Below are 60,270 nucleotides of genomic sequence, written 5' to 3' on the forward strand. Positions count from 1 at the left end.
GCTGCTTTTATGTTGTTACACTTCCTTAGACGTGAGTTGAAATAAATTTCACTTCCCCCTCTGAAAATGTCTAGCTATTTACTTGTCATTTTAAGTGTGTGAGTTTTGCTTTATATGGAGATTTGTGGGTGTCACCAAGAAGGAGGAAGAAAATCAGCATTTCTGAAACTGAAATATTGACTTGTCATAAGGCTCACACTTACCATATGAGTCTATATGGATGCTGGAGTTCCACAGGATTCTTCATTCATCTACATCTCTTTAAATGCTACACAGATGAAACCACTGATAGTCTTGAAGGTACTGTAACTATCAAATCCTCAATGTCCCTCTATTTAAGACGTGAATATTATATGTACCATTTTATCATAGTGTTATCATACAGTACTGTGCAAAAGTCTCAGGCACCCTATTTTTTTCATACAAACTTAGTTATAGATTTCTATTTTATAACTTTTACATTACTGAGTCAGTACTAAAACATTTTAGAGTCCAGACGTTTGTCTTCCAGCACAAAATTAAATGTTACAGTGTAAGGTTTTATTCCTTTGTAAGGATAAATAATTGTAAGTATTTACAGTGGTGCTTGAAAGTTTGTGAACCCTTTAGAATTTTCTATATTTCTGCATAAATATGACCTAAAACAACATCAGGTTTTCACACAAGTCCTAAAAGTAGATAAAGGGAACCCAGTTTAACAAATGAGACTAAAATATTATACTTGAGCCCTGTGATGACCTGGTGACTTGTCCAGGGTGTACCCCGCCTTTCGCCCGTAGTCAGCTGGGATAGGCTCCAGCTTGCCTGCGACCCTGTAGAAGGATGAAGCGGCTAGAGATAATGAGATGAGATAAGATGAGATATTATACTTGGTCATTTATTTATTGAGGAAAATGATCCAATATTACATATCTGTGAGTGGCAAAAGTATGTGAACCTCTAGGATTAGCAGTTAATTTGAAGGTGAAATGAGAGTCAGGTGTTTTCAATCCATGGGATGACAAACAGGTGTGAGTGGGCACCCTGTTTTATTTAAAGAACAGGGATCTATCAAAGTCTGATCTTCACAACACATGTTTGTGGAAGTGTATCATGGCACGAACAATGGAGATTTCTGAGGACCTCAGAAAAAGAATTGTTGATGCTCATCAGGCTGGAAAAGGTTACAAAACCATCTCTAAAGAGTTTGGACTCCACCAATCCACAGTCAGACAGATTGTGTACAAATGGAGGAAATTCAAGACCATTGTTCCCCTCCCCAGGAGTGGTCAACCAATGAAGATCACTCCAAGAGCAAGGCGTGTACCGTAATAGTCGGTGAGATCACAAAGGACCCCAGGAGAACTTCTAAGCAACTGAAGGCCTCTCTCACATTGGCTAATGTTAATGTTCATGAGTCCACCATCAGGAAAACACTGAACAACAGTGGTGTGCACGGCAGGGTTGCAAGGAGAAAGCCACTGCTCTCCAAAAAGAATGTTGCTGCTCATCTGCAGTTTGCTAAAGATCACATGGACAAGCCAGAAGGCTATTGGAAAAATGTTTTATGGACGGGTGAGACCAAAATAGAACTTTTTGGTTTAAATGAGAAGTGTTATGTTTGGAGAAAGGAAAACACTGCATTCCAGCATAAGAACCTTATCCCATCTGTGAAACATGGTGGTGATAATATCATGGTTTGGGCCTGTTTTGCTGCATCTGGGCCAGGACGGCTTGCCATCATTGATGGAACAATAAATTCTGAATTATACCAGCCAATTCTAAAGGAAAATGTCAGGACATCTGTCCATGAACTGAATCTCAAGAGAAGGTGGGTCCTGCAGCAAGTCAACAACCCTAAGCATACAAGTCATTCTACCAAAGAATGGTTAAATAAGAACAAAGTTAATGTTTTGGAATGGTCAAGTCAAAGTCCTGACCTTAATCCAACCGAAATGTTGTGGAAGGACCTGAAGTGAGCAGTTCATGTGAGGAAACCCACCAACATCCCAGAGTTGAAGCTGTTCTGTACGGAGGAACGGGCTAAAATTCCTCCAAGCCGGTGTGCAGGACTGATCAACAGTTACCGGAAACATTTAGCTGCAGTTATTGCTGCACAAACGGGTCACACCAGATACTGAAAGCAAAGGTTCACATACTTTTGCCACTCACAAATGTGTAATATTGGATCATTTTCCTCAATAAATAAATGACCAAGTATAATATTTTTGTCTCATTTGTTTAACTGGGTTCTCTTTATCTACTTTTAGGAGTTGTGTGAAAATCTGGTGATGTTTTAGGTCATATTTATGCAGAAAAATAGAAAGTTCTAAAGGGTTCACAAACTTTCAAGCACCACTGTATACTTGACCAAGAAGGCAGTAATTTATTTTGTGACAAAATTGTAAGGATTTATTCTGTTCAGTTAAAAATGACCTTCTGGTCAGTTAGACACAGTATCTTTGTTTAAAAATTCCATTCTGTCTGAACATTGCTATCATATCATGAGAATAGGCTGTGCGTCAGGGACAGCCCTATGCTAGCATATCATCAGAACATTCTGCTTATTTTGATATGAAATGTGTATTATTGATCAGAAATGTGTCTGAACAGCGCCAAGGTCTGCAATGATGTCAGACACACACACCCACAGCTGCATATCCACACAGACACACAGACACATAGACAGATATCAAACAGTGACGTCACTTCATCCACATAGATAATACACACATATAAAATCTCCTGTATTCTCTCGTCTCATGGGGGACTTGTGAGTAAAGATTGCAAACTCATGGGGTTCCTGTCTTTCTTTCGCGACTCAACCCCAAAGCTCTGGGTGACACGGGGGGACTGATCTCGAGATGGTGAGGGCAAGGGTGAAGAAAACCTTTCATACAGGAAAAAAAAGTTTGTATTTGAGCAGCATATTACATAAGAGAGCACTTTTCAGATTAAAAAAGAAAACATAATGAAGGCGACTGGGTTTTTGTGCAAAATTAAGTGAGTGTGACAGTCAAAGGGTCCAGAAGAACTGTGGCTGGTTCTGTGAGATGCTCCGTAAAACCTACAGCTCATTAATTTATAGAACTGCACTCACTGTACCTGAGACTAAGATTTTTTTTTCCATGCAAAGGGTCATTTCACACCAAATATTGACTTGGTTTCATTTATTATGGCTTACTGCTGTTTATAGTATTTTTTTAAATGTTGAAACATTTCATTTCATTATTTTTAAACCATTTTTGTCTAGATTATTTCTTTACATGAGCCTAAGACTTTTGCACAGTGCTGTAGATCATAGTATTATTCTCAAAATGTTCTGGGTTTTATTTTTATTTTATTTTTTAAACAGTGGCCAGCGTAGGTTGCAGCACACACAAGGCCACCTGGATGTCTTTGGGAATCTCCTGATTGGCCAGTCCAGGCTTCTTTATATACTCCACAGAAGAAACATGAGAACATACAGTGCTCAGCGTAAATGAGTACACCCCCTTTGGAAAGTAACATTTTAAACAATATCTCAATGAACACAAACAATTTCCAAAATGTTGACAAGACAAAGTTTAATATAACATCTGTTTAACTTATAACGGGAAAGTAAGGTTAATAATATAACTTAGATTACACATTTTTCAGTTTTACTCAAATTAGCATGGTGCAAAAATGAGTACACCCCACAACAAAAACTACTACATCTAGTACTTTGTATGGCCTCCATGATTTTTAATGACAGCACCAAATCTCCTAGGCATGGAATGAACAAGTTGGCAACATTTTGCAACATCAACCTTTTTCCATTCTTCAACAATGACCTCTTTTAGTGACTGGATGCTGGATGGAGAGTGATGCTCAACTTGTCTCTTCAGAATTCCCCAAAGAAAATAATTTCTTTACACCACAAAGGTGAAGGCTACAAGAAGATCAGCAAAGCTTTAGTTATCAATCAGAATACTGTAGCAAAAGTGGTACAAAAAATTAAGAAAGATGGAACTGCAACCATCTCACAGAGACGTCCAGGTCGTCCACGGAAGTTACCACCTCGACAGGAGAATCTTCTGATGAGAAGGGTTGAAGAAAATTGGTATGCAAGTTCACTGCACTTATCTAAAGAAGTAGAAAGCCAAACTGGGGTGACTATTTCCCATGACACAATACAGTGTACAATGCAGAGGAATGGCATGCATGGATGCTTTCCACAAAAGAAGCCCCTCCTAAAGCCCAGGCACAAAAAAGCCTGCCTAGAGTTTGCCAGGGCCCATGCTGACAAAGATGAAGACTACTGGGACTCTATACTCTGGAGTGATGAGACCAAGATAAATGTTTTTGGAACTGATGGCTTCAAAACTGTATGGTGTCGCAAAGGTGAGAAATACAAAGAAAAATGCATGGTGCCTACAGTGAAACATGGTGGTGGCAGTGTCCTTATGTGGGGCTGCATGAGTGCTGCTGGTGTCGGGGAGCTGCACTTCATTGATGGCATCATGAATTCACAGATGTATTGCTCTATACTGAAAGAGAAGATGCTACCATCACTTCATGCCCTTGGTCGTCGTGCACTTTTTCAACATGACTAAACACACATCTAAGGCCACTGTTGGATTTCTGTAGAAGAACAGGGTGAAAGTGATTCAGTGGCCAAGTACTGTATGTCTCCTGATCTGAACCCAATCGGACACCTATGGGGAATTCTGAAGAAACAAGTTGAGCATCACTCTCCATCCAGCATCCAGTCACTAAAAGAGGTCATTGTTGAAGAATGGAAAAAGATTGATGTTGCAAAATGTTGCCAACTTGTTCATTCCATGCCTAGAAGACTTGGTGCCGTCATTAAAAATCATGGAGGCCATACAAAGTACTAGATATAGTAGTTTTTGTTGTGGGGTGTACTTTTGCACCACCCTAATTTTAGTAAAACTGAAAAAATATGAAATCTAAGTACCTTACTTTCACGTTATAAGTTAAACAGATGTTATATTAAACTTTGTCTTGTCAACATTTTTGAAATTGTTTGTGTTCATTGAGCTATTGTTTAAAATGTTACTTTTCAAAGGGGGTGTACTCATGTACGCTGAGCACTGTAGCTCACATAATGGGCTATAGGTTATTCAGAAAGTGAAACTATTTCACAAACAAGGGCATACTGTAGCCAGATTTGAAAAACTCTCAAGAGCAGTACGACCATCCAAGGTAACAGAGTCTTTTTTCCCCCACAATATCAATATTAAATGAAAAGGTTATACTGTAAATATAATTAACAAGTACACTTTAGAAGCAAGATATTTCTAAGTAAAGTATTCTTATGATACCACAGAAGCATGTAGCGGTAAATTGTCATACATTCATTGTCTTTATTTCATCTTTATCACCTACATGTTACACAGAAATGGGAAATCAGTCATCCACTCCGACTCCTTCCTCACCAGGTGAGTTTGATCTTTTGATGATTGAGAGGTTTTTTTTTCATGAAAAAAAAAAACATGAGTGCAACAATAAAACTAAACACCAGCACAGGGGGCATGAGAGTAGAATGAAGTAGATCGGTGTTTCATAAACCTGGTCCTGGAGTATGTTACTCAAATTATACAAACATTTTAAAGCTTTTTTCAACTGATCGAAATATGTTCTATTTTTATACAATTTTGCCATTTAGTGTCCTGTTTGGAATGTAGCCAGTGGCAAACTATTGAAAAAGAATGTGATTTTTCTGGTTCCAGACTTGTTTTTGCCAGTTCCTGAACCAGTTAGTGAGACTCACACAGTGTTTTTTCACCTGAATGCATTGGTATGTTGTGCTGTGATTAAAAATGCACACAACATTTAGCAATATAATTTTACATTTATTTATTTATTTTAGTATATTGCAATATAGTTATCATAAGGGCTGGGAAATGATTGTATGCATCTCGAGATTATGAGGAGAGAAAACACCAAAAAGTGCAGGGTGGTTGTACTTTAGAACCAGGATTGAGAAACACTGAAGTGCTTCCCCCCCCTCCTTTTGTGTGGAACAATGTGTCATTAAAAAAAAAAAAAAATCTATACAGTGCCTTAAGAAGCTAGATTGAAAAATGTTGAATTGCTTATGATTTACTTATTACTAATATAAAATACCAGAAAATTACTTTTATTTAAGGAAAAATAAGTTTACAAGCTATATAACTGCTCATAATGGTATAATGACTCATGAAGCTAAAATGAATAAACAATCTGTCTTATTATTAATAATATTTCCCTCATATATTCAGTGCAATGCTCTGCAGAATGAATGAGTAACATTTTAAATCTTAAGTCAAAAAGGCATTAAAATATAAATAAACTAGAGTAAGGTCTATATTGTTTTATCCAGAAGAATGAGGATACTGAAAATGTATCATTCTGTGATCCAGAAAATGAGTAACATTTAAACTATTTATTTTTATTTTTATTTTATTAAGAGCTCCAGAAAACAGTCTGGTAAGAATTTATGTTCAAATCATTTCATTCTATAAACAGTTACTTACCATGACACCACCCCACACCCCTGTCAAATATATTGAGCATACCTCAGTTCAAACTGCGTAACATTGTACTGCTAGTGCTGGAAAGACTTGTAGTCTACAAAGTCTTCACAAAACTCTTTCTGCTGATTCACAGTGAAAAAGATGAAATACTGCAGGAAGTGAAAGAATTCAAGCCCAGCACTGAGGTCCTCAGAATTATGTTGTATGGACCGATTGGAGCTGGGAAATCATCCTTCATCAACTCAGTCCAGAGGGTCCTCTTAGGCCGCAATGCCATGATAGCTCTGGAAAACTCCACAACAAGTGGAGGAAGCTTCACAAAAAAAGTAAGCAACCATCAATTATGAGGTACAGAGACAATATAATAGACTTCCACTTCAGCAGTGGCATCTTCTTCCTGTCCTGATTCTCCCTCAAAAGATGGTTGGTAGTCTGGACCATGTTTTAGACCATGCTTGTCTTCTGTTTTAGACCCTTCTTCCTCCATATCTGGGCACATTTCTTCTTTATCAGAGCCATAATCAGAATGTAAACAATCCTCTCAGGGTTGTATTCAGAGCTGGAGACTTGAGTCCAAATGATGGCCCATTTCAGAGGTTTGCCAGATTTTGTTGAGTAGAAAGTTGAGAATTGTCCTTGAGTAACAGCCTTTAAGCAAGAAAGAAAAAAAAAGTGAACTGAAGAAGGAAACAATTTTTCTTTGTCACAAGTGGAGCTAATTAGAATTAGATTTATGCTGCCCACTCAGGGACGGACTGGGACCAAAAAACGGCCCTGGACTTTCCCCCCAAATAGGCCCACTATACTATCCCTTTGCAAAAAGAAGTTTATTCAAGCGTACTATGAGTATACTTATTTTTTACTAAAACTGAGGAAGTATACTTGAAGTTGACTTTTTATAAACTATATTTTATATACTTAAGAATAGTATAGTGAAGTATACTTGGCTTATACTGAAAAGTATAAACAAAAGTCTAAGACTAAGTACATTAATACTAAGACTTATACGGTACTTATACTTTAATACTAAAACTTATACTTTAGTATACATTTTACGTTTTTCTGCCACAAAGTACTAATACTTAGTGTATCTTGCTCCAAGTGCATAATAAGGTCAAGTCATTGACTCATGCTTAACATTTAATTTATATATTAATATAATATAATGCTGGAGTTTGAAACTTTGCAGTATATAGTATGTGTGCTCAATTGCATTATCTTTATGTACCTTAAAATCATACAAAAAACAGAAAAACTTTTGACTTGACTTTATTGATCAAGCTAGTCCCTTTCATAAGGGTTTGGCAATGGTGTTATGTACAGTGGTGCTTGAAAGTTTGTGAACCCTTTAAAATTTTCTATATTTCTGCATAAATATGACCTAAAACATCATCAGATTTTCACACAAGTCCTAAAAGTAGATAAAGAGAACCCAGTTAAAGAAATGAGACAAAAATATTATACTTGGTCATTTATTTATTGAGGAAAATGATCTGATATTACATATCTGTGAGTGGAAAAAGTATGTGAACCTTTGCTTTCAGTGTCTGGTGTGACCCCCTTGTGCAGCAATAACTGCAACTAAACGTTTCCGGTAACTGTTGGTCAGTCCTGCACACCGGCTTGGAGGAATTTTAGCCCATTCCTCCGTACAGAACAGCTTCAACTCTGGGATGTTGGTGGGTTTCCTCACATGAACTGCTCGCTTCAGGTCCTTCCACAACATTTCAATTGGATTAAGGTCAGGACTTTGACTTGGCCATTCCAAAACATTAACTTTATTCTTCTTTAACCATTCTTTGGTAGAACGACTTGTGTGCTAAGGGTCGTTGTCTTGCTGCATGACCCACCTTCTCTTGAGATTGAGTCCATGGATAGATGTCCTGACATTTTCCTTTAGAATTCGCTGCTATAATTCAGAATTCATTGTTCCATCAATGATGGCAATCCGTCCTGGCCCAGATGCAGCAAAACAGGCCCAAACCATGATACTACCACCACCATGTTTCACAAATGGGATGAGGTTCTTATGCTGGAATGCAGTGTTTTCCTTTCCCCAAACATAATGTTTCTCATTTAAACCAAAAAGTTCTATTTTGGTCTCATCCGTCCACAAAACATTTTTCCAATAGCCTTCTGGCTTGTCCACATGATCTTTAGCAAACTGCAGACGAGCAGCAATGTTCTCTTTGGAGAGCAGTGGCTTTCTCCTTGCAACCCTGCCATGCACACCATTGTTGTTCAGTGTTCTCCTGATGGTGGACTCATGAACATTAACATTAGCCAATGTGAGAGAGGCCTTCAGTTGCTTAGAAGTTACCCTGGGGTCCTTTGTGACCTCACCGACTATTACACGCCTTGCTCTTGGAGTGATCTTCATTGGTCGACCACTCCTGGGGAGGGTAACAATGGTCTTGAATTTCCTTTATTTGTACACAATCTGTCTGACTGTGGATTAGTGGAGTCCAAACTCTTTAGAGATGGTTTTGTAACCTTTTCCAGCTTGATGAGCATCAACAATGCTTTTTCTGAGCTCCTCAGAAATCTCCTTTGTTTGTTCCATGATACACTTCCACAAACATGTGTTGTGAAGCTCAGACTTTGATAGATCCATGTTCTTTAAATAAAACAGGGTGCCCACTCACACCTGATTGTCATCCCATTGATTGAAAACACCTGACTCGAATTTCACCTTCAAATTAACTGCTAATCCTAGAGGTTCACATACTTTTGCCACTCACAGATCTGTAATATTGGATCATTTTCCTCAATAAATAAATGACCAAGTATAATATTTTTTGTCTCATTTGTTTAACTGGGTTCTCTTTATCTACTTTTAGGACTTGTGTGAAAATCTGATGATGTTTTAGGTCATATTTATGCAGAAATAGAGAAAATTCAAAAGGGTTCACAAACTTTCAAGCACCACTGTACATAGCGTCACCTGTTTCAACAAGAACACATTTTGTTTTGATCATGTCAGGCCAGACAGCATTAACAGTTTCAGTTTTTTTTAACAACATATAAGAAAGGGGGCGGCACGGTGGTGTAGTGGTTAGCGCTGTCGCCTCACAGCAAGAAGGTCCTGGGTTTGAGCCCCGGGGCCAGCAAGGGCCTTTCTGTGTGGAGTTTGCATGTTCTCCCCGTGTCCGCGTGGGTTTCCTCCGGGTGCTCCGGTTTCCCCCACAGTCCAAAGACATGCAGGTTAGGTTAACCGGTGACTCTAAATTGACCGTAGGTGTGAATGTGAGTGTGAATGGTTGTCTGTGTATATGTGTCAGCCCTGTGATGACCTGGCGACTTGTCCAGGGTGTACCCCGCCTTTCGCCCGTAGTCAGCTGGGATAGGCTCCAGCTTGCCTGCGACCCTGTAGAAGGATAAAGCGGCTAGAGATAATGAGATGAGATGAGACATATAAGAAAGTACTTTGTACATTGATTTGTGAATCTTTACATACAGGCCTGTCTGATCATAAAAGTACAGATTTTGTTTCTATCTAGGTATTTAATTTTGGTTCCAAAGATGTGCACTCAATGGTGTAGTGGTTAGTGCTGTCGCCTCACAGCAAGAAGGTCCGGGTTCAAGCCCCATGGCCGGCAAGGGCCTTTCTGTGCGGAGTTTGCATGTTCTCCCCGTGTCCGCGTGGGTTTCCTCCGGGTGCTCTGGTTTCCCCCACAGTCCAAAGACATGCAGGTTAGGTTAACTGGTGACTCTAAATTGACCGTAGGTGTGAATGTGAGTGTGAATGGTTGTCTGTGTCTATGTGTCAGCCCTGTGATGACCTGGCGACTTGTCCAGGGTGTACCCCGCCTTTCGCCCGTAGTTAGCTGGGATAGGCTCCAGCTTGCCTGCGACCCTGTAGAACAGGATAAAGCGGCTAGAGATAATGAGATGAGAGATGAGGTGTGCACTTTTCTTTTACCTTTTTTGACAAGGAAGGACTTTAGTTCTCAGTTGAAGACGCTATGTTTACATTTTTACAAGCATATGCACAAGTTTTGCTTTACCACTTTTTACACATAAGGACTTGATCTTGGAGAGACCATTATGTTTACATTTTTACATGCAAATGTGCACTTTTTCCTTTCATTTTCTCCAGTAAGGACTTGATTTCATAGGTCTTTGTTTTTGAAATGTTTGAAACGTTTGAAAATATATCAAACTTGTTTTCAACATTCTGTCTTGTGATTTTGTAAATGCATCACACTCTTGTGTACATACAGTATGAGTAAACTTTAAGAATACTTTAAGGAGTATATTTCCAGTATATAAATAGTAAGCTACAAGTAATATGCCAAGCAAACTTAAAGTATAACAAGTAAACTAGTGAAATAACCAATGTTTATAACAGTATACTTAAAGCATACAATAATAAACTAAAAATAGGGACTCGAAGTATATAACGAGTACAATGGCAGTATATCGATAAGTGTACTTGTGGTATATTTTTAGCATACGAGAGGGATATACCAAGTACATCGATAGTATATAGATGAGTGTACTTGTTGTATACTTTAAAGTGTACTTTTGCAAACTTAAAATGAACTTTAAAAGAATACTTTTATAAACTTGAAATGTTCCAATTTAGTCCGAAAAAGTATTAAATTTGTATACTTTCTAGTACACTAAAAGTACATGGTCTGTAGTATACTTGCTATACTTATACTGAAGCATACTTAATAAAATGAACTTTAAGTATACTACTTTTTGCTAAGGGATAGTATACTATAGTGTTATACAGTAGTAAAGTGCTATAGTGGTATATTGTCTGTCATAAACCCACACAGATGAACTATTTTCATAACATTTTTTTTTGTCATACACTCTAAAAAATAAAGGTGCTTCAGTGGTTCTTCAAATCTCTGGATGGTTCCATGGAGAGTCAAAACTCTGTGATGAACTATTACATTATGCGAAAGGTTCTTCACATTGGAAATGGTTCTTCAGAGCCTGGCATTCTCTTACCATTTGCTGGTCAATGTACATAGGCTATGTTTACACAAATCTGTCTTCACTGCTCAAACAAATGGTTTAAATGGTTCTTTAAAGAACTGTTGCATGAACGGTTCTTTGAAGCCCTGAAAAAGGTTCTTCTATGGCATCGCCCTGAAGAACCGGTACTGGCCCCATTATTTTTTAGAGTGTAACAAAACCCATTTACAGATGAACAGGTTTTTGGGCTTTTGCTGGGGGTGGTAACTGAAAAACTGCACCAGGCTGTAACTGTCTGAACTGGGGCGGCTGAAATATCGGGGCACTGATCCCTCATTCTGGCACTTTCCTGGACTCTCCCGGTCACCTTTTGAGCTGCCACTATCTTCAACCTGAATAAACAAACAATTGAAAAGATGAAGTTGGATGCTAATGCTATTGTTGATTATATCTAAACTATGCAATGGCATCTAAGAAAACCCTTCACACTGTGCTCTGACATATGCTTGAGTAACATTTGTTTAATAGTATTATTTGGAATGACAGCCTTTAAACCTGTACTTATGCCTCAAAATTCTATTTTTAAAAAACAGCCAAAAGTTTGGATAAACATAGCATTTGATACCTAGGCTACAGACAAGAAGAATAAAACAGATTTGGAGGTTTTTCCTAAATCCTAATTACATTTTTAGCCTTTTAGGTCTCTTCTGTGTAAGAATTAGCCTGCTTGACACATTTTATAATTTTAATATTTATGCTGATTTTTTGGTAGGTAATCCTGACAAACAGATCTAAAATTAAGCTATTAACAAATTGCACAATGCAATGCTGCTGTGATTAGTTATGATACCATTCAACCAATCATCCTTCAAACAACATTTGTAGCCTATTCCACAGACATTCCACCACGCACCACGAAAGAGAAGACAAAGATAAACAGTGCCAAAATGGAAAACACTTCTCCCCCTCAAACTTTTGGTTAATGATAGGCTAGAGCTTTGGTTCTCTTGAACGTAAAGAGCCTAATCTGCATGAATTATGCAGAGGTGAACATATGAAATCGCGGCTGTAGCGCGTATCGAGTGTGGGTGGAGCACAGAGGACGGCAGGACAACGTTTGGAGGCAGACAAGGCGATTTATTTTTACAACTTTTCAGTTTAAGTAATCTCATCCATTCACACACACACACACACACACACACACACTCGTCTTGTCCCGGGTTGCGCTCCCTCTCTCTCTGCCTCCTTAAATAGGGAGCGGTTACTGGGAAAACACACACAAACACTGGTTAATTACAGTCAGGTGAAGCGATTCTGCCACTCACCTTCCCTGGCATCACCCTCCTGTCACAGACCGGCGCTTGACCACGCCCCCGCTGCCACATACCCCCACCGCCCGACTCAGGCCGGGCGCCCGTCCGGCCCGCAGCCGACTCCCCCCCCCCCCCCGACGGGAGAGGAAGTCCTCCACGACCATCTGCGCCCCCGGCCTGTGGACCACCTTGAAGTTGAAGGGTTGGAGTGCCAGATACCAACGGGTGATCTGCGCGTTGGCATCCTTCATGCGGTGGAGCCACTGGAGGGGCGCGTGGTCCGAACAGAGGGTGAAAGAGCGCCCCAGCAGATAGTAACGGAGGGCAAGGACCGCCCACTTGATCGCCAGGCACTCCTTCTCAATTGTGCTGTAGCGCCCCTCACGCACTGACAGCTTCCGGCTGATGTATAAGACTGGGCGGTCCTCCCCCTCCACCCGCTGGGACAAAACGGCCCCCAGCCCTCTGTCCGACGCATCGGTCTGCAACAAAAAAGGGAGAGAGAAGTCAGGGGAGTGTAAAAATGGCCCCCAACACAGTGCAGCCTTTACCTCAGAGAAAGCCCGCTGGCACTGCTCCGTCCACTGGACCAGATCTGGCGCCCCCTTTATAGTGAGGTCAGTCAGCGGGCTGGTGACGTCCGAATAATTAGGTATAAACCTACGATAGTAGCCAGCCAGCCCCAGGAACTGTCTCACCCCCTTTTTGGTCTTGGGCCTCGGGCAGGCCGCAATCGCTGCTGTCTTATTAATTTGGGGACACACCTGCCCGTTGCCCAAGTGGAAGCCCAGATACTGTACTTCCACCGGCCCAATCGCACACTTCTTCGGGTTGGCAGTGAGTCCCGCCCGCCTCAGCGACCTAAGGACGGCCCTTAGGTGTTGTAGGTGCCGCTGCCAATCATTACTATAAATGATGATATCGTCTAGGTAAGTGGCCGCATAGGTGGCGTGGGGCCGGAGGACCCGGTCCATCAGCCGCTGAAACGTAGCGGGCGCCCCAAACAGCCCAAACGGAAGTGTGACGAACTGGTGTAAGCCGAACGGTGTGGAAAAGGCCGTTTTTTCCTGGGATAATAGAGTTAAGGGGATCTGCCAATATCCCTTCGTCAAATCCAGTGTCGAGTAAAAGCGAGCCGTGCCTAGTCAATCGAGCAGCTCATCAATATGAGGCATTGGGTACGCGTCGAATTTAGACACCGCGTTGACTTTTCTATAGTCCACACAGAACCGGACCGAGCCGTCGGCCTTGGGAACCAAGACCACCGGGCTGCTCCAGTCACTGTGGGACTCCTCGACGATGCCCATTTCGAGCATGGCCTGAAGTTCTTCCCGAACCACCTTTTTTTTGTGTTCGGGTAGTCTATAAGGGCGGCTACGCACTACCACCCCCGGGGGCGTCTCTATGTGGTGTTCTATGAGGTTAGTGCGACCGGGCAGGGGCGAGAACACATCCGAAAACTCGGCCTGCAACTGGGCGACCTCCGTGAGTTGGGTCGGGGAGAGGTGGTCTCCACAGGGGACCGGAGAGGTACGTGATGCCAATGACCCTTTTTGGACCTCCGGCCCCAGCTCTGCCTTCTCCAGAACTACCGACACCAGCGCCACGGGGACCTCCTCGTTCCAGAGTTTCAGCAGATTGAGGTGGTAGATCTGTAGTGCCCCCTCCCTGTCCGTTCGCCTAACCTCATAGTCGACGTCCCCAACTCGCCGTGTGACCTCAAAGGGTCCTTGCCACCTGCCAATTAATTTGGAGCTCGACATGGGCAACAGGACGAGTACCTTATCTCCCGGAGTGAACTCTCTAAGGCGCGTGCCCTTGTTGTACAGGCGGGCTTGCCATTCCTGGGCCTGCCGCAAATTCTCCTGAGTTAGGTGGGTGAGCGTGTGGAGTTTTGCACGCAGATCCATAACGTACTGAATTTCGTTTTTGCTCGGTGAAGGTCCCTCCTCCCAATTTTCCCGCAGTACATCTAAGATGCCGCGCGGCTTATGCCCATATAATAATTCAAACGGGGAGAACCCCGTGGAGGCTTGGGGGACCTCTCGCACTGCAAACAACAAGGGTTCGAGCCACTTATCCCAGTTACGTGCATCCTCACTTACGAATTTTTTGATAATATTCTTGAGGGTGCGATTGAACCGTTCAACTAAACCGTCCGTCTGTGGGTGATAAACGCTGGTGCGGATCGGCTTAATACCCAGTAGCCCATACAGTTCGCTCAGTGTTCGTGACATAAACGAGGTGCCTTGGTCAGTCAGAATCTCTTTTGGGATTCCAACCCGGGAGATGACGTGGAAGAGGCCCTCCGCAATACTGTGTGCTGAGATATTGCAAAGAGGCACCGCTTCCGGGTATCGCGTTGCATAGTCCACCAGAACCAATATAAAGCGATACCCTCGTGTTGACCGATCTAATGGCCCGACGAGATCCATCCCAATTCTTTCGAATGGGGTCTTGATTAATGGTAGGGGGCGCAAGGACACTTTTGGAATGGCCGCTGGATTTACTAACTGGCATTCACGGCACGCCGTACACCACTTACGGACGTCGCCGCGAATCCCCGGCCAATAGAATCGGGCCATTATCCGGGCGAGTGTCTTATCCTGCCCGAGGTGTCCAGCCATGGGATTAAAGTGAGCCGCCTGAAATACCAATTCCCGGCGGCTCTTTGGAATTAACAATTGGGTGACTCGCTCTTTCGTCTGAGTGCCCTGCGTCACTCGGTATAACCTATCCTTCAAAATGGAAAAATAGGGGAAGGACGGGGTGGCGCCCGGCTGGAGCGTCTGACCATCGATTACTCTCACTTGGTCAAATGCGTGTCGCAGAGTCTCGTCTCGCGATTGTTCCAGTGGGAAATCCGCGAGGGATTCCCCAATAGAAAGAGGCGGGGCCGGTGGCTCCTCACTCTGTCGCGGAGATGACGTAGACGGCTCTGCGACCGCAGCTCCAGCCAAAGCGACACCGGGACCCTCCCCTGTTAACCGGCAGGACCCACTCTTTACTAGGCGTGCCATTAAACCCTGAAATCCCGGCCAATCAGTCCCCAAGATCAAAGAGTGGGTAAGGCGAGGATTAACCGCTGCCTTCACTATCGATTTCTCCCCTCTGAAATGTATGTGGACCGACACCAACGGGTAGCTGTGAATTAGAGCCCTGCACTCCCGCGGGAGTCAAGCGGGACTCGCGGGACCCGCCGCAAAGCAGTGCGGCGCGGGACAAATTTTGAAAGCTCATTGCGGGCGCGGGCGGGACCGGAAGTGTACATATGCGCGTGCGGGCGGGAGCGGGAGTGCACATATGCGGCGCGGGCGGGAGCCGTGATAAGCTGCAGTCCCGCTAACTAAAAACGTGTTTGAAATAAAATGTATAAATTATTAATTTATGTCTATCATATAGAATTTGTGCTGGATATTTTATTTGGCATTAATAAAAACATTTTAAGATGCCTAAATTTGCAGAGAGAGTCAGATTGCCAGATTGAGTGAGGAATGGCATCTTAAATTTGCCATTGATCACCCTAACGGGAAATCCTTTGATCACTCTAATGACTCGCAGTTCACACCCAGCCTCCAGTGACCCACACTAACATGATGCCTCAATGACACCTTTGATGAGCTGGTCATCAGAATTATGATCCTGATTCTGATCCAGGAGAGGATAAATATCTCTCGTTCGTTTCTCGATTTTTTTCCTCTTCCGTGTTTGAGATCTCCGATCATGGCAGAAGAGCAGAGCTCCTTTACTGAATCTCACAGTGCTTCAAAAGTAAGTGCTGCTTTAAAAAGAGGTACATTTACCATTAAAAAGTCAAGAGTCCTGAAATCAGACATTTGGAAGTCGTTCTCACTCGTGTACGACGTGGATGGAAATCAGCTGCCCTTTGCTTGCTGTGATAAGTAGGCTAGGACTGTGTTTTGTTATAACATTTATATATGCTATGCTTATAGGGTATTCTATAGGATATTCTAGTTAGAAATGCTTAACAAATGTAAACTGGGTTAGCCTAATGTTTTGTATGGCTGAACAATAAATATACCAAATTTCCACTCGGAATTACGTGCTCGCCTGTCTTTTATTATTATTATTATTATTATTATTATTATTATTATTAGTGCTGTAAAAAATGTCGCGTTATTATCGCGTTAACTTGACTCAATTTTAACGGCGATAATTTTTTTTTATCGCGAGATTAACGCTCTGTGACATGATGTAGGTTTTTCATAAGCTTTTGAAACTAGTAGAGATGGGATTTATGGCTCTTTGATGGGATCCGCATCTTTGTGATCCGTTCTTTGAAAAGAGCCGTTCAAAAGACTGGCTCATTTTGGCTCTTTTTAAATATTTATTCAGTTTTAAGAAGACAGCGTCTGTAAACTCAATGCTATCCCAGAAATCCTTCCTGTAATATGCAAATTTGGCCGCCTCTGATTGGACAGCGCGACGCATCAACAGGCAGAAAAAGTGTAAAAGTACGAAATGTGTTAAGTGAGATGAAACAGTAAAGATCAGACTCAATGCAATATTTATTAACGAACAACTTAAAGTTAATATAATAGTGTACTTTATATTATAATCAAGCATGTCAAGCCTACCGTCACTGTGTAACCTGTCTCTCTGATAGAGCTGTAGACTAACTCAAGCAGGAAATCACTTCACTGAGTGAAGTGGAAGAAGAGTGAATTTCACGTCTCTTGTTAAACTCAAGCAGGAAATCACTTCACTGAGTGAAGTGGAAGAAGAGTGAAGTTCACGCCTCTTGTTAGCTCTGCTTTGCAATAAAAAAAAAAAACACGCACCCTTGGTACAAAGCAAGCCCATTCACTTTTGTATGCTGATCAGAGAATTACAATGGTTTCTCATGTGATAAAAATGTGTGATTCGCCATTAAATATTTTAATCGCTTGACAGCACTAATTATTATTAGAGATACTACATGCTGAATTCAGAAACAAGGTAAATAATGACGAACGTGAGCTGTAGATATTTATGCTAAAATCCATCTAAGTAGGGGGCGGGGCACCATCACGCTGTGTCAAGACAAGAACTTTCCTGAGAAATAACGCGAACGTCTGCATCATGCGGGATTTGCGGGCGGGAGCGGGACAAAATATGGCAGGCGCGGGCGGGAGCAGGACTGAAAATCATAATTTTTTTGTGGGCGCGGGCGGGAGCGGGACTGAAAATCATAATTCTTTGCGGGCGCGAGCGGGAGCGTGACTGCACAATGCGGGCACGAGCGGGAGCGGGACTGAAAAATCCGACCCGCGCAGACCTCTACTGTGAATATCCCCATGCACACACACCTTCACCCCTTGTGCTCCCCCCAATGCCTCGGCTTGCACCAGGCTTTGGCGGATCGAGGTCTGATTGCAACCCGAATCCACCAACGCCTGATATGTAGCCCCTTGTACACTTACCGGTATGCGATACGCTCCAGCCCGATCGAGGGCAGCCTCTGGCGCGTCGGGGATCCGCACCACTTCCCCCACTTCCATCGCTGCACACTGTTGCTGCAGGTGGCCCGGTTCCTCGCAGCGCCAGCAAACCGGCCCGGGCCTTCCCTCTGCAGCTGTGTTCTGGGGCTCACTCACCTGAGGGGGGGGAGAGACAGACACAGAAGGCTGCTGTGTTGGTGCTCCACCTTAATCCCGGGTTTCGGCACCACTGTAGCGCGTATCGAGTGTGGGTGGAGCACAGAGGACGGCAGGACAACGTTTGGAGGCAGACAAGGCGATTTATTTTTACAACTTTTCAGTTTAAGTAATCTCATCCATTCACACACACACACACTCGTCTCGTCCCGGGTTGCGCTCCCTCTCCTCTCTCTCTGCCTCCTTAAATAGGGAGCGGTTACTGGGAAAACACACACAAACACAGGTTAATTACAGTCAGGTGAAGCGATTCTGCCACTCACCTTCCCTGGCTCCACCCTCCTGTCACAGACCGGCGCTTGACCACGCCCCTGCTGCCACAGCGGCCATTTGTGCTTGCCTATCTATTACAATTGTTAAACACAACACAATAATATGCATAATGCAATATTGATGTTCCCTGGTCTATGAACAGAATGATAAAAACGACATTTATCATCCATATCGAGATACTTTTGTGCAGAGCTGTACAAGTGCTACGGTGCTAGACCACCGTATGTTAGTCAATTTTATTTAATGTAACATAGCGTTTACGTTTGCTTATCATTCACAAATCCAAACCAATCCAAACAAATCCAAACAAATGACTATCAAAAGAACAATACCAAAATATCTCATCTCATCTCATTATCTCTAGCCGCTTTATCCTTCTACAGGGTCGCAGGCAAGCTGGAGCCTATCCCAGCTGACTACGGGCGAAAGGCGGGGTACACCCTGGACAAGTCGCCAGGTCATCACAGGGCTGACACATATACACAGACAACCATTCACACTCACATTCACACCTATGGTCAATTTAGAGTCACCAGTTAACCTAACCTGCATGTCTTTGGACTGTGGGGGAAACCGGAGCACCCGGAGGAAACCCACGCGGACACGGGGAGAACATGCAAACTCCACACAGAAAGGCCCTCGCCGGCCCCGGGGCTCGAACCCAGGACCTTCTTGCTGTGAGGCGACAGCGCTAACCACTACACCACCGTGCCGCCCACTACCAAAATATAACAAATATAACAAAAAATATAAACTAATGTAAACTCATAATAATACACACTATTATTACACAATACACAATAACACATTAATTAACAATTACCACTGTTCAAAATTAATAGCTCCAACATTACAAATGCAGTAGTAGGTCTTGTTTAGTTAAAAATACAACGTAAATATTTGTGTCAGTGGTTGTAAATGTGTAGATATCATAGTTTATTGGGTCATCTTTTGTTAAAACATTGCATAAGTCTAGTCTTGTCTAATCTAGTCTTCTTGTCTAGTTAAGTCTAGTCTAAATGCGGAATAAACGTGGAAACACTGTCGTTCAAGCCAGGTGCCTCTCTCAGCTCTGGGGGCTAAGCACCCCCAAAGATCAGATGCTAGAATCGCCCCTGCTATTTATAATTGGCTTGCTTTGTAGTTTGTTTGTTTTGACAGCAATAAACCACATATTTCTCGTCATCACACCGCAAATCCAGTCAATAGAAGATTGGCCTACTATGAGAGGGGTCTATGAGTGGCCTTTACGTAACCTGTTTTATGCTATGGTTTTATGTCATTGTCACTTACTGGTACCTCCTCCTCCGGTGAAATTCCCTCAGCTGCCTGCCCCTCATCATGACTATCATCAGCAGCATGTGGTTGGTCAGGTTGGATGTCCACCTGGTTCTCAGTCTCGCTCAGTGATAACGTGACATGAACGTTACTGCTGCTGCTTGCAGTTGCACTGCTGCCAAAAAGCTCTGTGAGCTTTCTACATTTTGAAGCATCTTCTTCAAGTGACTTCACTTTCTTTTGTTTTAACTTTTCCCATCCACCTTTCTCCTTACGTTTTCTGCTTGCCATCTTTCTGTTGACAGACACTAATGTTACTCTTCTTTGTTGGCTTTTAGGCCTATGGAATAATGATTGACGGATAAATTATCGTCTTAGCGCCACCTGTTGTTAGTTGATAGACTGAAAATTTTGGTTATTGAACAGGGCTGACTGCCGTAGACCGGACAGCCATTCTGGACTTTTCCAGAACGCACAGATTGCCAGTCCGCCCCTGGGTGAGTTTCCTGAAAGCCCCTTAAAGCAAATACGCAGAGCCTTTATTTTTAAATAAATTTCTGAGTGGATAGTATCTCCATCATTGACTCTTGTATGCTGCATAAATGGGAATAAATATATATATATTTTTGAGAGTTAAAATCGACTGCAAAGTTGGCATTTGAGCTGCCCCGCTGAGCCAGCCAGGCTTGAGTGTGTAACGTCACAGCAGGAATGGGTTTTAAGGCCGAGGCCTTTTACAGCTATAAACCAAAGTCATATAAATAACTTATGGTGAAAGTGGCACCACTTTAATAGATAATATATTTACTAATATCCTGGAAAATAATATAGAGAGCGGTCTACTATTAACAGACATCAGTGACCACCTATCTATTTTTAATGTATATTACTGTAATTATAGCAAGAAAAAGGATAATAAAAATTATAAATATATAAGAATGAAAACTGAAGAAACCATGATTGCACTAAAAAATGACTTAATAATACAGGACTGGAATGTAGTTTATAAAGAAAAAGATGTTGATAAAGCATATGAGGAATTTTTAATAATATTCAATGAACTATATAATAAAAATTGTCCTATAAAGAAATACAGTAATATACATAAATATACAAATAGTCCGTGGGTCACCAAGGGGCTACAAAATGCCTGCAAAAAGAAAAATATATTATACAGACAATTCTTAAAGCATCGAACTATAGAGGCAGAGGAAAAATATAAAAAATATAAAAATAAATTAACTAATATTATGAGGATATGTAAGAAAGACTATTATAATAAATTAGTGGAGAAAAATAAAAACAATATTAAAGGTATATGGACTGTATTGAATGGTATTGTGAGAAATGGATCCAAAACTACAAATTACCCAGAGTACTACACTGTAAATGATAAGACCATAAATAATATGGAGGATGTGGTGAATGGTTTTAATCAATTCTTTGTAAATGTGGGACCAGATTTAGCGGCAAAAATAAAGGAACCCGAAACAACACAATGTGGGGACATAGAAGATATGGGGGACAGAAATCCAAGTACAATTTTTCTAACTGCAACTGATGAGGAAGAAATTATCCAAATTGTAAGAAAATGTAAAAACAAAACTTCTGCAGACTGGAATGATATAGACATGTTAACAGTAAAGACAGTTATTGAGGGAATTGTGAAACCACTCACCCACATCTGCAATTTATCTTTTCAATCAGGTACATTTCCAGACAAAATGAAAATTGCAAAAGTGATACCATTGTTTAAAACCGGAGATAGACACCATTTCACAAACTACAGGCCTGTTTCTTTACTCCCCCAATTCTCCAAAATACTCGAAAAACTTTTTTCAGATAGACTGGACAAATTCATTGAAAAACACAACCTCCTTACAGACAGTCAATATGAATTCAGAACGGACAGATCAACATCGATGGCACTAATGGAACTAATAGAGGAAATCACAAAATGTATAGACAATAAAAAAATCGCAATTGGAGTATTTGTGGACCTAAAAAAAGCATTCGATACTATTGATCATAGTATATTATTAAGTAAACTAGAAAAGTGTGGTGTTAGGGGAGTTGGGTGGAGCTGGCTGTCGAGCTATCTAAGAAACAGGCAACAGTTTGTGCAGATAGGTGACCATAAATCTGATTTCATGAACATTACATGCGGGGTACCACAGGGGTCAATATTAGGTCCGAAATTATTCATAATATACATCAATGACATATGTACAATTTCGCAAGAATTGAAATTTGTTTTGTTTGCAGATGACACCAATATTTTTTGTTCCGGTGAGAATTTGCAGCAGACTTTAGAGATAATCACAACTGAAATAAATAAACTAAAACTATGGTTTGACAAAAATAAATTATCATTAAATCTAAGCAAAACAAAGATTATGTTGTTTGGGAGACATAAAATAGATTGTAATGTAGAATTGATAATAGACAATACTAAGATAGAAATGGTACAGGAAATTAAATTTCTTGGTGTCATTTTGGATCCTAAAGTCTGCTGGAAACCTCATGTAGGATACGTACGAGCAAAACTGGCAAAGTGCTCGGCAATTCTGTGGAAAACAAAATATATTATTGATTGTAAATCTTTGCATACTCTATATTACTCATTATTTTTGCCATATCTGACTTATTGTGTCGAAGTCTGGGGAAACACCTACAAAACCACTCTGCAGCCGATATGTACAATACAGAAAAGAGCAATAAGGACAATAAACAAAACAGGATACAGAGATCACACAAACCCACTATTCATAAAATCACACATGTTGAAATTTATGGATCTGGTCAAATTCAGAACAGCACAAATAATGTACAAAGCAAGAAATAATCTATTGCCAAAAAATATACAAGGAATGTTCAGTGAGAGAGAGGGGGGATATAATCTAAGGGGAGACCTAAATTTTAAAAAACCAAAGGTTCGAACAAATATGAAAAGCATGTGCGTATCGAGCTGTGGGGTGACTTTATGGAACAGACTGGAGACAGAAATAAAACAAAGTGCAAATATAAATCTGTTTAAAAAAAGGTACAAAAAAATATTTTTAAACAAGTATATTGCAGAGGAAATATGTTAATGGAGGATGATGAGGGATAAATAGAATAGGGTTGATTGTTATATTAGAACTAGCTTAGTATATGGTATATATTTATTTATGGGGATAGATATCTTCATATTTACAGGGATAAGTATGTAGTAGATATTTTTTTTTTTTGTAATTATATATTTATATAGATAGTTATGTGTATATGTATATATATGTATATGGATATGGTATGTAGTATATATTTATTTTTGTAATTATATATTTATATGGATAATCATGAAGTGTATATGTGGTATATATTTTTATAAGTGTATTAATGTAGTTTGGATTTCGGGGTAGTTAAAAAGGGGTGGGAAATTAAAAAAAGTATTGTACTTCTTCCCACTCCTTTTTCGAACAATGTGCGGTGTATTGTAATGTATTAGCTCTTTATATTATTTTATTTATTCTTTTTTTGTCACTTTTTTCATTTTCTTTCTTTTGTATGTATAAATAGTTACATACATTTTTATACATGTTCGAAATAAATAAATTCATTCATTCATTCATTCATTCATTCATTAAAGTAAGAAATACCATGAGTGACTTGCTCAACTAAGACTGATTTGACTTCATTGATTGTGGGTTGACTTTCATTAAAACAGGATAGGTGTTATAACTTATGCAACATACATGTACGTGCATGCATTTTCTCTAATAAAACATCTCTTTCTTCTCTTTCTCCATGCTCTCACGGAAGGCAGTCAGATTTCTCTGCCTCTCCTTCCCTTATCTTCCCTGCTTCTGCTTCTCTGTCTTGTCTGTCTATTATCTATACTTTTGAGAGACTCTCTCCGCACTGCTCTTCAAACTAAAAATCATGGAATTGATAAACTGGTCTCTTCATGCAATTGACACAATTTTCTCAACGAGAAGCCTGGGTTCGGGGGAACCGGCCTGTCATGCCAGAACGTTCGCAGATGGCTACACGATGGACGTGTGGGAGAGGTGGCGGGTCGTGTGCCTGGCGGTTCTTTCTGTGGAGGACATTGAAGACATCTACCTATTCGGAACCATGATTACAGGACTTTTGCAGATCGGATTAGGCATTGCCCTGGTTTATTGAGGAAATCAGAAAATGGTGACAGCTGTCCAAAGCCCCATAAAGCTACCCAACATGATTGAAGCGGTGGGCAGAGCTGTTGGCACTCAGGCTGTGGCTATTCAGAACTTGAACTGCAACATGGATAACATCATGGAGAAGCTTTTGGCTTTGCAAAGGAAAATGGATCAATTCGGAGACCAGAATGGACAAACAGAGTAGTTGTGTAAAAGAATGTGTCTACTCGCTCCAAGACCAAACAATCCCAATCTTATCTGCTTTCGGCTCCCTCAGACAGCACTGGCCTTGGCCAAGGCCATTGCTGGAACAACAACTCCCCCTGAAGATCACTGCAGTGAGATGCTCTTGCATTCCTTCCCCCACTTCCCACAGTCACTGCTTTTTACCCCCAGTGTGACAAGCGGGTAAGCGCCATCATGGCTGCAGGACCGGACTGCTTGTTAGCGCTGGGTTACTTATACCTCTGCCCCTCCCCCCACCCCCTCCCCCTGACCCCCCTCCCATTATCGCCCCCACCCTCACCTCTTCCCCCTCAAGTCCCGAGTTTTTATGTTGTAAAGTGTACTGTGTTATTTTGTGCTTATGTACTGAGGTGTTTTTTTAATGTTCCCACACTGTACTCCCCAGGAGCATAGTGTGGGGGTTGCTTTTTTCTCCTCCCCTCCCTTCATGTTACTCTGTATTTTTCATCCCTGTCTTCCTGTCCTGTCTACTCCCCCTGTGTCAATTGTATGTATGTGTATATGTACGGACGGGTTGATGGCCAATTTCGCTGGTACTTGTGACTAGTAACAATAAAGGGTTCATTCATTCATTGAAAAGGCTAATTAAATAATCAGATGAACTGAGACAATCACATTCTGAAGCAAATTAAATAATCTTATACCGCTAATTTAAACACACAATACAAGTTACATGTATTAATCTGAATGGAGGTAAACTGTTAGGGGAGGTGAAAGTGTGGTAAGATAAGGATCCACAAGCAGAACACAGACAGTAATCCAATAAATAAGGTGCTTTAATCCAGGGAAAAGGGCATGGCAAAAACGGGACAAAAACAAATGGCAAAAATAGTCCAGGTAAAAAGAGACAAAAAAACTTGACAAAAACATGAGACAGACAAGGACAAAAATGCTAGAGCAAAAAAATACATAAACAAGAAAAAACCCTAAGTGCAAAAACCATGAACTAGAACAATAGCTTGAGCAAAAACCATGAAATGCAATAAAGGTACAGAAATGGCAAAGGACTGGAGACCAGGGGTTTAAGCTGTGATATGTGAAAGGTGGGGTGAACACGTCGCATGGTGAGTGGTAAAGCCAGTCTGACGGAACATGGATTGATTACCTTGCTGATGAGGAAAGGTCCTAGGTACCTGGGAGCTAACTTGCGGGAGAAGGTTCTGAGTGGCAGGTGGTGTGTGGAGAGCATGACTTGTTGCCCCACCCAGTAGGTGGGTGCCTTAGAGTGACGTTTGTCAACCTGCCTCTTGGATGCTAGGGTGGAGCGAATGAGTCTTCTCCGGGCCATTGCCCACATCCTCCTGCAGCAGCGTATGAAGATCTGGGCTGAGGGTATGGCGACCTCCTCCACCTGATCAGTGGTGGTTGGTACCCTAGTGAACACTGGAATGAAGAGAGACCTGTGGCAGAGGAAAGGAATGTGTTATGCGTGTATTCGATCCAAGGTAGGCACTTGCTCCAAGAACTGGCATCCCTGGATGCCATGCACCTGAGTGCAACCTCCAAAGCCTGGTTAGCCCATTCTGCCTGGCCATTGGTCTGTGGGTGGAAGCCTGAGGAGAGACTACAGGTGGCCCCGATGAGTTTGCAGAAGGCTCTCCAGAACTGTGCAGTGAACTGAGGACCCCAGTCAGAAACTGTGTCGGTAGGCAGACCATGTAGGCGGAAAATGTGATGGATGAGTAGTTCTGCGGTCTCTTTGGCTGAGGGGAGCTTGGACAGGGGAATGAAATGAACGGTCTTGGAAAAACGGTCAATGACAGTGAGGATGCATGTATTGCCACCTGAGTTGGGGAGTCCTGTGATGAAGTCCAGGGCGATGTGAGACCAGGGTCGATGAGGAATCGGGAGGGGTCTTAGCAAGCTGGCAGGGGGTTGATTGGCTGTCTTGTTTCGGGCACATGTGTCACAGGCTGCCATGAACTCCTGGATGTCTTCCTTGATGGATGGCCGCCAGAAGCACTGTTGGACAAGTGCCAGGGTTCGAGCAGCTCCTGGGTGACAAGCCAACTTGGAGCCATGACCCCACTGCAGCACCTGGGTTTGCACAGAACAGGGAATGAACAGATGATTAGGTGGTATGTTGCTTGAGTTACCTTCACCAGGGTCCTGCTCCAGGGCCTTCTGCATGAGCGTCTCAACCTCTAGAATGGCAGCTCCCACCAGGCAGGGTGGAGGAAGGATGGTCTCGGGTGGCTTGGACTCCTCTTGGTGGGAGGAGAACATCCTGGACAGGGCATCGGGTTTGCCATTCTTGGAGCCTTGTTGGTAGGAGAGCGTGAAGTTGAACCGGGAGAAGAAGAGAGACCAACAGGCTTGATGGGAATTGAGACGTTTGGCAGACTTGAGGTACTCCAGGTTTTTATGGTCGGTCCAGACTAGGAAGGGGAGATCCGACCCCTCAAGCCAGTGCATCCACTCCTCCAAGGCTAGCTTGATGGCCAACAACTCTCTGTCGCCAATGTTGTAATTACGTTCAGCAGGGGACAGCCGGCGAGAGAAGAAGGAGCAGGGATGGACCTTGTTATCGCTGGCCCTCTGGGAAAGAATGGCTCCAACCCTGGACTCGGAAGCATCGACCTCCACGATGAACTGTTTGGTCAGATTGGGTATGGTGAGAATGGGTGCTGTGGTGAACTTGTGCTTGAGCATGGAGAAGGCTTTCTCTGCTTCCTCCCCCCACTTGAACAAGGTCTTAATCGAGGTCAAGGCAGTGAGAGGTCCAGCCACCATGCTGAAGTCGTGGATGAAGTGCCTGTAGAATTTAGTGAATCCCAGGAAACACTGGAGCTCTCATTGTGAGGATGGGGTAGGCCAGTCTGCGACTGCCTCAAGCTTGAGGGGGTCCATCTGGATCCTAGCTGGGGAGATGATGAACCCCAGAAATGAGACAGAGCTCTAGTGGAATTCGCTCTTTTCCACTTTGACAAACTTATGGATGTATGCACTTATGGATGTATGTGCAGGGAAGCGTGGGAGATAGAGCCCTGCACTCCCGCGGGAGTCCCGCGGGACCCGCAGGACCCAACACAAAGCAGTGCGGCATGGGACAAATTTTGAAAGCTTGTTGCGGGCGCGGGCGGGAGGGGGAGTGCACAATGCAGGCACGAGCAGGAGAGGTGATAAGCTGCAGTCCCGCTAACTAAAAACGTGTTTAAAATAAATTTTATAAATTATTAATTTATGTCTATCATATATAATTTGTGCTGGATATTTTATTTGGCATTAATAAAAACATTTTAAGATGCCTAACTTTGCGGATGTGGTTGTGGCAGCGGGGGCGTGGCCAAGCAGCAGTCTGTGAATGGAGGGCAGGGTCGGGGAAGGTAGCGTGTTTCAGCACCACTGTAGTAATCCCCGATGTGGGTGGAGCACAGAAGCATGGCAGGCGAGAGTTCATGTTCACACACACTCACTTGATTGAGCTTTTCAGCTTTCTTTCTTTCTTTCACTCGTTCACTCACTCACACACACACGTGTTGTGGTCGGGGAGCGAATCCCTCTTCTCTTCTCTCCCCCTCCCTTTATACTCCATCCCTGCAACAAACACACACACACAAATTGACATCAGGCGTAATGACCTCACTTACCTTCCCCGACCCCGCCCTCCATTCACAGACTGCTGCTTGGCCATGCCCCCGCTGCCACAGTGGTCTAATCTTGCGTACGTTTCCGATTCCTTTCCGCTCTTCCGTGTTTGAGATTTCCGATCATGGCAGAAGAGCAGAGCTCCTCTAGTGAAGCTCACAATGGGTATCTCTGTAAAGCCTCAGCTGCGCATGCCACCTGGCAACGCGCACCCTCGCTATGTGCGCTAGGTGAAATTCCCCAAGCCAATTACAAGAACTTTCCTGAGAAATAACGTGAACGTCTGCATCATGCGGGATTTGCTGTTAGGGTTTTGCTGGGATTCGAACCTGGTTCGTTGGTGTGATAATCCGGCAAACCCCCACTAGGCCACCAGGGGGATGACTCAAATGCAGAGGCGTGAGGCGGAAGTAGAAAAAGAATCAAAAGGTTTATTTATACTATATACACTATATACAGGGCAAAACAAAACAAAAAAAAAACAAAGAGTATAATCCAACACTGGGAAGACAAAGGGAAAAATAAAATATCAAAAGTTCAAAGTCCAAAAAGGAAAAGGCAAAAATGCAAAAGCTCAGAAGATCCAAAAACACAGTCACTACTAAATCCCAAAGAAAAGCAAAGTGCAAAACAAAGAACACAGTACAGAGGAAACTGGAGATAAACATAACAGCACAAAGACTCCGTCACAAGAGGACTGAACTCAGGGGTATAAATACCCAAACTAATTAAGGACACAGGTGAAGATAATCAGGACTAAACAGGCAATTAACAAAAACACAAAACACAGGAACAGTGGCGGCCTCTAGAGGCCAAAATAAACATGACACGAAGAGTAAATAACAGCGGCCTCTAGAGGCCAAAACAGTCCTAGTCCTAACAGGACCCCCCCCTCTAGGAGCGTCTCCTGACGTTCCCAGGGTGATCCGGATGGGCCGAATGGAAGTCCCGACATAGTTCTTTATCTAGGACATCCCGAGCAGGAACCCAGCAGCGCTCCTCAGGACCATAGCCCTCCCAGTCCACCAGATATTGCAACCCGCCGTGGACCCGGCGGGAGTCAAGCAGGCGATGCACAGTGAACACAGTCTGCCCCTGGAAGATGCAGGGGGGTGGGGGGTTCCTAGGGGCAGGGGCATACGTAGACGTCAGTACGGGCCACAACAGGGAAACATGGAAAGTGGGGTTGATCCTCAGAGTCCGGGGCAACTGGAGCCGGTAGGAGACAGGGTTCACCCTGCGCACCACCTTGAAGGGGCCAATGTAGCGAGGAGCAAGCTTGCGGTTCTCCACCTGCAGCGGAAGGTCCTTAGTGGACAGCCAAACCCGCTGCCCAGGGCGGAAAGCGTGTGCAGGTCTTCTATGGCGGTTGGCCTGAGTCTGGTTGGTTCTGGAGGTCTGTATGAGGGTCTTCCTGACCTTGCTCCAGGTCTTGCAACACCGTCTCACATATTGGTTGACCGAGGGCACCCCCGCGTCCTCCTCCTGGTCCGGGAACAGAGGTGGCTGGAACCCGAATTGGCACTGGAATGGCGACAGCTTGGTGGCCGATGACTGCAGGGTGTTGTGGGCGTACTCTGCCCATGGCAGCCAGGTGCTCCACGATGTCGGGTTATCCATAGCCAGGCCTCGCAGGGTGGTTTCCAGGTCCTGGTTGAGCCTCTCCGTCTGACCATTGGACTGTGGGTGAAACCCAGAGGAGAGGCTGGCAGTGGCTCCGATGACCTTGCAGAACCCGTGCCACACTCGGGAGGAGAACTGGGGCCCTCGGTCTGAGATGATGTCCTGTGGAAGACCAAAGACTCGGAAGACATGATTGAACATAAGTTTAGCTGTTTCAAGAGCAGATGGGAGTTTGCACAGTGGTATGAAGCGGCAGGCCTTGGAGAATCTGTCAACTATGACCAAAATGACCGTGTTACCTTGTGACTCAGGGAGACCCGTGATGAAGTCGACTGCCACGTGGGACCAGGGACGCCGGGGAATGGTCAGAGGATGCAGGAGACCCTGGGGACGCTGTCGTGGGTTCTTGGTTCTGGTGCAAACCTCACAGGACAGGACAAATGACCTTACTTCCTTCTCCATGTTAGGCCACCAGAAGCGTCTTTTCAGGAAGTCCAGGGTCCTCCGAGCTCCCGGGTGGGCGGTGAGAGGGGAAGAGTGACCCCACTGGAGAACCTTGGCCCGGGCTTGATGTGGGACGTACAAGAGGCCCTGTGGCCCCGTCCCAGGACCGGGGTCCTGGCGTTGGGCTTGTCGAACAGCCTCCTCAATACCCCAGCGGACAGGGGCCACAATCCGGGACACCGGGATAATAGGCCCAACTTCATTCTCCCTGTTAGTGGCAGAGAACAGCCTGGACAGTGCGTCAGGTTTGGTGTTCTTGGAGCCGGGGCGGTACGAGAGGGTGAAGTCAAACCGACTGAAAAACAGGGCCCACCTAGCCTGTCGAGGGTTCAGTCTCTTGGCTTGCTGGAGGTACTCCAGGTTCTTGTGGTCAGTCCAAGCCAGGAATGGATGTTGCGCTCCCTCCAGCCAGTGCCTCCACTCCTCAAGGGCCAGTTTGACCGCTAGCAGTTCTCGATCCCCCACATCGTACCAGGACTCTGTAGGACTCAGGCGGTGGGAGAAGTAAGCGCAGGGGTGCAGCTTTCCTTCTGAACGTTGAGAGAGCACCGCGCCGACACCACTGTCCGAGGCGTCCACCTCCACGATGAATGGTTGGGAGGTGTCCGGGAGGACCAGAATGGGTGCCATGCAGAAGCGGTCCTTGAGGTCTTTGAACGCCTTTTCCGCCTGAGGAGACCAGACATAAGATCCATCTGTCCTTTTGGTGAGGTCTGACATGGGTGCTGCCACAGAACTGAAGTTCCTGATGAACTTGCGGTAGAAGTTAGCGAATCCTAAGAACCGCTGAACCTCCTTAACGGACTTGGGAGTAGGCCAATCCCGGACGGCCAAGGTCTTGGCAGGGTCCATTTGGAGTTGGCCTGTCTGTACAATAAATCCCAGAAAGGAGACCTCGGGAACATGAAATTCGCATTTCTGGGCCTTGGCGAACAGATTGTTCTGTAGCAGCCTCTGGAGAACCTGGCGGACATGGTGGCAGTGCTCCTGCACGGTCTTGGAAAAGATAAGGATGTCGTCGAGGTAGACAAAAACGTACAGGTTAATCATGTCCCTTAAGACGTCGTTGATTAGGGCCTGAAAAACAGCTGGTGCGTTGGTGAGTCCGAAGGGCATCACCTGGTATTCGTAGTGCCCAAACGGGGTGTTAAAGGCAGTCTTCCACTCATCTCCCTGTCGGATACGGATGAGGTGGTATGCGTTCCGTAGGTCCAACTTGGTGAAGACGGTGGCGCCTTGGAGCAGATCGAAAGCAGTGGACATCAGCGGAAGGGGATATCGGTTGTGCACAGTGATCTTGTTCAGGCCCCTGTAGTCAATACATGGTCGGAGCCCCCCATCCTTCTTGCCGACAAAGAAGAAGCCGGCTCCAGCAGGTGAGGTGGAGGGTCGAATGAACCCAGAGACCAGGGCATCTTTGAGGTATTCCTCCATGGCCTTGCGTTCTGGCTGAGAGAGGGAAAACAGTCTGCCACGAGGAGGGGTAGTCCCAGGGAGCAAGTCGATGGCACAGTCGTAGGCCCAGTGTGGAGGAAGAACGGTGGCCCTGCTCTTGCTGAATACCTCCTTGAGATCCCAGTACTCTGTGGGAACTTGAGATAACTCGGTGAGATCAGGGGGCTCGGCAGGAGACACAGGAGAGCTAGAGAGCAGACAAGAGGCATGGCATGCAGGGCCCCATTCCACAACCTGGCTTGTTACCCAGTCTATGCGAGGGTTGTGGCGAGTAAGCCAAGGAAGGCCTAGAATAACTGGGAACTCAGGTGAAGGAATCAGGTGCAGGGATATTTCTTCCTTGTGACCTTGAGACTGGAGGAAGACTGGAGAAGTAACTTGGGTGACTCTTCCATCACCTAAGGCTTGGCCATCGAGGGCAGACACAGACAGTGGGACTTCAAGAAGTGCAGTAGGAATATTGATGCTTTGGGCGAAGTGAATATCCATAAAGTTCCCAGCCGCCCCTGAGTCTAACAAAGCTTGACAAGAGTGGACAGACTCACCCCAGGAGATGGAGACCGGGATGTAGATTCCTTGGCCAGGGAGTCCGGAAGAGAGGGTAGGCCCCGTCACAACCCTCCCTCGGCTGGACGGGGTGGTCCTTTTCCCAAGAGTTCGGGACATGATGCTCGGAAGTGACCCGGCTTGCCACAGTAGATGCAGCACTTGTCCCTCCTTCTGCTCTCCCTCTCAGATGCGGAGAGGCGAGTACGACCCACTTGCATGGGTTCTGGACAGTCACTGAAGGAGGTAGACGGTTTCCAGGTAGAGGTAGGGAGGCTGGGGGGGCTCAAGGCTTGGTGGCGTTCTCTCATCCTGTTGTCCAGACGAATAGCATGTGAGATGAGGGTTTCGAGGTCACTTGGGCATCCAATAGAGGCCAGACCATCCTTGATGGGGTCAGACAGACCATGGTGGAAGGCTGACACCAGGGCAGTCTCGTTCCATCCACTTACTGCTGCGAGCGTTCGGAACGAGATGGCGTAATCTGCGACGCTTCCTCCTTGCCGGATGGACATGAGCTTTCGGGCTGCGTCAGTACTGATGTCCGCCTGATAGAAGACCCGAAGCATCTCTTCAGAAAACAGCTGGAAATCAAGGCACTCAGGTCCCTGTCTTTGCCAGATAGCAGTAGCCCAGGCTCGCGCCTTACCAGCTAATAAGGTTATCACAAAGGCAATCTTGCGGCGATCCGTAGTGTAGGTGGTAGGCTGAAGCTCAAAGGTGAGTTGACACTGGGTAAGGAACTCTCGGCACTCACTGTGCTTGCCGTCGTACCTCTGTGGTGCAAGAAGGCTGGGTTCACGAGGTGAAGAAGGCAGCATGACAGGAGGCACAGGAGCAGGAGCGGGAGCTGGATCAGGAGATGCAGGCAGAGATGTCAGCTGTGCCAGGGTTTTCCCGATTTGCTGAAGCAGTTCCTCGTGGCGAGCAAGGGCCTCACGTTGGCTGGTGAGCATACGTCCATGAGCGTCCATGGTCGCTCCGAAGCGTGTCAAAGCTGCCATAATTCCCTGAAGGTTGGCTGGGTAGACAGTTGAAGCAGCCTCTGCTGAGTCGGTCATGATGGAGTCTTTCTGTTAGGGTTTTGCTGGGATTCGAACCTGGTTCGATGGTGTGATAATCCAGCAAACCCCCACTAGGCCACCAGGGGGATGACTCAAATGCAGAGGCGTGAGGCGGAAGTAGAAAAAGAATCAAAAGGTTTATTTATACTATATACACTATATACAGGGCAAAAAAAAACAAAAAAAAAAACAAAAGAGTATAATCCAACACTGGGAAGACAAAGGGAAAAATAAAATATCAAAAGTTCAAAGTCCAAAAAGGAAAAGGCAAAAATGCAAAAGCTCAGAAGATCCAAAAACACAGTCACTACTAAATCCCAAAGAAAATCAAAGTGCAAAACAAAGAACACAGTACAGAGGAAACTGGAGATAAACATAACAGCACAAAGACTCCGTCACAAGAGGACTGAACTCAGGGGTATAAATACCCAAACTAATTAAGGACACAGGTGAAGATAATCAGGACTAAACAGGCAATTAACAAAAACACAAAACACAGGAACAGTGGCGGCCTCTAGAGGCCAAAATAAACATGACACGAAGAGTAAATAACAGCGGCCTCTAGAGGCCAAAACAGTCCTAGTCCTAACATTTGCGGGCGGGAGCGGGACTGAAAATCATAATTCTTTGAGGTAGCGGGACTGCACAATGCGGGAGCGGGCGGGAGCGGGACTGAAAATTCTGTCCCGCACAGACCTCTAGTGGGAGAAGCAAACTGGGAATGAAGCCAAAACACTGGATGAGAATCGTAGTCAAAGAACAAGCAAGGGTCCGTCAATCAGCAAACAGAGCAATGAAGACAGGACTAGAGAACATAGTAGAGAAAATGAGAACAAGGGTCAAAATAACTAGAGTGCATGCAGAAGGTAAACAGCTTGGTATGCCAGGAGTAAATACTGAATGATACTTCACAACTAGGGAGCCTGTGAGAGAGGCTTAAGTAACAGGAGTGATGATTAGTAAAGGAGAGACAGATGTAATTAATAAGCAGGTGATAGAGGGCACTGTGGTTCTTGGGCATTGTAGTTTTGAGAAGCCATGTTAGTAGTCTGTTCCGAGCTGTCACTCTCAACGCCATTACTGACACGAGGAATTTAATTCTGGTCTAATTCTATTTATTGCAGTAGGATTCCAGATACTCTATAAATATTCCATTCTGTTATGAATCAGAAAAAAATATTATAAATCACAGCACTTTTATTTTTTTAAAGTACCTTGTGTACTTCAACAATGTTACACAAAGATCGATACATAACAGTTGTAAATGTCACTTAATTCCACAGGGTTGTCGATAATGGTGGACACCAGTGAAAGTGATCACTATTATTGACACCTCATGTGACTTCTCAAATGCGCGTTTAGATACAAAATGGCAACTGTCAAATGAAAGAGTAAGAAACAAAGTAGGTTTTGACAAGGAGATCATGAAATATCGGTGAATTTGATCAGTAAAAACATGTTCATGAGCTTTCCACCATGCTTACCTGTGATGATAACATCCAGGTTTTCCTCAAATTGCTGATTGTACTGAAAAAATTCCATCTCAGGTAATGAGCTGTGTCATCAGACGACAAGATGAAAGGGCGAGGGGGGTCTTCTGGTTGATTAATTAACCAATAATAACTGTTGTAACTGAAACTCACCTTTGTAAAATTGTTTTTTATTGGTAAATCTGAAAAGGTGTTGATAATTATGAACTGTTGATAATTGTAGCCATCACTCTATTTTTGATTATTAATGACCTTAATGATGATACAATATATTAACATATTTTAAACATTTTATATTTCTTTTTTTGGGGGGGGTAAAAAACTAATGCCATGTGACCTCATCGACTGGATTTAGCAATGCCTATATCGGGGATGTGCATTGAAAAGACGCTCTTTATCCTGTTGCTCTTTAGACTCCTTACAAGAGAGTTTGGGAAAACCACATACAGAGACAACATTCATTGCTTCAGAGAGTCTCTCAACTCTCTCTTTAGCCCTAAAGGGCAATGTTATCAGGAAACCTACCCCAGGGCTGTTAGACAGAGTGAGAAGACGCAGTGGTGCTTTACTCTTGTGGTATTTTGACCAAACTATGTCACAGACATTTCATTGAGACCTCAGGGAGCTGTGGAAAAGGGGTATGTTACCTTTGAAGATGATTTTTCTAACCATATTTGAATGCAATTTAGATGAACATACACAAGCTGAAGATGGGCAGAGGAGAGCGTTATCCGCTGGAGATTGTTGACATCATGGGGATTGAAGCACAAGAAGGAATAAAACATGATGACATCATCAGTGTGTTTAAGGGACACATTTCAGATGAGTACATTGTAAGTACCGGTGCATTCTATTATTTCTAGCATTTGAGAAAAGATCACAAGATCAAACTTTGTCACTCTGTATCAAGCACCACACTCCTCATGCATTCATTTTGTAGAACTATATGTTTTGTATGTATTATTCCATGCATATTATAAATCTAAACAAAATAATCAGTGAGGATTAATCTTTCATGATCAAAGACTAAAGTTAATTAAATGTGCGAAATCTTGCTTGTGGATAAACGGGTTTAATTTAAACTTTATAATTCATGAATATTTTTTTTTCTGTTCTAGTTTAATCCTGGGGTAACCATAGCTGATGACGACCCGCATTACATAAAGAACCCAACTTTGGGTGATAAGGTTCACTGTCTGGTGTGTGTTCTGCCTGCAGACTCGGTCTCAATGTTGGACTCCAAGGTCCTTGACAAAATGGACCATGTTAGGACGAGTGCTAGCCTGCTTGGTAAAATAAATTATTTATTCATTTTGGTAATTTTTTTCTGCTTAAGCTTACCCATTACTGATTATTATTATTCAAACTTGTAAGTGTTATTAATTCATGCTGGGAACTGGAGGCAGGGCAGAGCAGTTAAGTCAGCTGGAAACCAGTGTAGAGCAGTAGGCAACAGATATGGGGTTTTAATGGCCACTAGTGGATAAGATACTGAAAAGAAAAGAAAATAGAAAAAACATTACTTTCATTTTTGAATGAACTAGCCAAAGTGTTTTATTAGACAACAATTTTCAAATGACTACAATTTTTTTTTATCAATGAAAGAGTACATTAAACTGTTTAACTGGTTTCAGAACATCCATGAAACAACTTAGCTCCTATTTTCAAGTTAAATAGGAAAACAAACCCCACAGTCTTTCATGTTACCAGATAAATCTAAAGTATAGCATTTTTTCAGACAGCTTTATCTCTGACTGTTACAAAACCTGGGAAAGCCAAATGAGCCACAACCAATACTCAAGAGATAGGACCCAAGTGCAGATCAGGGGTAGGTTTCCCAATAACATTGCTCTTTAGGGCTAAAGAGAAAGTTGGGCAACCCTCTTAAGCAATGAACGTTGTCTCTGTACGTGGTTTTCCCGAACTCATTCGGTCGACTGCCTTTCAGATTTCTCAAGTTTAGGTCATAAAAAGAATTTTCCCTGACACCCAATTATTTTTGTTTAATGGCCCAAAAACTACTGAATTCAAATCACAGACTTCCAATTTTATGAGGTTTTTTAAAATAGAACAATTTTCCTGCTTTACCATGATGCAATTCAAGATACTACGTCATGCATCATGTGATGGGCTTTTCCCGTTCGTGAAAGGCATTGTGGGATACAAATTTGAAACAGGAGAGGAAAATGGAGGACATTAATAAAATGTGAAAGACCGACGACAGTAATGGACAGCGAGAAGAAAAGACATTATGTTGCGAAGGAAAAGAAACGCAAGACCAAACTAATAAATATTGGCGGTCAGCGAGCACCTCGGTGTGATCAGCTGTTCGTTTAGCAACAGAAGGATATAACTGTTAGTGCACGGTCAAGGTAAACCTGTAGATGGCAGTAATGCAACACTGTGGATGCCAGCTGCCATAAAACCCAAAAGAAGAAGACGACAACTAAGATAAACCTGCACATGTGCACAGGATTTCCTCTGTCTGCTTGACTGTGCAAAGCAAGTGATTTCATGTACATTATTTGCTAGGGAATCCCCTCAAATTAAACAACTTCCCAGTCACAGAATGGCCTGTTTGGTTTGTTTATATATATATATATATATATTTTACAAAAATATCACAATGACCAAATTTCAGAGGGAACTAAATTTCACTGATTTTATGAAATCAAAAGGTTGTCTAGTTTTAATAGCAATATTATGAAGCGTGTCTTTGCAATGGGCGTCCCCGATATAGGCATTAGTAATTGCTAAATCCAGTCAAGGAGGTCACATGGCATTCATTTTTTACAAAACAAAAAACAAAGTGGTTAAAATATTGTATTGTCATTAAGCATTACATACAGTGGAAATAAAAAGCGTACACACCCCATTAAAATGATAGATTTTTCTGATGTAAAAAAATGAGACCATGATAAATAATTTCAAAACTTTTCTCACCTTTAATGTGACCCATAACCTGTACAATTCAATTGAAAAACAAACATGAAAAAAAAGTACAATAAACTGGTTGCATAAGTATGCACACCCTTAAACTAATACTTTGGTGAAACACCTTTTGATTTAATTACAGCATTCAGTCTTTTTGGGTTCACACCTCCCATCAATTAAAATTACTCTGATTAACCCCAAATAAAGTTCAGACATTTACTCAGTTGCATCCTACAGCAAAAGCCAGGGTTCACAGAGAGCTTATAGAGCGTCAAAGGGATCTCATTGTTGAAAGGTATCAGTCAGGAGAAGGGGACAAAAACATCTCCACGGCATTAGATATACCATGGAGCACAGTGAAGACAGTTATCAAGAAGTGGAGAAAAAATGGGACAACAATGACATGACCGAGAACTGGAGGTCCCCCCAAAATTGATGAAAAGATGACAAAAACTGGTCAGGGAGGCTGCCAAGAGGCCTACAGCAACACTGAAGGAGCTGCAGGAATTTCTGGCAAGTACTGGTTGTGTACTACATGTAACAACAATCTCCTGTATTCTCCAAATGTCTGGACTATGACGTAGGGTCAAAGAAAAACATCAAGACCTGGCTAAATTTTGCAAAAAAATACATCAACTCTCCTAAAAGCATGTGGGAAAATGTTATGGTCTGATGAAACCAAGGTTGAACTTTTTGGCGACAATTCCAAAAGGTTTGTTTAGCGCAAAAACAATGAAGCACATCACCAAAAGAATCCCATACCGACGGTGAAGCATGGTGGTGGCAGCATCATGTTTTGGGGTTGTTTTTCTTCAGCTGGAACAGGGGCTTTAGTCAAGGTGGAAGGAATTATGAACAGTTCTAAATACCAGTCAGTTTTGGCCCAAAACCTTCAGGTGTCTGCTAGAACGCTGAAGATGAAGAGGAATTTCATCTTTCAGCATGACAATGACCCCCAAAAAAGTTTTGGAATGGCCCAGCCAGAGCCCAGACCTAAATCCAATTAAAAATCGGTGGGGTGACCTGAAGAGGGCTGTGCACAAGAGACTGACAGATTTGGAGCGCTTTTGCAAGGAAGAGTGGGCAAATATTGCCAAGTCTAGATGTGGCAGGCTGATCGACTCCGACCCAAAAAGACTGAATGCTGTAATTAAATCAAAAGGTGCTTCAACAAAGTATTAGTTTAAGGGTGTGCACACTTATGCAACCAGCTTATTGTACATTTAAAAAAAAAATTGTTTTCCCCTAATAGATTTGTTTGTTTTTCAATTGAATTGTACAAGTTATAGGTCACATTGAAGGTGGGAAAAGTTTTGAAATTACTGTATTTATCATGATCTAATTTTTTTACATCAGAAAAAAACTCTCATTTTAACGGGGTGTGTACACTCTTTATATCTACTGTATATAATGTGGTAATTAATAAGCGAAACATTTTTACATTTTTGGACAATATTTTTTATTCCAAGCATGTTTTTTTAATTAAATGATACATTCACACGAAAGAATCAACAAATAATAATAAATAATTAAGTAAATGTGTTCCCCGTGCCCACTTATTTCACTGTTACTCAAACATACAGCAAACATACAGTCAGGATTATTTCAACTGTTATCCACAATGCAAAGGTAGCAATGTTCTTCCTTATATGTGCTCGAACAGAGAGAGAGAAAGAGAGAGAGGTGTTTTGATCTGTGTGTACCTAAAGAGGTTGAATTGACCTCCTTTTATATATATATATATATATATATATATATATATATATATACCCCTCCTAGAACTGCCACCTTATTGTGGTGGAGGGGTTTGTGTGCTTGAATGATCCTAGGAGCTATGTTGTCGGGGGCATTATGCCCCTGTTAGGGTTTCCCAAGGCAGACAGGTCCTAGGTGACAGGCCAGACCAAGAGCAGTTCACCAAAAAACCCCTATGGAGAAAAAATCCAGGACCGTGACGTCGCCCGGTAGGACGCAGCCGGGGCCCCACCCTGGAGCCAGGCCCGGGGTTGGGGCTCGTATGCGAGCGCTTGGTGGCCGGGCCTTTGCCCATGGGGCCCGGCCGGGCTCAGCCCGAAGAGGTGACGTGGGCCCGACCTCCTGTGGGTTCACCACCCACAGAGGTAGCAGTAGGGGTTTGGTGCAGTGTGGATTGGGTGGCAGTCGAAGGCAGGGGCCTCGACGACCTGATCCCCGGACACAGCGGCTGGCTGTTGGGACATGGAATGTCACTTCGCTGGGGGGGAAGGAGCCTGAGCTTGTGCGGGAGGTTGAGAGGTACCGGCTAGAGATAGTCGGGCTCACCTCCACGCACAGCTTGGGCTCTGGAACCCAGCTCCTCGAGAGGGGCTGGACTTTCCACTTCTCTGGAGTCGCCCGTGGTGAGCGGCGGCGGGCTGGTGTGGGCTTCCTTATAGCTCCCCAGCTCAGCCGCCATGTGTTGGAGTTTACCCCAGTGAACGAGAGGGTCGCCTCTCTGCGCCTTCGGATTGGGGAGAGGGCTCTTGCTGTTGTTTGTGCCTACGGGCCAAATAGCAGTATAGAGTATCCGGCCTTCTTGGAGTCCCTGGGAGAGGTACTGAGGGGTGCTCAGACTGGGGACTCCATTGTGCTACTGGGGGACTTCAATGCTCACGTGGGCGATGACAGTGACACCTGGAGGGGCGTGGTTGGGAGGAACGGCCTCCCCGATCTGAACCCGAGTGGTGTTTTGTTATTGGACTTCTGTGCTAGTCACAGTTTGTCCATAACGAACACCATGTTCGAGCATAGGGGTGTCCATAAGTGCACGTGGCACCAGGACACCTTAGGTCGGAGGTCGATGATCGACTTTGTAGTCGTGTCATCTGATCTCCGACCCTATGTCTTGGACACTCGGGTGAAGAGAGGGGCTGAGTTGTCAACTGATCACCACCTGGTGGTGAGTTGGATCCGCTGGCGGAGGAGGAAGCTGGACAGACCTGGCAGGCCCAAACGTATGGTGAGGGTCTGCTGGGAACGTCTGGCCGAGCACTCTGTTGGGGAGGTCTTTAACTCCCACCTCCGGGAGAGCTTTTCCCAGCTTCCGAGGGAGGCGGGGGACATTGAGTCTGAGTGGACCATGTTCTCTACCTCCATTGTGGACGCAGCTGTTCGGAGCTGTGGCCGCAAGGTCTCCGGTGCCTGTCGTGGCGGCAATCCCCGAACCCGGTGGTGGACACCGGAAGTAAGGGATGCCGTCAAGCTGAAGAAGGAGTCCTATCGGGCCATGTTGACCTCCGGGACTCCTGAGGCAGCCGACGGGTATCGGCAGGCCAGGCGTGCTGCAGCTCGGGCAGTTGCAGAGGCAAAAACTCGGAACTGGGAGGAGTTCGGGGAGGCCATGGAGAAGGACTATCGGTCGGCCTCGAAGAAATTCTGGCAAACCGTCCGGCGCCTCAGGAGGGGGAAGCAGTACTCTGCCAACACTGTTTACAGTGCGGGTGGGGAGCTGTTGACCTCGACTGGGGACATTGTCGGGCGGTGGAAGGAATACTTTGAGGATCTCCTCAATCCCACCGTCATGTCTTCCACTGAGGAGACTGAGGCTGATGACTCAGAGGTGGACTCGTCCATTACCCAAGCCGAAGTCACTGAGGTGGTTTGCAAGCTCCTCGGTGGCAAGGCACCGGGGGTGGATGAGATCCGCCCTGAGTATCTCAAGTCTCTGGATGTTGTGGGGCTGTCTTGGTTGACACGCCTCTGCAACATCGCGTGGCGGTCGGGGACAGTGCCTCTGGAGTGGCAGACTGGGGTGGTGGTCCCTCTTTTTAAGAAAGGGGACCGGAGAGTGTGCTCCAATTATAGGGGAATCACACTTCTCAGCCTCCCAGGGAAAGTTTACTCCAGGGTACTGGAGAGGAGAATTCGACCAATAGTCGAACCTCGGATCCAGGAGGAACAATGCGGTTTTCGTCCTGGTCGCGGAACACTGGACCAGCTCTATACCCTTCATAGGGTGCTCGAGGGTTCATGGGAGTTTGCCCAACCAGTCCACATGTGCTTTGTGGATCTGGAGAAGGCATTCGACCGTGTCCCCCGTGGTATTCTGTGGGGGGTGCTTCGGGAGTATGGGGTTCGGGGCTCTTTGCTAAGGGCTGTCCGGTCCCTGTACGAACGGAGCAGGAGTCTGGTTCGCATTGCCGGCAGTAAGTCAGACCTGTTCCCGGTGCATGTTGGACTCCGTCAGGGCTGCCCTTTGTCACCGGTTCTGTTCATAATTTTTATGGACAGAATTTCTAGGCGCAGCCAGGGGCCGGAAGGAATCCTGTTTGGGAACCACAGGATTTCATCTCTGCTTTTTGCGGATGATGTTGTCCTGTTGGCTTCTTCAAACCAGGACCTTCAGCATGCACTGGGGCGGTTTGCAGTCGAGTGTGAAGCGGCTGGGATGAGAATCAGCACCTCCAAGTCCGAGGCCATGGTTCTCGACCGGAAAAGGGTGGCTTGCCCTCTCCAGGTTGGTGGAGAAGTCCTGCCTCAAGTGGAGGAGTTTAAGTATCTCGGGATCTTGTTCACGAGTGAGGGAAGGATGGAGCGTGAGATCGACAGGCGGATCGGTGCAGCCTCCGCAGTGATGCGGTCGCTTTACCGGTCCGTCGTGGTGAAGAAGGAGCTGAGCCAAAAGGCGAAGCTCTCAATTTACCGGTCGATCTACGTTCCGACTCTCACCTATGGTCATGAGCTTTGGGTAATGACAGAAAGAACAAGATCGCGGATACAAGCGGCTGAAATGAGTTTCCTTCGCAGGGTGGCTGGGCGCTCCCTTAGAGATAGGGTGAGAAGCACAGTCACTCGGGAGGAGCTCGGAGTAGAGCCGCTGCTCCTCCACATCGAGAGGAACCAGCTGAGGTGGCTCGGGCATCTTTTTCGGCTGCCTCCTGGACGCCTCCCTGGGGAGGTGTTCCAGGCATGTCCCCCCGGGAGGAGGCCCCGGGGAAGACCCAGGACACGCTGGAGGGACTATGTCTCTTGGCTGGCCTGGGAACGCCTCGGTGTTCTTCCCGAGGAGCTGGCCGAGGTGTCTGGGGAAAGGGAAGTTTGGGCTTCCATGCTTAGACTGCTGCCTCCGCGACCCGGTCCTGGATAAGCGGAAGAAGACGAGACGAGACGAGATATATATATATATATATATATATATATATATATATATATATATAGAGAGAGAGAGAGAGAGAGAGAGAGAGAGAGAGAGAGGTAAATTCAACCTCTTTAGGTACACACAGATCAAAACCTATCTCTCTCTCGCTTGCGCACAGGTGCTTGTGCTCACACACACACACACACACACAATATTAGACGTGCAGAAATTTGTCTCATTTATGACACTAAATGAGATAATCACTCTCCTAATGGAGTTAAATTTGATGAAAATGTGGTGATATCAATGTGACATTATGATATCCGTACGTGATTCCATAACATTGAAATATATTCATAATATTTTGTGTATATTTATTTTAAAAATTTATGTACTTGCAGCGTACAAGAAAAATAATTGAACCAGTTTCCCCCATTGATTGTGAGAGTCCCTTGGAGGCGCATGCACAGTCTATGTATTTGGCTGTGAGGAAGTTGCTTTTTGTTTTGAATGAGTGATCTGGGTCTCTCGTAAATTCAGAGCAAACTAAAGGACCACTTGGGCTACAGTGTTGTTTGGGAAAACCACGTTAGCTTGACGATGGATCTTAAGAGGTAATTAAAGACACTCTTGGCCTTAAGAGGCTTTTGGGAAACCCACCCCAGATAATTAGGGGACAAACCTTTGACTACTCGTTACAAAAATTTAACCAGGAAAAAAGAGCTGAAGCCTTGAGAGAGTGGGTCGGTTAATAAGGCGAGGCCAACATAGCGCCAAGGAAAGGACTAGAATAGAACTCTAATTTTCAAAATACCAATACGGGCTTAGTCTTGCACCCAGATACCTCTTTTTGACCAACAGGAAATGGGTTCTTCAACCAGTTCCATTCAGGATTCTTTGTATCTTGGTGCCTGCGAGCAAACTAGCCCACAATTTCAACAGTTTTGAGTGGAAACGTTGTAATCAAGAAGTATCATGAACGGAGGGCACAGCGGGAGTAAACAGTGACAGCAAGATAGTGGAGCACATTGATTACCTACGAGCTTTTGTTCAGTTATTGCAGATAAGTATTTTCATTCCATTTTTTTTTAATGAAGAAGCATCATGGGGGAAGCCATGCCCTAATGGATAGAGAAGCAGCTTTGGGAATAAAAGGTTTGATTCCCTGGACCAGCAGGAATGACTGAAGTGCCCTTGAGCAAGGCACCTAATCCCCAACTGCTCCCCAGGCTGCTCTGGGGATGTTGTATGTTGCTCTCGATAAGAATGCCATTCATGTAATGTATCCTTTTCCATTGCATTCTCCATTGTTGTGCTCTACTTCCTCTCCAAACTAATGACATGCCCACTGATGTCGTTCTAGTTTGTGCTGGAAAAACCAGCTGCATTTTGGTTCCAGCTGGGAACCAACTTTGCAGGTTCTGAACCAATTAATATTTTTGGTTGCAATACTCTAAATGGGTCAAAATGTGGTGCATGAACCAGAGCAGAACCTGTTCCCTGTTGGTGGAAAAGGGGTAAAATTTGAGCAACCTGTCAGCAGCCCTTACTGATGGAGCCAGTTGCCACTAACATCCAAGAAGCAGCTCTTTGGCTCCCTCTGGTGGCGGCTCAGGGCCAGGGCAGCCTGCCTCTGACATTCTTTTAGGAAACTTTATATACCATATCTAAGTTTACACACATTTCAATCCGTTTACAAGTCACTGCGAATTAGGTCTTATTATTGAAACAATAACATTTCAATAACAATGTGTCATAGTGTTTATCCATTTATAGTTACGTTCAATGCTGTGGAGCCACTACAAATGAAGCTCTTGTTCCAACACTAAAACAAACAAACAAACAAACAAACAAACAAACAAACAAACAAACAAAAATAGTTGTTTCTTCACCACATCACCAATCTCTAACCAATTTGTAGTCCATATACAGTTATCTTGGTAAGTGGTCAGGGTCTCATTGGAGCAGAAATTAAAAATAAACCAAGCCTGAAAATTATTTGATAATTAAATTATTAAATTTTAATTTTGTAGGAATCCCTCAGGTCATTGTGATGACCAAGGTGGATAAAGCCTGTGAGCTGGTTAAAGGGGATCTAAAGAAAATGTATTATAGCAAGAAGATCCGAGAGAAGGTAATCTGTGTGTGTGTGTGTGTCTTTTTAGCACAAGCAATGTCCCCACTTGTATAGCAATACTGACACTTGTAACCATTTGGCAGGTCCCCACAAGGTTCAGGTTCACATGTCTTAATGATCTCATTCTCACGTCTCCACATAATGCCTGCCGATCTTTATTTCCTCAGGTTCATGAGTGCAGTAGTAATGTCGGCATCCCATTAAATGCCATCTACCCTGTGAATACCTACTCTGAAATCATCACCCAAGATCCTGATATCGACCTGTTCCTCCTCATTGCACTGAGAGATATTCTTAATTTTGCCAATGACTATGTAGAACGTGAGTTGGAAAAAGATGACAACTGATGAGAGAGATATGAACAAAAGCTTCAGCTTTCATGCTAACATCCCTTCAACACTGTTAACTAAATGCATTCTGGGACTGGGATTTCTCACTAATCTGTGATTGAACATTATCTCTTGTGTTTGAGATTGTTCAAAGAAATATTTTAAAGATTCATGGTGAAGTTTTCCTGAAATGGTCAGTGGTTTTTAGGAATCTTTATTTATTGTATATTGTCTTGGTTGAAAAATTTGTTTGTGTACACAATCTTTATTATAGGTAATAGTAGTGACTTTAGTGCTGCATAAATGTAGTTATCATTAAAAAATGTCATCAGTTACGAATTTGTTTCTTTGTTTTGTGTTATTTGTATCTGTAAAAGTATATTTGTGTAATAATCTAAACCTTGACAAGCAGGACAAACAATGAGAATAAACTCCGAGTTAGTTATATTAATTCATTTATGAATATGAATTTTATGGCACATCAAAAGTGACTGTATCAAAAGCGTGTGCTCCTCATCCTGAATCCCACCACCTATTACACTACAGACATGAGGTGGATTCATCAGCGTACATGGACTGAAAGAGAAGATGCTACCATCACTCCGTGCCCTTGTTCGTCGTGCACTTTTCCAACATGACTAAACACACATCTAAGGGCACTGTTGGATTTCTGAAGAAGAACAGGGTGAAAGTGATTCAGTGGCCAAGTATGTCTCCTGATCTGAACCCAATCGAACACCTATGGGGAATTCTGAAGAGACAAGTTGAGCATCACTCTCCATCCAGCATCCAGTCACTAAAAGAGGTCATTGTTGAAGAATGGAAAAAGATTGATGTTGCAAAATGTCGCCAACTTGTTCGTTCCATGCCTAGAAGACTTGGTGCTGTCATTAAAAATCATGGAGGCCATACAAAGTACTAGATGTAGTAGTTTTTGTTGTGGGGTGTGCGCATTTTTGCACCACCCTAATTTGAGTAAAACTGAAAAATGTGTAATCTAAGTTATATTATTAACCTTACTTTCCTGTTATAAGTTAAACAGATGTTATATTAAACTTTGCCTTGTCAACATTTTGGAAATTGTGTTCATTGAGATATTGTTTAAAATGTTACTTTTCAAAGGGGGTGTACTCATTTACACTGAGCACTGTATATTAATTTAGTGTAATAGCACATTCAATGCAAATTAAATTAGTTTAATTATTCAGTGTTTTTGCATTAGTTTAATTATTCAGTGTTTTAAATCGTACCAGGAAAGCAAACAGGAGAACATCCATCCATTCATTATCTGTAGCCACTTATCCTCAAACAAGAGAACATACTGTATCTAATCACATAAATATCATTCAGAAAGAGACGCAAGTGTTATGTAAATGTAGGTATGTTGTTTGAACCTTTAAAACAGCTCTCACAATACCTCAGTCCAACATGATGGTCCAAGGTAAGCGAGTCTTTTCTTACGTTCTCGCACAATTTTGCGCAATCACAACATTTGCTTATTACAAAATGTTACAGTACTTATCATTATCAACACTGCAGTAGTGTTTAAATACAACCCCGATTCCAAAAAAGTTGGGACAAAGTACAAATTGTACATAAAAACGGAATGTAATAATTCACAAATCTCAAAAACTGATATTGTATTCACAATAGAACATAGACAACATATCAAATGTCGAAAGTGAGACATTTTGAAATTTCATGCCAAATATTGGCTCATTTGAAATTTCATGACAGCAACACATCTCAAAAAAGTCGGGACAGGGGCAATAAGAGGCTGGAAAAGTTAAAGGTACAAAAATGGAACAGGTGGAGGACCAAATTGCAACTCATTAGGTCAATTGGCAATAGGTCATTAACATGACTGGGTATAAAAAGAGCATCTTGGAGTGGCAGCGGCTCTCAGAAGTAAAGATGGGAAGAGGATCACCAATCCCCCCAATTCTGTGCCCACAAATAGTGGAGCAATATCACAAAGGAGTTTGACAGTGTAAAATTGCAAAGAGTTTAAACATATCATCTACAGTGCATAATATCATCAAAAGATTCAGAGAATCTGGAAGAATCTCTGTGCGTAAGGGTCAAGGCCGGAAAACCATACTGGGTGCCCGTGATCTTCGGGCCCTTAGACGGCACTGCATCACATACAGGCATGCTTCTGTATTGGAAATCACAAAATGGGCTCAGGAATATTTCCAGAGAACATTATCTGAGAACACAATTCACCGTGCCATCCGCCGTTGCCAGCTAAAACTCTATAGATCAAAGAAGAAGCCGTATCTAAACATGATCCAGAAGCGCAGACGTCTTCTCTGGGCCAAGGCTCATTTAAAATGGACTGTGGCAAAGTGGAAAACTGTTCTGTGGTCAGACGAATCAAAATTTGAAGTTCTTTATGGAAATCAGGGACGCCGTGTCATTCGGACTAAAGAGGAGAAGGACGACCCAAGTTGTTATCAGCGCTCAGTTCAGAAGCCTGCATCTCTGATGGTATGTGGTTGCATTAGTGCGTGTGGCATGGGCAGCTTACACATCTGGAAAGACACCATCAATGCTGAAAGGTATATCCAGGTTCTAGAGCAACATATGCTCACATCCAGACGACGTCTCTTTCAGGGAAGACCTTGCATTTTCCAACATGACAATGCCAAACCACATACTGCATCAATTACAGCATCATGGCTGCGTAGAAGAAGGGTCCGGGTACTGAACTGGCCAGCCTGCAGTCCAGATCTTTCACCCATAGAAAACATTTGGCGCATCATAAAACGGAAGATACGACAAAAAAGACCTAAGACAGTTGAGCAACTAGAATCCTACATTAGACAAGAATGGGTTAACATTCCTATCCCTAAACTTGAGCAACTTGTCTCCTCAGTCCCCAGACGTTTACAGACTGTTGTAAAGAGAAAAGGGGATGTCTCACAGTGGTAAACATGGCCTTGTCCCAACTTTTTTGAGATGTGTTGTTGTCATGAAATTTAAAATCACCTAATTTTTCTCTTTAAATGATACATTTTCTCAGTTTAAACATTTGATATGTCATCTATGCTCTATTCTGAATAAAATATGGAATTTTGAAACTTCCACATCATTGCATTCCGTTTTTATTTGCAATTTGTACTTTGTCCCAACTTTTTTGGAATTGGGGTTGTATAGCATAATGATTCTGACAACACAGAAAGGATCTCAAACAAACAGACAGACTTTAAGTTTTTGTGAGAAACTTCACATATCTATTTTGATCAAATCTGACATTTATTTATGTTCCTGAATTGAGAACTCCAGAAGCCTCAGAGACCAGTAGAGTGGAGGTGAGAATTAGTACATATCAGTCGTGCGCGCTGTGGCATGTGCACCTGAAGGCACACCCTGGGCTGCGCAGGCGCCGAGAGGACTCCAGCATGCGCGCTGTTAATGACACACACCTGAACTTAATTAAGGAGCTACCTGTGCACCTATTTAAGGACTGTGTTCTGATGCATGATCAGTGCGAAGTATTATGCTATGTTAGTACACATTACCAAGCCTTTCTACCCTTGTTCCTGATTTCCTGATTGTTGTTCCTGTTTCTCATTACCATTGTCGCTCTGCCTCTGATATCCTGTTTGCGCCTCGCCTGACCATTTGCTTGTTTTATGTTTTTGATTTAGCCTGCTGACTTGGATTGTATGTATATATATATATATATATATATATATATCAGAGGTGGAAAGTAACGAATTACATTACATTACTTGCGTTACTGTACTTGAGTAGCTTTTTTGTGTACTTATACTTTTTCAAGTAATTTTTAAAGAGTGTACTTTTACTTTTACTTAAGTATGTTTTCTTTTAAGTAGTGTACTTTGGTACATTTTCCATCACAACCGTTACTGAGTAAAAATAAATAAATAAATAAAAAATTTAAAAAAGGCTAAAACGGAGAAGGGGAAATTCGTTCTGGAACTGAATCACGGGAAGGACAGTTGTCGTGCGCGCGAGTCTCACACAGACGATGGCGGACATGCACCGGCGCTTTTGGGGGGGGGGGGGCTCAAGCCCCTGGGCCACAGCCAATCAGGGGCCTTGTAATATTAATAAAATAATAAACTGTCGGAATCGTGGGCCTACATTAATGTACGGATAGAAATAAGGTTAGAAATAAATGAGCGCACAGTAGCCTGCTGTAAGAGACATGGTGGATGTGGTTCGCGAAATGAGCACCCACAAATGTACCAGAATTAAATGTAACAAAATGTAACGTCATGCACGAAAGCGCGCCAAAGACTGCAGACTACTGAGACACAAATTTAGAGGCTTTGAAAGATGAAGCGTTCACATGTTAGTGGGGTGCATAAAAGGAAAAAAAGAGAGAGATGCAGGTAATGATAGAATCGTTGCCTAAAGTCACAGACTTTTTAAGGTAAGGATCACCAATCTGTTCAGAATATCAGCTACTTATCAGTTATCAGCCTACCAGCAGCTAGGCTATGTGCAGCTAGGCTAGATATGCTATGATCTGTCCAACAGTAAAATAAATCAGTTGTGATTTGAATACGTGTCGTGTGATTTGAGTTATAATCCTGTTAGTATAATAGCATATTTCGATGGGGATAATAAAATGTCTAAAATGGCATCTACTGAAGAAATTGATGAAAAGCTTGTAGGCTATAATGTTCACAGTTCGGGCAGCAGACAGAGTAAGCATACTGAGGGGAATAGCAATACAAAGCTAGCGCAGATCCACATTTCTCGCTAGCTGTGTTGGGTGTGTTGTTAACCCGTGTGGATTTAAGTGAAATACTTGAGAAGTTCTGTGGTCAAGACAACGTTTTAAGGTAAGGACGCTTGATTATTAATGTTTGCCCGCCGTGGCTTGTTGTTGACGAAAGGCCCACATGATTTTGCCTTATGCAGCTACTGCTAGCGTCATGCTTTGAACTAGGTTAAGCTCATTTGCGCTAAAGGATGGGTTTATTGAAGGACTTTGATGTAGCTAGTTTCTTTTAAAAAAATCGTACGCTCAATACAGCATGCCCGTGTTTATCATGTTTAACTTTTTTCTTGATGGAGTGCGTGAAATATTGTTGAGTGGTATTTCGATGCAGTCATGTCAAAAAGGCAGTTGAATGCACGGTCTCATTCAAGGAGAAGGAAGACTTGCATGATGCTTTAACATAGATTGGTAAAACAGACCCCAGTAGGACTTGGTTTCGTGTATTTCGGTCTGTAGAGTTATGAGTTTGCCCGCTGTCCATGGTGTTTACATTTCATGTGGCCGCCGAGCCAAGTACCTTCATCATCATGTTCCCCTGTCAAAAGTTAAACTCTCTAGGGGTGCTTCTGCTGTAGCAGTTGCAGCAGTTGCTCAAAGTTTGATTTGTCCATCATCATACGTCTTATCTGTTGGGTGTCTATGCCCAGCAGATTTTCCCATTTCGTCCATTTGTAACCATTTTTGTCAAACAGGAGCTGCTTTTGCACTTGGTTATTGCCCATCCGGCAAACGTGAGCAATATATTTTAGTTGTTGTACATAGCAGGATAGTTTTATACCCTGGGTTCCTGTCAGTTTCCGGAGGTCAGCATTGGACATCTTGTAGCTCCAGTCTATATCTTCATTTGTAGTGTTCTTTTGGTCAGGGGCATTCTTTCGTTTATATCCACCTTTAATCATTTTCCTTAGGAAGCCGTGCCACACTACCTCAATTTTGTGAATTTCACTGGATGATAGTTGCCATGCCTGTGTGCCGTACAGGAGATGAGATCGAACGCATGCCACTAGGAACTTTATACGGGTTTTTAGTAGTATTTGGTGGTCGGTTAGAACGTGTTTCAGTTCATTCCATTTCATGAATGCAGCACTTATCCTAGCATGCAGGAAGTGTGAGGATTCATCACAGTTGCTGACATTATAACCAAGATATTTAAAGGTGCGGACGTTTTTAATATTAGTGCCGCCAAGGGAAATGATACTTGGTTTACATTTGATATCCTCATTGATGTTAAAAGCCATTGTTTCTGTTTTGAAATATGATATTTGTAAACCAAAGCGGGTGTAGGTCTTATCATACAACTGAAGAATATTCTGAAGCTCTTCGATGGATCCAGCGAGTATGGCCTGATCATCTGCGTATAGAATCTCTGTTATGCAACCCTCTGCTGATGCTCGTGCTTTCGTACACATTTCTCTTGTGGATACCTCATTTGGAATGCAATATCTGAACTTGAAGCCTGTATCTGGGTACAGTTTTGCTATCTCATGCTGTGCAATCCTGACAACAAAGTCCATATACAGTAGATATTAAAAACTGATGGCGATTCTAGGGCACCTTGTCTTGCAGTGAATGTTTGTTTTCATGCCACCGAGCTATTTTTATGTATTTTATTTTTTAAAAGGACTTGTCTGTAGGTGTGTGTGTTTTATGTTTACAACACATAGGTCTACATTAGCGCACGCGCGCTTGTGTGGTTATCTCTGGCCATGCCCCTGCGTGAAAGTTACGCAGTATCACTGTCCTGTCCGTGGTAATAATCAGAACCGGCTCTGTAATGATAATGCACGCGTTCTTCTCTCCCTCTGTGGTCGGATGTGTTGAGCGATGTGAGCGTGGGCCTTGCGCACCTATGCTGAGCCAAACGTAACCTATCGTAGGCTTCTAGGCTAATTACACACTTACACTGTAAATGCTTGACACGTATTGCAAATAAAATAAGAGTGTTTTCCTGGCCAATGGTAAGGGTAGGGTTGACAGGTAGCCTATGAGGGGCCTAGCCCCTGGGCCACGGGTGTTGATAAAGCGCCCCTGCGGACATGGAGGAGACCAAGGAACCTGTGGTGGACGACCCTGCAGAAAAAGCAATTTCTTCCAGTAATGAAGTGCACCCCTGGCCCTACATACGTGATCACTTCAGCTTCGTAGAGAAAAGGGGTGACAGTTTCATTATACAATGCTGATTATGTGTACCCAAGAAGACAACCATTGCGGCATACAAAAACTCGACGTCTAATCTGCGCAAGCATGTTGAAGTAAGTATTGTCATTGGCATCATAATCACGGGTGCAGATAGAGGGTGGGACGGGTGGGATTCGTCCCACCCAGATTTAAATTCACCTCGTTCGGTCCCCCCCACTTATAGGGAGGAAAAAACGTCTATGCTGTCTTTCTTTGCATAAGGCAAACCTCACGGAAAAATCAAAAGACTAATTACCATTCGGTTTATTGAGGTGCACAGCAGTGTATACATAGTTGCAACAACTCACATAAAACAAAACAAAGACTGATATTCGGTTGGTTGAGCTGCGCAGACTGCACAGGTTGCGAGCTCGAGCTTGGTTGCTATGGTTACCCACAACAAGTTTGACAGGCATATCGGGGTTGGGGTTGGTTTGCTGGCAGCTTTGTCCCCCCCCAGTTTTTTGTCCCCCCCCCAGTTTTTTGTCCGCTCCAGTTCAAAAAGCATATCTGCGCCCCTGATCATAATGTTTCCTTTCCATAGTAAAACCGACAATAGGCTGGTTATATTCCAAAAATAGTGGATAGCATTGCTAATGTTGAAGTAGCAACCTGTTGGTACTGTAACATAACAGTAACTAGTCTGTTATTCGGTTGGCTAATCATGCAAGCAAGTTAGCTCGCCAACCTGACGTGATCAGTCCTCCTACCATTCTACATCCAACAGGCCAGAAAGGAATACTAAGCAAAACAAATAATGTTTGAATTGAATTGTTCAATAACACACAGTGCACACAGGCAAGCTACGAGATTTCGGTGCAACATTTCACTTTCATATTTCGTGTACAATGCTTTGTGTGTGGTCAGGGCGATGTAAACGACATGACTGTGTGTATTGACCTTTTTTGTTTGTCTCAGTTTTAATGCAGCATTATCCTAAGCATTCAATTTGATACACTTCCTTTAAATAAAACATCTGGGTTGAGATGTACATATATCCTTGTTTCCTCTTCTTTTTCATTTTTGCACAACACAATGGAGGCAGAAAACACCCATTGTTAAAAGTAACGTTTTACTTTTACTCAAAGTACATTTTAAATGATCTACATTTTACTTTTACTTGAGTAGATTTTTTGTCTGGTAACTTTACTTGTACTTAAGTAAAATTTCATCAGAGTAACAGTACTTGTACTTGAGTATAATATTTTAGTACTCTTTCCACCTCTGATATGTAAATAAATCACTTCTGCACATACATCCGCCTACCTCGTACCTGACAGAATACTTTGCCAAACTATGGATGTAGTGGAAGTGATCCAGTTTGCCAGACCACACATCTACCGGGTTCCTGTATCTCGGCCCCTTGCCTCGTATTTCCGGCAGCGTTTTGTAATGGGCCTCCTGGCTATGTACTATGGCATATATCACCCTCGGGGATTCAGCCTGCAGTGTAATCTGTTCGACAAGGCCTTCGAAGAACCCAAGCCACCAGAACCGATCTGGGTGAGCCTCATGCTCACTTGGACAGCTGGATGAGCTTGCCGCTGAGTGGAGTACCTCATCCGAGTAGAGCACCCGTACCTGCGGAGTTCACAGACGTTCTTAGCCTTATAAGAACTATACGCACTATAATGAGTGGTAAACAGAAATCCACAAAGTCAGGTTATTTTTTTGTTGGAAAAAATGTTTGGAAACAATGTTTTTCAACTGACTCAGTGATGCAGAAGTTATAAAATATTCATCAAAAACAAAATGTGTATTTTAAAAAGGCCTGTCAATGTCACTCAAGCATTTCTATGTATAAATTTCACTTTCAAATGTGATTGGTTGGAAACTGTTGATTAATTTTCTATAACAGCAGCTCTGACAGTAGTGCAGCTGCATATCACAGGTTTATGTGTATTGATGCGCACGTTCTAATACATGATCGTTTTTATAGTACCAGTTAATTCACAGGGGGTTGCATGGTAGATGGGCAGTAAATAAATAATATTTAAAAAAAATCTTTGATATGGTGAGGTTTCCTGTGTGGGGACATTTATCAAATGTTTTATAGAAGGACTCTCTCATTGTCAGAAGTTTTACACCATGGGAAATTCCTCAGGACAGAGGAGTTTATTTTTGTTTTCTGGTGTTTTGGTAACATGGCAACATGCAATTTTGGTTTTAACTTAACCAAAGAGAGGGGGGAAAGAGCTGGTGATGGAATGGCAATAGTGTAACGATAACTTATTTTATAGGTTGTTTCAAGGATCATTTGTGAATACAAAGAGAAACACAGAGTATATTCATTGCAGTGAAATGCTTCGTAGCCCTGAAAAAAAAAGACATGTTAGTATGTCAGAATATACTGATTTTCATTTCGTAAATCCTAATAAAAGATTACAATAAGACGGTTTCCGGTTCTGCCATAGAGAAGATGGCAGCGTAGTTTGTGAGCTCCCCAGCAGTTTTTGAAATAACCCCCTAGAACTCTATTTTATCAACTCAAGTGCGTATTTTGCTTCACAATGGAGAGAGGGGTTACTACTAGAAGTAGGACAACTACAAATATGATGGAAAGCAAGTCTAAAATAAGACAAGATAACTGAAGCCAAAACCCCCTCAGACTGGCCTACATATTGATGATTGTTCTGAAGCTAGCCTGCAAAGTATCCTCAAAGAAATATGGGAGTTCAGAAGAGACAACCGGGCACAGCTATCAGGCATTAAAAAAGATTCAAAGAGAGCAAGCAACAGACTAGATGAAGTGGAGGAGAGAATTGAAGAATCAGAGATTGTACTTCAGGCAGCATCAATGGTACCGTAATTAAGAAGCTAGCACAGCGCCAAACTAATCTGGAGGCTAAACTAATTGACCAGGAGGGTTGAGCACAGCGAGACAATGTAAGGATCTATGGGATACTGGAGAATAAAGAGGGCAGCAATATGGCTGGTTTTCTTGACAACTTATTGAAAGACGTGGTCGACCTCCCCCGTTATCAGGACCTCGGAATTGAACGAGGCCACCGAGCTCTGCAACCGAAGCCCAACAATCAGGCTTGACTCCGGTCTTTTGTGGTTAAATTTGGGAGCTACCGGATGAAAGAAGAGATTCTCCGGCGAGCATGGCAGAAAAAAGAAGTGTTTTGTAATGATACTTGTTTCTACATTGACCATAACTTCCCATCAGAGGTGCTAAGGGAACCCAGTGAATATGCCAAAGCTAAGAAAATGCTGAAAGAAAAGCAAATAACATTTCAGACTCTGTATCCTGCAAAGATGCGAGTATTCTACAAAGATGGCGCTCGGCTGTACCAGGATGTGGCGGCGGCAACAAGGGACATGGCTTCATGAGGAGTCCCAGTGAAAGTGGTGAGCACCCCTACCGCCCCAGACCAAGAGGAAATGCAACTCCTGTCAACTTGGCAAGTGGCAGGGAGATGACATGACCGGGGTGGAAATAAGGAACCAGGTGTGGCAGACAGTGGCTCATTGTCAGATACAAGTCCCTGTTTGCAATACAAGGAAAAACTTCAGGTATTTAGATGCTGTTCAACACCAGGAGGTGATTAAAAGTTCATGACTTAATAGAATCACAATGGTGGATAAACATTGCTTGATTATGGGGGGACGACACATACCTCATCTAAATTATGCCTTGTATTGATGAGTTGCTCGATCGACTAGGCACGGCTCATTTTTATTTGACACTGGATTTGACAAAGGGATATTGGCAGATCCCCTTGACTCTGTTATCCTGAGAGAAAATGGCCTTTTCCACACCGTTTGGCTTACACCAGTTCATCACACATCCTTTTGGGCTGTTTGGGGCACCCGCTATGTTCCAGCGGTTTAGGGATAGGGTCCTCCGTCCCCATGCCACCTATGCGGCCACATGCTTGGACGACATCATTATTTATAGTAATGACTAGCCACGGCACCTAGAACACTTAAGGGTCATCCTTAGGTCGCTGAGGTGAGCGGATCTCACAGCCAACCCGGAGAAGTGTGCGATTGGGAATGTGGAAGTCCGGTATCTGGGCTTCCACTTGGGCAATGGGCAGGTGCGTCCCCACATTAATAAGACAGCAGCGATTATGGCCTGCCTGAGGCCCAAGACCAAAAAATGGGTGAGACAGTTCCTGGGGCTGACTGGCTACTATCGTAGGTTTATTCCTAATTAGGGGATGTCACCGGCCCACTGACTGATCTCACTAAAAAGGGGGCACCAGATCAGGTCCAGTGGACGGAGCAATGCCAGTGGGCTTTCTCTAAGGTAAAGGCTGCACTGTGTGTGGGGGGCCACTGTTACACTCCCCTGACTTTTCTCTCCCCTTTATTTTGCAGACAGATGTGTCGGACAGAGGGCTGGGGACTGTTCTGTCCCAGGAGGTGGAGGGGGAGGACCGTCCAGTCCGCCCCCTCCACCATCAGCCGGAAGCTGTCGGTGCACGAGGGCAGGTACAGCACCATAGAAAAAGAGTGCCTCGTCATCAAGTGGGCGGTCCTCGCCCTCCGCTACTACCTGCTGAGGTGCCCTTTTACCCTCTGGTCAGACCATGCGCCCCTGCAGTGGCTCCACTGCATGAAGGATGCCAAGGCACGGATCACCTGTTGGTATCTGGCACTCCAGCCATTTAAGTTCGAGGTGGTCCACAGGCCGGGGGTGCAGATAGTCGTGGCGGATTTCCTCTCCTGTCGGGGGGGAGTCAGCTGCAGGCCGGACGGCTCCCCGGCCTGAGTCGGGTGGTGGGAGGTATGTGGCAGCAGGGGCATGGTCAAGCGTCAGTCTGTGAATGGAGGGCAGAGTCAGGGAAGGTAAGTGGCAGAATCACTGCACCTGACGGGAATTAACCTGTGTTTGTGTTTCTTCCCCAATGACAGCACCCTACAAGAGGAGAGGGAGAGCATAGGAAGGGAGCTCTCTCCCCAACCAGAATGCTTGTGTGTGTGTGCGCGCGTGTGACTGGGAGAGAAAAGTAGACACTGAAAAGTGCAAATAAAGAGTTGAAGAGAACTCAGTTTTGGCCTGCCGTGCTTCTGTGCTCCACCCACCTTACAATATAAAAGACAGTTGTGCTTCCTTTATTTTAATAACCACCAGCCACCACTGATGGCACCATGTGTCATGTGAAGTACAGTGGTGCTTGAAAGTTTGTGAACCTTTTAGAATTTTCTATATTTCTGCATAAATATGACCTAAAACATCATCAAATTTTCACATAAATCCGAAAATTAGATAAAGAGAACCCAGTTAAACAAATGAGACAAAAATATTATACTTGGTCATTTATTTATTGAGCAAAATGATCCAATATTATATCTGAGAGTGGCAAAAGTATGTGAACCTCTAGGATTAGCAGTTAATTTGAAGGTGAAATGAGAGTCAGGTGTTTTCAATCAATGGGATGACAATCAGGTGTGAGTGGGCACCCTGTTTTATTTAAAGAACAGGGATCTATCAAAGTCTGATCTTCACAACACATGTTTGTGGAACTGTATCATGGCACGAACAAAGGAGATTTCTGAGGACCTTGGAAAAAGTGTTGTTGATGCTCATCAGGCTTGAAAAGGTTACAAAACCATCTCTAAAGTGTTTGGACTCCACCAATCCACAGTCAGACAGATTGTGTACAAAGGGAGGAAATTCGAGACCATTGTTACCTTCCCCAGGAGTGGTCGACCAACAAAGATCACTCCAAGACCAAGGCATGTAATTGTCAGTGATGTCACAAAGGACCCCAGGGTAACTTCTAAGCAACTGAAGGTCTCTCTCACATTGGCTAATGTTAATATTCATGAGTCCACCATCAGGAGAACACTGAACAACAGTGGTGTGCATGGCAGGGTTGCAAGGAGAAAGCCACTGCTCTCCAAAAATAACATTGCTGCTCATCTGCAGTTTGCTAAAGATCACTTGGACAAGCCAGAAGGCTATTGGAAAAATGTTTTGTGGATGGATGAGACCAAAATAGAACTTTTTGGTTGAAATGAGAAGCGTTATGTTTGGAGAAAGGAAAACACTGCATTCCAGCATAAGAACCTTATCCCATCTGTGAAACATGGTGGTGGTAGTTTCATGGTTTGGGCCTGTTTTACTGCATCTGGGCCAGGACGGCTTGCCATCATTGATGGAACAATGAATTCTGAATTATAGCAGCGAATTCTAAAGGAAAATGTCAGGACATCTGTCCATGAACTGAATCTCAAGAGAAGGTGGGTCATGTAGCAAGACAACGACCCTAAGCACACAAGTCATTCGACCAAAGAATGGTTAAAGAAGAATAAAGTTAATGTTTTGGAATTTCCAAGTCAAAGCCCTGACCTTAATCCAATCGAAATGTTGTGGAAGGTCCTGAAGCGAGCAGTTCATGTGAGGAAACCTACCAAAATCCCAGAGTTGAAGCTGTTCTGTCCGGAGGAATGGGCTAAAATTCCTCCAAGCTGGTGTGCAGGACTGATCAACAGTTACCAGAAATGTTTATTTGCAGTTATTGCTGCACAAGGGGGTCACAACAGATACTGAAAGCAAAGGTTCACATAATTTTGCCACTCACAGATATGTAATATTGGATCATTTTCCTCAATAAATAAATGACCAAGTATAATATTTTTGTCTCATGTGTTTAACTGGGTTCTCTTTATCTACTTTTAGGACTTGTGTGAAAATCTGATGATGTTTTAGGTCATATTTATGCAGAAATATAGAAAATTCTAAAAGGTTCACAAACTTTTAAGCAACACTGTACATGGTGCCATCAGTGGTGGCTGGTGGTTATTAAAATAAAGGAAGCACAACTGTCATATATATCAGGGATGTGATTTTTTCCGCGAATTCGCGGAATTCCGCTTTTTTCACCTCAAAATTTGAAAAAAATTTTTTTCCGATTTTTCGCTCAAAAATCCGCATTCATATCCTATTCGTTCCGACTTTCAGTAATTCCGTCATTGAGATGAAACGAGGTACGTGATTGGCCCATCGCTCTGTAACAACCAATGAACGTGCTTGTTAGATAGCTGTACGTAAGCTCGCTTCAAACAAAGAGTTGAAAGATGGCAGCCTCCGTGAACGAGCGTAAAGATGCACCTGATCATCAGTTTGGTGTGTGTGTTTTTAAAGTAAATAAACATGGGGAAGAAGAAAAAAACAACCCAGCTCATTTCTTTCCCCATAATAAACCTGTGAGTGGTGATGGCGTCACTGCACGTGCGACAGTTGGGTATGTTTTCGCGGGGTGACGAAGGTTGCTGTGGCAACGGGGCCTCGCGCCATCTGTTGCTTCCTGGATGCGCATGCGCACGCTATGAAAGCTGTGGTGAAAAGGTTAGCATCGGAGACTAAACCTTCTGAGGAGAAAAGAAGGGGCGGTTTTTATTTCAGTTTGTTTTAGTTACGTCCGAAGAAACAGCAGTTTAAATCACGGCTCTAGTTTACAAATCAAAATGGTTACTCAGTGAAAACAAAACAAAAGCTAGAGAGAGGGGGAGCGGTGGGAGTTTAACCCGGGAAAGTGAGTCTGTGAGGCGGCAGTGACGCTTGACCCCTCCCGCCTCCTCTCACTTTACCTCAGAGTCTCTGCCAACTTCATCACAGATTATTTCACCTTTTTCACTCGAAGTTAGTTTTAATTTTCGCTCAAAACTTTTCCCACAGCGTGGATGTAAGGTAATTATACACAATTTTGATTTGTTTATTCAATATTAAAATGTTAGTGCAAATAATACATACTTGCCAACTTTTCAAAATTCTCATGAGGGAGAAAAGTGCATGAAAGACATTTTCAGTTGGCCGAGGGTCTGATGCGCGGTTGAAATGATAAAAACAGTGGAGCCCAATTAATTGCAAACACATTTTTTGTGAATGTTGTTTACTAAAAAAGTGATTTTAATTCTTGCATATGAAAATCCTCAAGTGAGTGAACACCGTACAGTTCTGTATATGAATCAATTTCACAGAAAACGTATTTTTTTTGTCCGAACGTTTTTTGTTTACATTTTGAGATTTCTCAAACCTTTTTATGGTCTCATATGATAAAACATTATCAGTTCTACCTTGACTTTCAAAATTTGACTACTTTGGTTCATAAATGTGTATTTTGTAGCAAATTTTAGGGTCGAAAATGAGCAAAAATGGCTGTCCCACTGAAAAGAGACTTTTTTTCAGACATGATTCTTAATGTTAGACAAAGGTGGAATTGAAACTTTGTCATGTTCAACGACAAGACTGTGGAAACCACAATGGACA

At 43.5% G+C, this 60,270-nt stretch overlaps 1 protein-coding gene across 1 annotated transcript; it reads left to right on the forward strand.

Annotated features, from left to right (window-relative positions):
• The first annotated feature begins 5,080 nt into the window (after positions 1-5,080).
• LOC132866627 (interferon-induced protein 44-like) lies at positions 5,081-46,053 on the forward strand. The gene is made up of 8 exons (XM_060899420.1): positions 5,081-5,169; positions 5,364-5,405; positions 6,417-6,435; positions 6,616-6,808; positions 35,301-35,444; positions 35,730-35,901; positions 44,674-44,774; positions 44,945-46,053. Exons 2-8 carry the CDS (start codon positions 5,366-5,368, stop codon positions 45,122-45,124), a joined length of 849 nt encoding a protein of 282 aa, XP_060755403.1. The 5' UTR covers positions 5,081-5,169; positions 5,364-5,365; the 3' UTR covers positions 45,125-46,053.
• Positions 46,054-60,270: the final 14,217 nt, after the last annotated feature.

Source organism: Neoarius graeffei, chromosome 18 (assembly GCF_027579695.1).
Source record: "Neoarius graeffei isolate fNeoGra1 chromosome 18, fNeoGra1.pri, whole genome shotgun sequence".
NCBI lineage: Eukaryota > Metazoa > Chordata > Actinopteri > Siluriformes > Ariidae > Neoarius > Neoarius graeffei.

Coding starts and splice junctions, on each gene's coding strand:
- LOC132866627 (XM_060899420.1), top strand. CDS start 5,366: ATGGGAAATCAGTCATCCACTCCGACTCCTTCCTCACCAG. Junction 35,902..44,673: donor GACGAGTGCTAGCCTGCTTG/GTAAAATAAATT, acceptor TTAATTTTGTAG/GAATCCCTCAGGTCATTGTG. Junction 44,775..44,944: donor GCAAGAAGATCCGAGAGAAG/GTAATCTGTGTG, acceptor TTATTTCCTCAG/GTTCATGAGTGCAGTAGTAA.